Source organism: Coregonus lavaretus, assembly GCF_964263955.1.
Source record: "Coregonus lavaretus genome assembly, chromosome: 6".
NCBI lineage: Eukaryota > Metazoa > Chordata > Actinopteri > Salmoniformes > Salmonidae > Coregonus > Coregonus lavaretus.
This window is the reverse complement of record NC_139993.1, coordinates 46,704,897-46,776,985: the sequence shown is the minus strand read 5'-3', so window position 1 is coordinate 46,776,985 and position 72,089 is coordinate 46,704,897. Positions and strand designations below refer to the sequence as shown.

Sequence of the window (72,089 nt, the reverse complement as noted above, 5' to 3'; positions counted from 1 at the left end):
CTGAATATACTGACTGTTGCTGGGGGTCCGCACGGCCAGCGCTTCTCCAGAGGGCGATGGACCAGATCTTGAGTGGATTACCAGGAGTACAATGCTACCTGGATGACATCCTCGTTACTGGAAAGGACGAAGAGGACCATCTCCAGAACTTGGATGCGACCTTACAGAGATTGAAGGACTACGGACTGCGAGTTTGTAAGTACAAATGTGCATTCTTCCAGTTATCGGTTGAATACCTTGGACACGTCATCGACGCCACGGGCGCATTTTAGCGTTTTTCGTCATGAATCTTGTTCTGGAGGCAACTCTGCAGAGTGGTCACTAGCTGGCACAGCCACAAAGTCATAAAATCTGATTTTAAACCTAAACCTAACCTTAACCACACTGCTAACCCTAATGTTTAACCCTAACCTTAAATTAAGACCAAAAAGCACATTTAGGTTTCATGAATTTTTACATTATAGCTCATTTTGACTTTCCAGCTGGCCCATCTAGCAGAAATAGCTCAGTTCTGCCTCCAGGGCAAGATTCATGACAATAAACGTCATCCGGCACCATGGGCATTCACAAGGCTCCGTTCAAGGTCAAGGCTATCTTGGATGCCCCAGCTCCTCAGAATGTCAGCCAACTACGTTCACTTCGTCGGATGTGGCAGGGCTTGCAACCTATTACAGACTACAAAGGGAAGCACAGCTGCAAGCGGCCCAGTGACATAAGCCTACCAGACGAGCTAAATTACTTCTATGCTCGCTTCGAGGCAACACTGAAGCATGCATAAGAGCATCAGCTGTTCCGTACGACTGTGTGATCACGCTCTCCGTAGCCGATGTGAGTAAGACCTTTAAACAGGTCAACATTCACAAGGCCGCAGGGCCAGTACGTGTACTCCGAGCATGCGCTGACCAACTTGCAAGTGTCTTCACTGACATTTTCAACATGTCCCTGACTGAGTCTGTAATACCAACATGTTTCAAGCAGACTACCATAGTCCCTGTGCCCAAGAACACCAAGGTAACCTGCCTAAATGACTACAGACCCGTAGCACTCACGTCTGTAGCCATGAAGTGCTTTGAAAGGCTGGTCATGGCTCACATCAACACCATTATCCTAGAAACCCTAGACCCACTCCAATTTGCATACCGCCCCAACAGATCCACAGATGCACTCCACATTGCCCTTTCCCACCTGGACAAAAGGAACACCTATGTGAGAATGCAATTCATTGACTACAGCTCAGCGTTCAACACCATAGTGCCCTCAAAGCTCATCACTAAGCTAAGGACCCTGGGACTAAACACCTCCCTCTGCAACTGGATCCTGGACTACCTGACGGGCCACCCCCAGGTGGTAAGGGTAGGTAACAACACATCTGCCACGCTGATCCTCAACACGGGGCCCCTCAGGGGTGCGTGCTCAGTCCCCTCCTGTACTCCCTGTTCACCTATGACTGCATGGCCAGGCACGACTCCAACACCATCATTAAGTTTGCAGACGACACAACAGTGGTAGGCCTGATCACCGACAACGATGAGACAGCATATAGGGAGGAGGTCAGAGACCTGGCCCTGTGGTGCCAGGATAACAACCTCTCCCTCAACGTGATCAAGACAAAGGAGATGATTGTGGACTACAGGAAAAGGAGGACCGAGCACGCCCCCATTCTCATCGATGGGGCTGTAGTGGAGCAGCTTGAGAGCTTCAGTTTCCTTGGTGTCCACATCACTAACAAACTATCATGGTCCAAACATAGCAAGACAGTTGTGAAGAGGGCACGACAAAGCCTATTCCCCCTCAGGAGACTGAAAAGATTTGGCATGAAACATGTTGGTATTACAGACTCAGTCAGGGACATGTTGAAAATGTAATTGCTCAGACTGGTCCTGTGTCCTACACTGTTCAGACTGCAGAGGACATAATCTGGAAAAGGCACACAGATCAGTTACTGTTGAGTAAAGCACCACTGACAGAAACACCAGTCGTGAGTGGTCCAGAACTGTTACTGGTTGACACCCTGACCCAGTAGTCGTCACCTAGGGGCTCACAGTCACCTTCTCAGGACAGTTGTTCATAATGAGGACAATCTAAGTAGGAGGGGAGGAGATGTGGTGTATTAGGGTTGTGTCGCAGAGGATCATGGGAGTTGTGTATGTGTTGAGATGATCACATTCAGATAAATGGTTGAACTGAATTCCTGTCTCATTTTTACATTTTAGTCATTTAGCAGACGCTCTTATCCAGAGCGACTTACAGTTAGTGAGTGCATACATTTTCATACCGGCCCCCCGTGGGAAACAAACCCACAACCCTGGCGTTGCAAGCACCATGCTCTACCAACTGAGCTACAGGGGACTACATCATTATGTAAATGTTATGAAGACTTGGTTATGAAACCCATGAGACATAACCATGGGTAATGGGAGCAGGCAGATGTGCTCCTACATGTCCCCATCCCTCTACACAGGGGGTTGATGTTCTCTGATGTTCTCCAAACGGAACCCCCCACCGCCCCTATCAGACCCCATGCAAACACACAGAGATGTGAAAGCCCTGTACCTCCTCAATTATTTACAACCCTCCATGTATAGCAGAGCACTTTAATATTTCCAGAAACAATGTAACTCAAGTTCAGTAGCATAACTTATTTACTTTTTTTTTCTAACTTTGACTTTCTTTTGCTCACTTTGTGTGTGCGCTCGTGTTTGTGTCAGCAGCATATGCCGCAGCAGGAGTGTAAGTGCCTGTGTGCTGAGAGAGCAGTGTTTCAAAAGAAAGCATTTTGTCTTTATTGTGTCAAATGAGTTCAAATACTGCTGTTGAATAACCTACTTCTCTTTTTCAACCTATCCCTTCTCTTTGTCCCACTTTCTTATGTCTCCCTCTCTCCCTTCACCCACTAGCCCTCTCTCTGCCCCCCATCTTTCATCCGTGTTCATGCGTCTGCCTCCTGAGGTATGTTGGCAGCCAGTCGTAGTGTGATTATGGTCTGGTATGTATTTTTGATAAGAGCCCTGATGACAGGCGGGGGCGCTGAAATGTGAAATTAATGCCTAGAATTAGTCAGCAGACAGGTCCCTGCTAGCTGCACAGCACGACACGCCACCAGCCCCCCCACAGGCCACCTCACCACATCACAACCAAGCAGCAGCCCCACCATAGCCCCAGCCCCCAGTGCCTCATGGGCGTGTTTACCATGCCCATAATCAGTATGTTCAAGAGCCTCCTTTGTACTGGTGAGTGAACTGCAACAATAACGGCTTCATAATTGTAGCTGCAGGATCTGTGTTGGTGATAAAGTAGTCTAGCTAATGTTACTCGAAGGGGTTTGTGACTGTGCCCTGGCTACACCTACTATATTATGCCATGATGGTGACACTCAGACTGTCCCCCCTCTACCCTGTCCCCATACAGGTGACTAACGGTGACACATCAGAGCCGTCATAGAGATGAGCTCGGTGGTCACCATCATGTCCGAGGTGTGGCGTTAGCAGCTCTAGGTGCCTGTTAGCCTATTGAAGGACTGGTGATGTCAACGTATTAGCTCCATAAAAGACTCAGGTGTCTGATACGCTGTGAGTCATTCATATAAAGAGTTTAAGGTGTCAGGTCATCCATCCATATAACATCTCACTGAGGGCATGCAGCACATGTCCTATTATGATATCTTGTGTATTGTTGCACTGACAAAGTGAATTGATTGTGTTTTTATCAATGTGGGTCATAAAACGTCCCATTATTGGGTGCATGATACTGTGATACATACAACCTGGCAGTAAATCAATTGATCCTCATACCAAACTATAAGGATAGTTGTTGTTACTATTTTAGAGAGATATACTGTAAAGCCGGGATCGTCAACTAGATTCAGCCGTGGGACGATTTTCTTCTTGAGCAGATGGTCGGGGGGCATAATTATAAATAATGTGCAGACTGCAAATTGACCACAAGCAGGCCAAACAGATATCATATTTTACTAAAACATAATCATTTCAAAACGTAGTTAAATTTGTATACGATCACGTCTCTCTATTACACGTGGGAATACTTGAGAACAGATTTCCAAAATTAAAATCACTTGGAGCTGATTTGCTGGTGTCTTATGTCCAACAATGAAACATAAAGAGCAGACAATTATCCAGAGAGAATAAACAAATAACGGGAGTAGAACAAGGAATAAGCCAGGGATAGGGGTGTCACTCACACAGGGGTGACAATAGAAGGCTAGAGGGGACAGAATGGGGGTGATCTCTAGGTGGGGTGTGGACCCTCGAGGGGACAGGGCATGGAGCAGCAGGGGAGTGTCAGGGTAATTGGGCTGGTGGAGGGGGCAGGGGGAGGGAGTGATGTGGGGGTATTCTCAGAAGGATGTCCTTGTTGACACAAAGGTGAAGACTGACTTCCCGTGGTGCGGAATGGAAGTACCCCGCCTTTTACTCTCCACAAAGAGGAGAGGGCAGCGAGGAGAGGCATTCATTTAGGCCATAGACTGGGCCTCAGTACACAAATGCAGTGATCTGGGGGACAGGGACAGTCTGACATGATGTCATGCTTTGGGTCACACTTGTTAAGTCTGGATAATGTTTGATTTGTGTGTCACGAAATGGATGTTGGTGATATGCAAATCATCAGATTTCATCACTCAATGCCAAAACAGAACATTTTCGAAGTGGAAGCTGTGTCACGTAAACTTGCCCACTAGCAACTCATATAGTCATTTTGATAATTGCCATGTTTAGGGTCATACCTGTAACATTGCCAATGCCTGGTATCTGATATCAGTGGGATGTGTGCCATCCTTAACGTTTTCCCCACACCATTCCTAAGATCCCAAGTGGCGCACAGGTCTAAGGCACTGCATCTCAGTGGTTGAGGCGTCACTACAGACCCCCTAGTTCGATTCCAGGCTGTATCACAACCGGCTGTGATTGGGAGTCCCATAGGGCGGCGCCCAGCGTTGTCCGGGTTTGGCCGGTGTAGGCCGTCATTGTAAATAAGAATATGTTCTTAACTGACTTGCCTAATTAAATAAAGGTAAAAAAATAAATTTAAAAAAAGCAGGGGGAATTTGGAAAACAGCAAAGAAGGGAAAGGTCTATTCACTTATCTGTTTATATCTCTCAAGTGCATTAGCATTTGCAGTGACCAATATAAATGGTTTTGACCCATTTGTCACAGCAGCTCTTGGCCTGGACAAAGGATGAGAGGTTGTTTTTTCTAATTGAAATGTAAACATTCAAACATGTTGGTCCATTTGCATAGTCCTGCATGTCAACATAGAGACTGGGGGGGATGAGGGTGCTGGTGGGATCTGTGTTGCTGTGCTGCTGAGTCTGAATTACAATAGCCCTTCTCCTCTCTGTGCTGAATGTGCCCCAGGCTCTTACAGTGTGAAGTTAACCATCATTGACTTCTTCAGAAAGGAGATATTTACATCAGGATTTCACATCGCTTTTATTGCTCCTGTTTACATTCCGAGCCTGATCTCTAGCAGAAGATTGGGTAATTGGTGTGTGTATGTGTGTGTGTGTGTGTGTGTGTGTGTGTGTGTGTGTGTGTGCTTGCGTGAGATTGAGAGAAAGAAAGCCCAATTACAACAGAAGGTATGGGTATGATATACGTGTGACCATACGTGTACTTACTGTAAACCACCAGGATGATTACTCCGTTTTCTCTCCATGTAAAGTGGTTGTTTTTGCTGTTCATATGAGGGAGCTTGTAAGTGAAAGAGGGACAAAACGTGCCCTTGGAGGCTTTAAGTTGATCCGTTATACAGTATATTCCTTAAACCTATAAGGAGATAATCCACACGTGCTTTGTTTTTGTGTTTTTGTCTGAAATATGCATGAGCAGTTACAGTTATGCTATCTTGTGCATACTATCATAAAGGTCATGCATACCTTCTATGCATACTTTTTTGTGAGGTGACCCAATTTGCCATACACACTCTCACACTGAATAGAGAACCGGAGTGAATCAATGAAACCAACTCTTTGAAACATTGATGTGTTACTTTAGTCTACTGTACATTTACTGTAGCTGAATAGATATCTCTTGACTTCAAAGAGAAGCAATTAGCAGCTTCAGGTAGTCCTTTATACTTGTACCCCATACGTCTTGAAAATTGAAGATTTGGGCACAAATAACTGCCTAAATTGGAACGTAGTGGCTGTACAGTAACATGCTATACATGTCAGAGCTCTTGCTCGGCGCTTCACAGCGCTGTATGGGTCAAGCGACAAGAAGTTGCCCCCATCCCTCCCAATAATTGGGTAACTTTTGTACATTTGTCGTTGTCTGAATGAGGGAAAAGCTTCAAATTAAGAGGACTTGATATATATTTTGAAAGATGAGACATTGAGGATTATAATAAATACTGCTTTGATGTCATACACACAAGCCAAACACCTTGCACTTCACATTTCCAAATCAAGTCATACCCTAGGTTGTTCTCAACAGAATGAGCCTGTTTGTTTATTGTGAAGAAAATTAGTTGAGGCACAAGCACCTGAATGCACTCATGACTCCTTTCTATGCGCACCAAAATTGCCTTGTGAAAAACTAACACTGTAAGATCTTATTTTATAACTTAGCTAGTCATGTTGGAAATACCTGCCCATATGACCCAGATTGCGATTTATAATGGACTGTTTTTGGATTGTGTAAACAACAACAGTAATTGTGTGATGGGGGATGCTGGGTTGTGTTCCAAATTAAACAATTACAAGTGTGCTAGTTCCTCAATGGCGAGCGCTTAAAAAAGTACCTTATAGTTGAAGACTCTTCTTTGAGTCATAAAAGTGCATAGAAATTGATTAGGAACTGTGCACACATTGGAGAGGTGTGTGGCCACTTGGAGACACCAGTTAATCCTCACACTCAAACCCTCGTTATCAACAAATGCGGCGAAAAGTACACTAAATGTAAAATGCACATAAAATCAACAGTGTAATGATTGGATTCAGTCTTGTGTCTGGTGAACTGTCTTGTACTCACCTTTGGTCTAATAATTTTCCCATTATCTCCAAACTGTTCCCTTTCAATTGCTACAATGATTATGCATTTCATATTCCTTCTGTAAGAAACATTTCAATTTAGCCCTATCCATATAGGCCAATTCCCAACGAGTGTAAAGGGTTAAATGGCTGTGTTTATGACTCCCTAAAAACATACACACACACCCAGCAACAGTCACCAAAACAGAATCTAGCTGTATCAGACAGAGGAATTGGAGTTGTAAAGTGATTACAGCTGCACAGGGAACGTAAAGAAGCACAGACAACAGTAGACACTCTCTACACACACACACTCCTACAGTACAGATCATGTCGGGACGCAGAGCTAAGGGTCTGAGATTTATGGGTTTAGGCTACTGTCGAAGGCCCTCGTTTAGCTGGTAATTTAGTTGTACCCCTGGGGCCCTGTCCGTCTAGCCTGCTTTACAACTCTGGCCTCGTCTGGTCTGGTCTGTTTCTGGAGGGGTACAGCTAGGACTTCTGTTTTCAGATGCAGACAGTAGACACAGAGCTTCCCTAGGGGCTGCCTCTGGGCCAGCTCTGCTCTGTGTAGAGGATTGTGGTTACAGTCTGGAGAAGAGAGGGGAATGCAGGCCCTGGACCAGCACTTTAGGCTTTATATTCATGTGGGTTATAAATCTGACAGACAGGCAGACAGAGGTGAAATGAGAGTGCTCCAAAAATCAGACATTCTGTTATAAACAATTTTCCAATTGTTTCGTTATGAACAGAACCATTATTTTTTTTGTTCCGTTCCACCTTTCCAACCAGCAAAATAAAGTTCTGAACCAGTTCGAACCCCCCAAAAAATAAAGGTTTAATCGTTCCTTTCAGTTCCTATTTAAACCTCTGAAATTGATTTTTTTTTAAACATTTAGCTCAACATTAAACGACTTCACCAATCAGTGCAGATAGAGCAGCTTGCTATGGAGGGGCAAGCTATTTACAGGCATTGGACAGAGGAGTGTAGGGCGTAAGATGCGACTGAAATCTTGCGGGTGGGGAGAGAGCGAGAGAGGGAGGAGGAGAAGTCTTGACTTGAAGCGCTGGGCATCTTGTTGTTAGGACATGCATTATCTGAATTAGGCCCACAGAATTATATACAGTGGGGAGAACAAGTATTTGATACACTGCCGATTTTGCAGGTTTTCCTACTTACAAAGCATGTAGAGGTCTGTAATTTTTATCATAGGTACACTTCAACTGTGAGAGACTAAAACAAAAATCCAGAAAATCACATTGTATGATTTTTAAGTAATTAATTTGCATTTTATTGCATGACATAAGTATTTGATACATCAGAAAAGCAGAACTTAATATTTGGTACAGAAACCTTTGTTTGCAATTACAGAGATCATACGTTTCCTGTAGGTCTTGACCAGGTTTGCACACACTGCAGCAGGGATTTTGGCCCACTCCTCCATACAGACCTTCTCCAGATCCTTCAGGTTTCAGGGCTGTCGCTGGGCAATACAGACTTTCAGCTCCCTCCAAAGATTTTCTATTGGCTTCAGGTCTGGAGACTGGCTAGGCCACTCCAGGACCTTGAGATGCTTCTTACTGAGCCACTCCTTAGTTGCCCTGGCTGTGTGTTTCGGGTCGTTGTCATGCTGGAAGACCCAGCCACGACCCATCTTCAATGCTCTTACTGAGGGAAGGAGGTTGTTGGCCAAGATCTCGCGATACATGGCCCCATCCATCCTCCCCTCAATACGGTGCAGTTGTCCTGTCCCCTTAGCAGAAAAGCATCCCCAAAGAATGATTTTTCCACCTCCATGCTTCACGGTTGGGATGGTGTTCTTGGGGTTGTACTCATCCTTCTTCTTCCTCCAAACACGGCGAGTGGAGTTTAGACCAAAAAGCTCTATTTTTGTCTCATCAGACCACATGACCTTCTCCCATTCCTCCTCTGGATCATCCAGATGGTGATTGGCAAACTTCAGACGGGCCTGGACATGCGCTGGCTTGAGCAGGGGGACCTTGCGTGCGCTGCATGATTTTAATCCATGACGGCGTAGTGTGTTACTAATGGTTTTCTTTGAGACTGTGGTCCCAGCTCTCTTCAGGTCATTGACCAGGTCCTGCCGTGTAGTTCTGGGCTGATCCCTCACCTTCCTCATGATCATTGATGCCGCACGAGGTGAGATCTTGCATGGAGCCCCAGACCGAGGGTGATTGACCGTCATCTTGAACTTCTTCCATTTTCTAATAATTGCGCCAACAGTTGTTGCCTTCTCACCAAGCTGCTTGCCTATTGTCCTGTAGCTCATCCCAGCCTTGTGCAGGTCTACAATTTTATCCCTGATGTCCTTACACAGCTCTCTGGTCTTGGCCATTGTGGAGAGGTTGGAGTCTGTTTGATTGAGTGTGTGGACAGGTGTCTTTTATACAGGTAACGAGTTCAAACAGGTGCAGTTAATACAGGTAATGAGTGGAGAACAGGAGGGCTTCTTAAAGAAAAACTAACAGGTCTGTGAGAGCCGGAATTCTTACTGGTTTGTAGGTGATCAAATACTTATGTCATGCAATAAATTGCAAATTAATTACTTAAAAATCATACAATGTGATTTTCTGGATTTTTGTTTTAGATTCCGTCTCTCACAGTTGAAGTGTACCTATGATAAAAATGACAGACCTCTACATGCTTTGTAAGCAGGAAAACCTGCAAAATCGGCAGTGTATCAAATACTTGTTCTCCCCACTGTATATGGAGAAGCAGCTTCTATGAAGGAACTTTTAATGTCTTTGAAATTCAGAGAGTTGGCTTTCCGTTGGACCAGCTAGCTAGCTAGTTTACGGAACGGTATAGATCACTTTTGTTCTCGGTTCTGATTCTGTTCCTCAAAAAGTGACGTTATTTTCCAGTTTTCGGTTCTGTTCCCTGAACCGGTTCCAACCCCTGGTTATAAGAGGCATCAGTGAAAGGTTATTTTTGGTATTCAGACAGATTTGCATCACCCACACTCAGGTCGTCTCTCTGTGTGGTACTGTGTCACTCCTGCCTGGGTGACCGTCACAGCAGCCCCCCTCTCCTCCCATTACTGTAACTGCCCTCCTCACAGGAACGAGGTGACCTAGCTAATCAGCACACTCATGCTACAGTGGAGGCTCCTCTAGGAGAAAGGGGAGGACCATCCTCCTCAGTGAATTTCATAAAAATAAAAATGTTAAAACTTTAAAAAAGTTATCCTTTTTAGATAAAACTATTCTAAATATATTAATATGTTACCAAATAATTGATTAAAACACACTGTTTTACAATGGAGGTCTACAGTAGCCTCAACAGCACTCTGTAGGGTAGCACCATGGTGTAGCCGGAGGACAGCTAGCTTCTGTCCTCCTCTGGGTACATTGACTTTAATACAAAACCTAGGAGGCTCATGGTTCTCAGCACCTTTCATAGACTTACACAGTAAGTCCGGAGGACGTCCTCCAACCTATCAGAGCTCTTGCAGCATGAACTGACATGTTGTCCACCCAATCAAAGGATCAAATAATTAATCTAGTACTGAAACCATAAGCTACAGCTAGCTAGTACTGGAATGCATAAAATGTGGTGAGTAGTTGACTCAAAGAGAGAGAAAGACAATAGGTGAACAGTTTTGAACTACTGTAAATAATTTATTCCAAAATGAAGGAGAAGCAAGAGAAAGAGAGCGAGATTGTCATTTTTTACACTTACTTAGCTAGCAAATGCAGCTAGCTAGTTTAGCCTACTCAAACACCCTGCTCAAACAGAGGGATGCAATGTTAGCTAGCTGGCTTTGACTAGCCAACACAACACTGGAACTCTTCCAAGTCAAGGTAAGCTTTTGGTTTTACTAATTTATTGCCACGAGGCCCGCTAAAGTGCTTACTGACTGTACACTGTAACGTTACTGCATGATTGGAGCGGGTTTACTAATGTGTTAGTTCTATTAGCTATGTTGACTATGATGTTACTTTGTTACACTGTAGGCTGTGTGTAGCAGTTATGATATGGTTTGTAAAAGTTTTTTTTGCCTGGTCACATACAGCTGATGTGTTGTGCATTGAAGTCCACAAGCGAAGGGAAAAGGTAAGAAGAGGAGAGCGCATAGATGTGAGAAGGAATACAACGTGGCTGCTATGAAAGTGGACTGTGTTTACTCGTGATCAGGGGTGTATTCATTACGCAGATTCTGTTGAAAACGTTTCTTAAATGGAAGCAAACGGAACGAAACGGGGATAAACATACCTGAATTTGACCAATAGAAACTTGTTTGCAACTGATGGACTAATGATTACACCCTAGATCAGCTAGATGCAGGCAAGAGCGGTATTGAATGTGTCACTGTCTGTCCATGTGTCACTGTCTGTTACCTCAACATTTTCTCTCAACCTGTGTGCACCTACATTGTAAACTTTCGTTCAGATTCTAGGTTGTAGCAACCTCATGATGGGTATAGGTAAAATTAGAGTATCATGTAGTAGCCTAAACCTATTGCTGTTACATTGAACTGGGTGAATGGAATATGAATGAGTCATCCAATATACTGTAATAGAAATAAGGCCATGCTCATTCAAAAAAAAAAAGTCGTCCTCCCTCTCCAGTGCTTTAGAATCCTACTGTGTGTGTGTACAAGGCGGCAGGTAGCTTAATGGTTGTGCCAGTAACCGAAAGGTCGCTGGTTCTAATCCCCGAGCCGACTAGGTGGAAATCTGTCAATGTGCCCTTGAGCAAGGCACTTAACCCTAATTGCTCCTGTAAGTCGCTCTGGATAAGAGCGTCTGCTAAATGACAAACGTTCTCTTTTGTAATTATTTAGTCGCAGCTTTGGTGATGCAGCTCACTGTTATTACAAGCAGATGCCACATTTTATAACCATGAACCGCTACGACACGTTTTGTCTGTCCAGTGTCTCTCATCACAGACTAAAGGTTGCTGAGTTAGCTGACAGACAAGCTCACCTCTAGGTCCTGTCAATATAGTCTCTCACTTAAAGAATAAAGAAGTTTTACTATGGATTTAACACCTGTGGACATATAGCAGATCACACATGAACATGCACAAACACATACATACCAAAACAATTATAGTTATATATGTATTTAGCTCATGTTAGAGAAAATATAAATGTGTAACTTGTCTGGAGTGGACGTTACATCAACGTTTCCACCACTGTACCCTACAGGTGACACAGACATGAAAGCAGCACGTTTTGAGACGCATCACAGGAGTGGAGCGGGCTATGAGGTGACCGACACGTTTTAAACATGAGGGGGTTGAAAAATGAAATATGAGAAGTTTGTTTATTGTGACGGTCTGTTGAGCTCTCTGAATGCAGACCAGACACAGACAATGGCTATCATAAACGTGCTGCGGCATGCTGCAGTTCTCCGCAGGTTTTCAATTTAGTTTCGGTTTAGTTTGATTTAGTTTAGTTCAGTATGATCAAAAGTCATGTTAGTTTTCAGATATCTGCAGTCCAACTACGAAATCAACAATATTGTTTACTAAATAGTATGATTATTTTCCGTGGTCTTTTCTCTTTCCCTAGCTGTAGAACCAGAGCTCAGTGAATAGGGTTGATCATCTCTTTTTAGATGGAAGGCAGTGTGGCTCCACTCCACAGGTCAGGCCACAGTGCTCCTCTTCTCTTTAAGGGATTCATTACTTCCCATTTCTCTTATTCGTCCTGGTCGAGGTCTCTGAGTGAGGAGGCCTCAAATTGCACCAATAATTGTGTGAAGAAGAAATGGGAGAGTAATTGTCTGTGACATGAAGCAGGTTCACTCTCAGTCAGCCTTCACCCACATGAAAATAGAGTAGTCATGTGGGGGACATTGCCTCTGGCCTAGTTTAATGTAATTCATTTAGCTTATGTTAGACTCTGTGCTCCAGTTTGATTATGTGGAAGTTCAACCCGAGGTAACAGTCATCGTAGTGGATGCAATTAAAAGACTTTAAGTCCGGGAAAACTCCAGGGTTGGATGGCATACCAGTCGAGGTATACCAAACCTTTTTTGATATACTAAGCGGACCGTTATTAGCATGTTTTAACCACTCCTATGTAAATGGTAGATTATCTGACACTCAAGAAGAAGGTCTGATCTCATTATTACTGAAACAGGATACAAGTGGAAAATATAAAGATCCAGTCCATTTACAAAATTGGAGGCCCCTTACACTTCAGTGTTGTGATGCAAAAATCCTAGCAAAATGTATAGCGCATAGAATTAAAAAGATATTGTCGGATATTATTCATTCTAATCAGACAGGTTTTTTACAAGGAAGATACATTGGAGATAATATAAGGCAAGTATTGGAAACAATAGAACATTATGGAAAATATGGGAAACCAGGCCTGCTATTCATAGCAGACTTCGAAAAGGCATTTGATAAAGTTCGACTGGGGTTTATATATAAATGCCTGGAGCATTTCAATTTTGGAGAATCTCTTATAAAATGGGTCAAAATCATGTATAGTAACCCTACGTGTAAAATAGTAAATAATGGCTATTTCTCAGAAAGTTTTAAACTGTCAAGAGGAGTGAAACAAGGATGTCCACTATCGGCATATCTATTTATTGTGGCCATCGAGATGTTAGCTATTAAAATCAGATCCAATAATAATATCAGAGGATTAGAAATACAGGGCTTAAAAACAAAGGTGTCATTGTACGCTGATGATTCATGTTTTCTTTTAAATCCACAACTAGAATCCCTCCACAGCCTCATAGAGGATCTAGATACATTTTCTAACCTCTCTGGATTACAACCAAATTATGACAAATGTACTATATTACGTATTGGATCACTAAAAAATACAATTTTTACATTACCATGTAGTTTACCAATAAAATGGTCTGATGGTGATGTGGATATACTCGGAATACATATCCCAAAGGAAATAAATGATCTCACTTCAATAAATTTTTATAGAAAGTTAGCAAAAATAGATAAGATCTTACTACCATGGAAAGGAAAATACGTGTCAATTTGTGGAAAAATCACCCTGATTAACTCTTTAGTATTATCCCAGTTTACCTATTTGCTTATGGTCTTGCCTACGCCTTGCGAACAGTTTTTTTAAATTATATGAGAAAAAAATATTCAATTTTATTTGGAACGGCAAGCCAGACAAAATTAAAAGAGCATATTTATATAATGAATATGAATTCGGAGGACAGAAATTATTAAATATTAAAGCATTAGACCTATCACTAAAAGCTTCAGTCATACAAAAGTTATACTTAAATCCGAACTGGTTCTCAAGCAAATTAGTAAGATTGTCTCACCCAATGTTCAAGAAAGGCCTTTTTCCCTTTATTCAGATTACAACCTCTCACTTTCAGTTATTTGAAAAGGAAATAATCTCCCAAATGTCACTATTTCTAAAACAAGCCATAGAAAGTTGGTTGCAATTTCAATTGAATCCTCCAGAAACGACAGAACAAATAATGCAACAAATATTGTGGTTAAATTCAAATATACTAATTGACAAAAAACCTTTATTTTTTGACAGAATGTTTAAAAAAGGTATAATCTTCGTAAATGATATCATCGGTAGGACTGGTGGAGTTATGTCGCACATGCAGCTAACAAAAACATATGGAAATGTCTGCTCTACCCAAAATTACAACCAAATAATTGCAGCCTTACCGCAAAAGTGGAAGAGGAAAGTGGAAGGGGGAGAAAGTAAGGAACTTGTCTGTCGGCCTTGCATTAAATAACATAATTGGTTAAGGAAAACTGTGATAAATAAAAAAGTATATCAGTTTGACAGCCGTCCCATATAGATTGCAAAATAGTTGGGAAGAGATCTTTGACGTACCGATCCCATGGCATAGTGTTTATGAACTGACACGCAAAACGACACCGGATTCAAAAATTAGAATCTTTCAATTTAAATTATTATATAAAATTCTTGCTACCAATAGAATGTTATTTATATGGGGGATACAATCTTCCCAGCTCTGCAGGTTTTGCTGTGAAGAGACAGAATCATTAGATCATTTGTTTTGGTTCTGTCCATTTTGTAGCTTGTTTTTGGACACAGGTCCAGGAATGGCTAAAGGATTGCAATATTTACCTGGAACTAACCTTGCAGATAGCATTACTGGGTGATCTGAAAAATCATAGTCAATCAATCAATAATATAATAATACTTTTAGCAAAAATGTTTATTTTTAATTCACAATCTGTAGAAGCAATGAGAATAGAAAGGTTCAGAATTTTTGTAAAACATCACAGTACGGTCGAAATATATATGGCAAATAGAAATCCTATATGGATGGTGTTAAGAGATAGATGGGAGGTATTGAATAGAGTTGAAGGATGGGACTAATAACAAATAACAACAAAAAATAACAAAGATAGCTAATAATGTAAGCATACTGTGTCCATAATAAGTATATAGGTTGTATGTTGGGAGCTTGTGGGAAAGAGCACAGTTAGAAAGATATGGCATATAGAAGCAAACCGGATGGACACCATGAAAATGATCGGAGAGGTTGAGAGTAGAAGAAGTTCAGGAGCAAAAAATTAAAATAAAATAAAATATATATATAATAGAATTATTGTAAAATTAACTCTGTCCATAAGGTGTAGATAGTAAGTATAGACCGGAAGTAGAGGCCTGGGCATTGTTGTTCACTAATTTACTCCAAGTAGGGAAAGGATGGTGGGGTTGAAAAGTAATAAAGGGGAGTATATTTATAAAAAATAAAACATGGGGGATTGGAAGTGATGCAGACAATTACATTGATAGAAGATACAATCTATCTCCAATATTAAGCTGATCCATTCCCCCCCCCCCAAAAAAATAAAAATAAATAAAAATAAAAAACAGTCATCGTAGTAAGCCTACATATTAGATGGTTTCACTGGTGTCCAGGGGGGAAGAGACATTGGCAAGTTTCCTTCTCTCTAGTGTTAATGTAACAAAACATTGAAGTCTTCACAAAGAAAAGGTGAAATGTGCATTATGGCACAGGATATACCACCAAATAAACACTCCTGTATGAGTCGTGTTGCAGTGAGATCACTACGCCTCCCGCCTGCTTCCGGACCACTAAGAGACGCTCCAGCATACACAGGCACAGCTCCAGGCCACTCTCACATAGTTTACCTTTGAGTCTTACACACATACACATACTGACACATTCAGTAAACACACACATACACACAAGGTGTAAACACTCAGTCAAACAGATACTGTGTAACATATACACACACATACAGTTTCCACGTCCTCCCCCTAGTCGCAGCCCGTCTGGTCGCAGCCCGTCTGGTGTTCAACCTTCCCAAGTTCTCTCACGTCACCCCGCTTCTCCGCACACTCCACTGGCTTCCAGTTGAAGCTCGCATCTGCTACAAGACCATGGTGCTTGCCTACGGAGCTGTGAGGGGAACGGCACCTCCGTACCTTCAGGCTCTGATCAGTCCCTACACCCAAACGAGGGCATTGCGTTCATCCACCTCTGGCCTGCTGGCTCCCCTACCTCTGCGGAAGCATAGTTCCCGCTCAGCCCAGTCAAAACTGTTCGCTGCTCTGGCACCCCAATGGTGGAACAAGCTCCCTCACGACGCCAGGACAGCGGAGTCACTCACCACCTTCCGGAGACATTTGAAACCCCACCTCTTTAAGGAATACCTGGGATAGGATAAAGTAATCATTCTACCCCCCCCTTACCCCAACCCAAAAACAAAATTGTAAAGTGTGGATCCCACTGGCTATAAGATGAATGCACCAATTTGTAAGTCGCTCTGGATAAGAGCGTCTGCTAAATGACGTAAATGTAAATGTAAATGTAGTCTGTGTGTAGCGTTGGCGAGGCTGATTCAGAGAGAGATGAGCCTCTGTCTGGATTCCCAAGGTCATTCTCTGATGGCTCGTGTGTGTGTGTGTGTGTGTGTGTGTGTGTGTGTGTGTGTGTGTGTGCGCGCGTGTCTGCGTGTGTGTAAGAGGTCAATGAAAATCTCTACGTCTGAGTCTCATTTAAAATTCTCACCTACAACAATGCTTCTGTGTATGTATGACATTTCTAAGACTATATGAGCTCATAGTTAACTTTTATAAATAAGCCCAATTTCCCTATATATGTAGTTGTTTCCATGGATGTGTGTGTGTGGTTGTGTGTCTTGATGAGTGTCTGGTTGTGTGTTTGCATGTCTGTTTGGTTGTGTGACTGTTCCATTTCCACTTTGCTGAGTGGACAGTGGTTAACGCTGAAGGTTCATGCCTGAGGCGATATCTGAAGGTCAGTAAGTGCATCCTCTCTCTCCCGACCTGGCCCGGCTCTCACTAACACATTCCCAGCAGCACCAATTATAGCTGAGGCAGAGACGAGGGACCAGTGGAGAGAAGATGAGATGTGCATCAGATATAGCTGGAGAGCAGTCCCCTTCGTCCTTACCAAAACATGCCTGGCATCTGAGAGGGACTCGCTGTGCCTGCAAATGGCTGGTTCACATGGTGCTGCTTTGTACCCCTGGGGAGAGAGAGCAGGCCCAGCCATTTGATTAACTTAGCAGAACCACAGTTTGTGTGCGCGTGGCGTGCAAGACAAGAAATCTACGAATGTGTGTGACTGAGGACATAAGGAGGCAGACAGAATCATTGACAAGAGAAACGAGTGAGGAAAGTGAGAATAAGCAAGAGAACTTTCTCTAAAATCAATATTCCCTCTGTCACACAGAACCATCCTGCCATCCTAGTCCTGTGTGGCTCAGTCGGTAGAGCATGGCGCTTGCAATGCCAAGGGTCGTGGGTCCGATTCCCGCTAGGGCCACCCATATGTAAAATGTGTGCACGCATGACTGTAAGTCACTTTGGATAAAAGCGTCTGCTAAATGGCATATATTGTGATTATTATAATTATATTATAAGCTCTAGATAAACCTGTTTCAGTAAGATCTATTCTCCCTTTCCCCAAATCTCTACATCCTCCCTCTGAATTAGATTAGAGCCATATAAGAACAATGTTCATGTGGTAGCTCCTCTCCACCTGGCACTGTAACAGAGTTAAGGTAGTTCAAGGCGGTAGAAATTGGGTCAGAGCTGCCATGTGCACTGTAGCCTGTTGCATCCTGATCTGCCCGGTTTCTCCAGAAAGTTCCTTAAATAAACACAATTGTGTGTAATCAGGACAAGATACTACTGAGTCACTTCAACTTGAACTTTCAGTTGGACTTTTGGCAATCGTAGATGTACATTTACATTTACATTTTAGTCATTTAGCAGACGCTCTTATCCAGAGCGACTTACAGGAGCAATTAGGGTTAAGTGCCTTGCTCAAGGGCACATCGACAGATTTTTTCACCTAGTCGGCTCGGGGATTAGAACCAGCGACCTGGCTTTATATGTATACACCAACAGATGATCAGTATCTCTCCCTCATTACTACTCCATGGTAACTCTTCTTCAGGTGATTGTGAAACTGTCACTCTCTCATAATACCTCCTGAAAGGTGAGTCACCCGCTGCCCACTGTAGGGCTCTCTTAAGAGTGGATCCCCAGACACACACAGAGTATGAGTATGTCCATCCCATATTTTCACTGTCATTGTCCTTGATAGCAGTGGTATGCTGGGGAAAGACTAGGGCAGTGCTTCATTTAGTCTGGTCACACAGTGATGGAAGGTTTATAGAGTGATAGAGCATGAAGCTTACAGAAAAACCACATGAATTTCACGTGATCACATGTGAAGTGTTCCAAAAACACGTTTTCATGTGATCACGTGATCTTATGTGAAGTTAAAGTGATAACATATGACAACATGAAACTCACATGTGATCACGTGAAGTGTTCCATGTGAAATCATGTGATTTTCCTGTAAGGGTAAGAGATAAACACTACTTTCTTCTGACTGATATTTTACATTTTAGTCATTTAGCAGACGCTCTTATCCAGAGCGACTTACAGTTAGTGAGTGCATACATTTTCATACTGGCCCCCCGTGGGAAACAAACCCACAACCCTGGCGTTGCAAGCGCCATGCTCTACCAACTGAGCTACAGGGGACTATCCCCACCAACACACTTGACTGTTTTTGCACGACAGAGAAAGAATGGAGGAGGTTTATATCATAATTGTTAAAGCAAAAAGGTTGTATAAGCATGCATTACTTTTTTTATTCTGCCACTATGCATGCATGTGTGCACACACATAGACACAGTTACACATACACTTGAACTCCTTGTAATAGATGGTCCCTCAGCATTTATGACCTTTTAAAGTCTGTCATGCAATGCACCTGTCTGCACATACATGCACTAACACACACACAATTACACACGCACTCACACATAGGTCACACTGAACTCTGCTTCTCCCAGCTGCTCTCTGTTTTAACGAGCACAGCGTGCCTGTTGTTCTGCTGTTGCTATGGCAGCGCTGTTGGTCTCAAATGACTGGGGCTAAATGTGTGGTAGCAGCACAGGTGCATTGTGGGGGAGTTGAGACTGACTACGAAGGCATCTGTGGAGGAGGCTGTGACAATGGGCCTTGCTCTTGCATGTTTCTGCATGTGTACAGTACCAGTCAAAAGTTTGGACACACCTACTCATTCAATGGTTTTTCTTTATTTTTACTATTTTCTACATTGTAGAATAATAGTGAAGACATCAAAACTATGAAATAACACATATGGAATCATGTAGTAACCAAAAAAGTGTTAAACAAATCCAAATATATTTTATATTTGAGATTCTTCAAAGTAGCTTTGCACACTCTTGGCATTTTCTCAACCAGCTTCACTTGGAATGCTTTCCCAACAGTCTTGAAGGAGTTCCCACATATGCTGAGCACTTGTTGGCTGCTTTTCCTTCACTCTGCGGTCCAACTCATCCCAAACCATCTCAAGTGGGTTGAGGTCGGGTGATTGTGGAGGCCAGGTCATTTGATGCAGCACTCCATCACTCTCCTTCTTGGTCAAATATCCCCTACGCAGCCTGGAGGTGTGTTTTGGGTCATTGTCCTGTTGAAAAACAAATGATAGTCCAACTAAGTGCAAACCAGATGGGATGGCGTATCGCTGCAGAATGCTGTGGTAGCCATGCTGGTTAAGTGTGCCTTGAATTCTAAATAAATCACAGACAGTGTCACCAGCAAAGCACCCCCACACCATCACACCTCCTCCTTCATGCTTCACGGTGGGAACCACACATGCGGAGATCATCCGTTCACCTACTCTGCGTCTCACAAAGACACAGCGATTGGAACCAAAAATCTTAAATTTGGACTCATCAGACCAAAGGACAGATTTCCACCGGTCTAATGTCCATTGCTCGTGTCTCTTTGTCCCAAGCAAGTCTCTTCTTCTTATTGGTGTCCTTTAGTAGTGGTTTCTTTGCAGCAATTCGACCACGAAGGCCTGATTCACGCAGTCTCCTCTGAACCTTTGATGTTGAGATGTGTCTGTTACTTGAACTCTGTGAAGCATTTATTTGGGCTGCAATCTGAGGTGCAGTTATTCTAATGAACTTATCCTCTGCAGCAGAGGTAACTCTGGGTCTTCCATTCCTGTGGTGGTCCTCATGAGAGCCAGTTTCATCATAGCGCTTGATGGTTTTTCCGACTGCACTTGAAGAAACTTTCAAAGTTCTTGAAATTTTCCGGATTGACTGACCTTCATGTCTTAAAGTAATGATGGACTGTCGTTTCTCTTTCCTTATTTGACCTGTTCTTGCCATAATATGGACTTGGTCTTTTACCAAATAGGGCCATCATCTGTATACCACCCCTACCTTGTCACAACACAACTGATGTGTTATTTCATAGTGTTGATGTCTTCACTATTATTCTACAATGTAGTAAAAAATAAAGACAAACCATTGAATGAGTAGGTGTGTCCAAACTTTTGACTGGTAGTGTAATATCTCTGGATTGTTTATCGTTCTGTAACTTTGCTGCGGTTTAGTCTGATACCAGCTCAGTATGTCCTCTGCCTCCAAAATGATGACTCAGCATCAGGATGATAACTCAGACAGACATGTACATGCCAAGAGGAGAGTTGACCCCACAGTGTCAGTAGCTCTGAGTCTATGAACACACAACTGGCTCACATCAACACCATCATCCCAGACACCCTGGACCCACTCCAATTCGCATACCGCCCCAACAGATCCACAGATGGCGCAATCTCTATTCACTCCACACTGCCCTCACCCACCTGAACAAAAGGAATACCTATGTAAGAATGCTGTTCATTGACTACAGCTCAGCATTCAACACCATAGTCCCCTCCAAACTCACCACCAAGCTCAGGACACTGGGACTGAACACCTCCCGCTGTAACTGGATCCTGGACTTTGACGGGCCGACCCCAGGTGGTGAGGGTAGGCAACAACACATCCGCCACACTGACCATCAACACGGGGGCCCCTCAGGGGTGCATGCTTAGTCCCCTCCGGTACTCCCTGTTCACCCACGACTGCGTGGACGCACACGAATCCTACACAATCAAGTTTTCTGATGACACAACGGTGGTAGGACTGATCACTGACGATGATGAGGCAGCCTATAGGGAGGAGATCAGAGACCGGGCAGTGTGGTGCCAGGACAACAACCTCTCCCTCAGTGTCAGAAAGACAAAGGAGCTGATGTGGACTACAGGAAATGGAGGGGTGAGCACACCCCCATCCACATCGATGGGGCTGTAGTGGAGTGGGTAGAGAGCTTCAAGTTCATCAGTGTCCACATCACCAAGGAATGAACATGGTCAACACACCCACACAGGCTGAAAAGATTTGGCATGGGCCTTCAGATCCTCAAAAAGTTATACAGCTGCACCATTGAGAGCATCTTGACTGGCTGCATCACCAAACATTTCTGTAGAAAAGCCAACGATAAAGGCTTGCGCTCCTTTTATTCATTTTTTCACTGTTGCCGGTAGATGCACTTGATTCAGAAGTCCTGCGCACCGGGTAAGCAAAGTGCTTCCATTTCAAACTATTTTATTTGTCTCAAAAGACAAACTCTGCCTATCTGGCAGACTGGGAGATCTGTGGCTAAATGAGTATGTCTACTGTGCTGGCCAATCAGATAGCTGAAATCACCGTGCCTACAGCTTCCATGACCCCAGCCACAGCAAAGTTTGATACTAGCCTACATGAGATTTCATAACTTTTAAAACCTTGACCAGAGAGAGACTGTCAAAGAATACAGCAACAAGTTCATGTTTAAGTTTTTATTCAGGACTGTCAACACTGATTTTATTCAACACTATTACAAAGAATGTAACACGCTTCTCCCTACTTCAACTTGCGCTGCAGCTGCAATGAATGAGTAGCCAAGTGTATCGATAGCCCTGCGTTTTTATTATTATAGCAGCTTGTTCTAATATCGATTTAATATTTCACTTTTTCTGGTCATAGGAACAACATGAATTTCTGCATGAGGCAGATGCGGTGCGACACCATCAGGTGGAAGACTGTGTCCCCTCTCTCTGGTCAGTCTCACCAGAGAAAAGGAAAGAGAGAGCAGGGACTATGAGAGGTGGACCCTCTGCTGCGCTCTCCCTCCCTCCGCTGAGACTGATGCTCTGGAACTCGGAACTCATGGCGTTTAAGACAACTGTGAACTCTGAAAAAAACTAGATCCGACTGGGAAAAATCTTTTTGAACAGTCATCCAACTCTGAATTCCAAGTCGGAAACTCTGGCATCTTTCTTGAGCGCAGGCTTTCCGACCTGAAGATCACTGATGTCAGGATTTGACCTCATTTTTTCCACGAATTCCCAGTTGTCTTGAAATCACCATGACCATCAGATTACAGGTACCATCAGTCCAGTAAAATAAAAAAGCAAATTATTAAAATTTATGCTCAGCTGTGCCTCGCAAGTGCTACACCAACTGATCAATTTTGTTATCAAAGCTTGAGTTTTGAAATATATGGTCTAAGAAGAAGTCATGTTTTTTAAAATCTGAGCGGTATATGTATATCTTGCCTTGCTTTTTGACTGCGAGTGATCTTGTCTCCGAGAAGGTTGTTGATCACTGTGGTACGGTAACTGCAAGGCACCCGACCGCAAGGCACTACAGAGGTTGGTGAGTACGGCCCAGTACATCACTGGGGCCAAGCTCCCTGTCATCCAGGATCTTTATACCAGGCAGTGTCAGAGAAAGGCCCAAAAATTGTCAAAGACTCCAGCCCCCCAAGTCATAGACTGTTCTCTCTGCTACCACACGGCAAGCGGTACCAGTGCACCAAGTTTGCTAAAAAAGGTTGCTAAATAGCTAAGCGAATGGCTACCTGGACTACCTGCGTTGACCCTTTTTTTTACGTACTCTCTTGCACTGACTCTATGCACACACACTAGTCTCTACCCACACACTCACAGATACTTACACTGACACCCCAACAAACACATACACACACTACATATGCCCACACACACGTTCACACTCACCACACGCGCTGCTGCTGCTACTGCTCCACATACGCTGCTCCTACAGCTCAGTGTATTATCTATCCTGTTGCCTAGTCACTTTACCCCTACCAATATGTACATAGCTACCTCAATTACATCGTACCCCTACACATCGACTCGGTACTGGTACTCCCTGTACATTGAGTATGCAAAACATTAAAGAACACCTGCTCTTTCCATGACAGAGACTGACCAGGTGAATCCAGGTGAAAGCTATGATCCCTTACTGATGTCACTTGTTAAATCACCTTCAATCCGTGTAGATGAAGGGGAGGAGACAGATTAAAGAAGGATTTTTAGGCCTTGAGACAATTGAGACATGGATTGTGTATGTGTGCCATTCAGAAGGTGAGTGGGCAAGACAAAAGATTGAAGTGCCTTTGAACGGGGTATGGTAGTAGGTGCCAGTCCAGGTGCACTGGTTCGTTTCAAGAACTGCAACGCTGCTGGGTTTTTCATGCTCAACAGTTTCCTGTGTGTATCAAGAATGGTGCACCACCCAAAGGACATCCAGCCAACTTGACACAACTGTGGGAAGCATTGGAGTCAACATGGGCCAGCATCCCTGTGGAACGCTTTCGCCACCTTGTAGAGTCCATGCCCCGACGAATTGAGGCTGTTCTGAGGGCAAAAGGGGAGGTGCAATTTTTGCATGCACTACAGACGGCTATATTGGTCTGCTAATATAGGACTAGTAAAGGCCTAGTGCACTACTTTTGTGAGAAGAAAGAAAATCCACATTAATGTAGAAGTGTTCAGAAACATTATATTCTTATTTACAATAAAAGTGACTCCAAAATGACACAATACATTATTTACCATTTATTTATATTGGGCACAACATAATCCGAAACACAACCAAAATAAACTGCAAATGAATCCAACAAGTTTGCAGTCACAAGCTTGATGTAGTCATTGCGTGCTAGGAATATGGGACCAAATACTAAACATTTACTAAATGTCATACACTATAAGTAAATTTGTCCAAATACCTATGACACCTTCAAATGGGGGGACTAGATACATCAAGTGCAATAATTTCTAAACTGTAAAGCAGATATGTATGAAAATACCCTGAAATAAAACATGACATTCTGTAGTTGCCTCATATAAAACATTTGATCTCAAATCCAAAATGCTGGAGTATAGAGCCAAACTAAACGTTTTAGCTTCACTTTCCAAATAAATACATAGGGGAGTGTATGTGCATGCTTGCTTGCTTTCCCAGTAATGAGCAGACAGAGGAGGTCCTGTTACCAGAAAATGTGCAGCGGGTATATCAGTCCTGTAAAACCCGTCCAAGCATGAGGACAGAGGCACATCTGAGACAGATTAAAGGCCTGAAAACAAAGGCACAAAACAGACGACCTGCCCTCCTTAACAGCCCTTCTCTTCATCTGTCATACTGTTACTGTACAGGCTTGATGCCAGTTACCAACATGGCTGCACATGCCCCAGTTCTCCTCTCTCCAAATAAGAGACCCACTGCAAGGACGTTATGGGGTTTCAGGAGGATTATCGTTGGTATAGCGGAGTAAAAAGTAATTGGACTGATCTTTTGTGGATTATTATGTTCTTTTTAATAAGCAGGCAGCCAGAAATGTGTAAAGGACACAATTATACTTACTGCCCATTTAGAGGCATCTTAAAGCCTTTCTGAGATGAAACTATTCAACACATTTCTCTAATGGCTATTCCAAAGACTAGTGGCATTCCATTATCCGCTATGCAGTATCATTTATTTTACTAACCTTTCAGTCTTAGTTGTTCCCCTGATTCATTCTTAGTGGCTGTAAATAGTAATAACAATAATAACCATTTCTAAAGCTTTCAAACACTTTATCAATGTTTTGAGTGGCAGAGAAATTAAAATGTTTGTGAAGATAAGATTCAAAGTACATCAACAGTGACTTGAATAAAAAGCTGTCTGAATGAAAAAGAACCAATCAAATCCCCTGATTGAAAAAAGTAGCTATGGAATTGGGCAGCTTGTATTATAATTAGAATATAAAAACAGGAAAACTGTAGTGAGAACATTCTGTTCAGACACAGTGTGGTTAAGAGAACCTAGCAGCTACCATTCTTAATTGTTACCGATTCATAAATAAACTCTGGTACGTACGAAAACCTGACAATCAACCTGTTCTCAAATAAACCCCTGGTACATTCCAGATATCAGGCCAACAATGAGGCTTGACGACTTCATTCCCAGCTCCTCATACCGCAAACTGACAACACTGATGTGGTTTCATTTCATTATTTTCAATTCCTTCCTCATTTTTCTTGAAATCTGTTATTTATTCTTATCTGGATGTTTTCCTTCTTTTTGTTCACATGTAAATGGTAAGGAGATGATTGCTGGCAGTATCGTGACAGCCCAGACAAATCCCATGTTAAAGAAGAGAGACCTAGGGGCCCGGGTCCCCTGTGGAGCGTCAGAGAGATCGGTCGCTCCTTCCCTCCTCTTCGTTATTGCCCTCTAATTGGTGTTTAGGGTGCATGCTAACGGCCCATCACCCTCCTCCCTCCCAAGATACAGGTACTGTGCCTCAAGGCATGGCTGTCCTGGGAGAGGGGAAGATACTGGATCTTTTCTTTTTCAGTCATTCTTCAAAGTGAAACTTGGGAAGATCATATCCACCCTGCATCAAGACAGTCGTTTTCTAATTAGGCCCTTCCCTCTATTATAGTCTAAGCCCCTATTCTGCCAGTGCTGTTCAATGTAACTTTTGTCATCTTCCATGATTCTGTGTGTAGCCTGTTCACATCCTTCCCCAAAAGGCATGCGTTTACACAGGCAGCCCATGTCTAATCTTTTGCCCAATTATTGGCAAACGAGCTGATCAAGTATAAATTAGTCAAAAGACCAATTTGTGGAAAAATATCAGAATTGAGCTGCCTGTGTAAATGCAGCCTTAGGGTCATGTAGGGTTACACAGTTTAAGGGGTTTTCACAATACCACTCAGTGAAAATTACTTAATGGGTAATGAATGCGTTACATAAACGTATTGGTCATGGGATCCTGGAAGCACCACACATCTCAATGGAGCTCAGATAGGGAGAGGATATCACAGCTTCCAGTATCAGGTGATTAGACAGGCCTGCTGAAGTCACAACAGAGTACATACAGTATGTGACCGATAGCCTTATGTTGTGCAGTGCTTACCAGGACCTGGGCAATGACAGTGGGTGAAGGTCTTGTCTGTGTTGACCATTAACAGCAGTGGACTGTGAGCCTCTGAAGGGTGATTGCTATGTCCACATTAGCTTTGCAATCCATCCTTTACTTCCCTACAAAGTTATCAAAGGAAAATATATTTCACTGCAAACATGACTACATCATAGAAGCAAAGTGTGATGCAGTAATAGTATTCAAACATCCTGTGATTCATCCTCTAGTCTAGTTAGTGATTTTCAGTAGGACTGATAACTGGCTCCGTAAAGCAGGCAAACCCTAGATGACCTGTGATCAGTTTAGTGGCCTTCACTGAGACTTGAAATATTGGCAGAAAACATATTTCAAACGCTCCAGAAAACATTCCAGTGAAGTGAAATGTTTAATATTGAAAATACAGCTTCCACCATATCACGTTTGAGGGAGAAAACTTGACACTTGACCATTCTGTCAATAGTTTTATTTTGGCCTGTGTTTCAGGAAAGGTTTCTGTACCCAACCATGACAGGCTGGACTGAGCATAGCAGAAGAGATGATGGGTAGCATGGACTGCTATGTTCTCACCCACAGTGCCACCTCAGTTCAATCCACGATCAAAGCTTCGGTTTCCCCTTCCATCACCTGCACACAAGACCAAGAAAACATTCAACTTGACAGTCATGGGGCACATAGGACAGCAAAATGACATTCATTGTGTACATCACTGTGTACAAACAAAGACAATGTACCAGCATTGACTTATTAAGACAAAGCAAAAGATGTCCAAGTAATGGTTTATTTCACCCGACAGGATCCGCAGAGAGGTTTTGGCCTTCACAACAGGTTTATGAGAGAACTGCCTTACCCCCCTGTGTTCATCATTTAGGACATTTCAAGTTTTAAATGGGCAAAAAAGGCATTACCATCATAGATAAGGTTAAATGAGGTATCTGTCTGGTGACGTTAGTCTTTTCCAACCATTCATTTCTCCAATTCGAAGACATCAGGGCACCCGTTCTAGAAAGAGGCAAAATTAAGATGTCTTAGCAGAAATTCAATCATCAATGGTTGGTTCCTAGGGCAAAGTGCAGTAGTGCACATCCTTCACAGCCATTTCAGGTGTGTTTGCTGTCCTTCAGACGAGTGTGTTCCTCTGAACAGGTCCAGTGCCAGGGGTGGAGCCCTTGACCAAGGTTGAAGAGAGTGTTGCTCTGTCCCCAAGATATGGCCACTTGGAACAGGCACTAGTAGGCTAAGCTTAGAGGGAGTGGGACTCAAGTCACTTGTCATGGCCATACTCACCTCACAAGGTCTTTCACATGACCACTGGCACAAGCCATCCTCTGGCCCTCTGCACATGATATGTGCCTCAGTGAGTAGAGACAGAAAGCTGTTAGAATACATCTTGAACTTTTAAACACCACTTATGAAGACATTCAGCTGCATGGCAAATATCAAATTGTGTTCCTCCTGACAGGATCTGCAGAGAGAATGTGGCCTTCAATACATGTTTATGAAATAATTCCTCTTCTTGTGTTGTCAGCAATGCCTACATCACATAAAACTGTATGACTAGACACCATGTGGCCGTAAACCATGGGATTGGTTATGCCATACTGCTGAGCAAAATCAAATACTTGACATTGCAACCACAACTTAGTCAATATCTCATGCTTACCTGGGCTGGGCCATAATTGACTAGTAACTGTACTGAATGAATGCACACCGACTCTGACAGGTCAAAGTCATTCTACTGTGTGGTCAACCCATAGACTGTATAAATAAAGGGTCAACCAGCTGAACGTTTGCAACATTGTAGCATTTCATGTGTCTTGCACAGCACAGCTGGAGAAAATCTCTGATTAAAGGATCCAGCAGACAAGCATATCAAGACACCACGGCTACCCATGGCTGAAACATTTGCAGACATGGTCGTAATGATTAACGAAATCAAATATTTGTGTCTGTCTTTTTCAGCTGCTTCAACTAGCTAACCTTCTTCACCCAGTTCTGAAACTTCTTCTTCGAGATTGGGTTGGCGGATCGCATCCAACTTTTAATGTGCATACACCGCCACCTACTGTACTGGAGTGTAAGGCCAGTCACGGCCTACCTACATTCAACTCTCTTCATGAGTCCTATTCCTCTAAAAAAGTGAAACAGAGCCCTAGACACCACTTCCCTCCCCCAATACACTACCCAAACCCCAACCCCGTCCAGCCTCTCTAACCCTTTCACACAATCTCTCCCTATCTATGTCATACAGTTCACAAAATATCAACACATGCTCCAACGTTTCCTCCACTAAACACTCATCACACAGACCTGTTTCATGTCTCCCTATCATCCACAACGTGGCATTCAAACCTGTGTGTCCAAGTCATAGTCTAGTCCACACAACTTCCTCTCTCCTACATCCCATACTCCCCACCTCTTCCTTAACTGACCGGTGCACGCGATATAATTGCCTCCCCTTACTACTAGCATCCCACTCCCTTTGCCAAAGCTCGAGCACTTTTGTCCGGATCAAGGACTTGACTTCCCTGCATCCCAGCGGTACCTGAATATCTACCCCTTCTCTCCTTACCGCACTTTTAGCCACCACATCAGCCTTCTCATTACCCTCCACAACCACATGGGCGGGAACCCAGCAAAAGCTTACCACCCCTCCCATCCTCTCCAATCCCATTAACAGCACCATCATCTCCACAAACAAGTCTCCCCTATTCGACCTGCCAGACTTCACACTACTCAACACTGCAGCCGAATCAGAGCAGATCACCACTGAGTGGTTTCACCTCCTCCACCCATCTAAAACCTATAATCATGGCCATCAACTCGGCCGCATACACTGACACATAATCAGTTAACCGCTTACATACTCTAACATTGGATTCTGGAATATACACCCCTGCCCCCACCCTAGCACTGACTGGATCCTTTCAACCATCTGCAAAATATCCTTAAAATCTCTCCACACACCGTCTCACGTCCTCACCCCATTCTCTCCTACCCTCAATCATATCCACATCTACACTTGGTTTCGGAAACAGCCAAGGAGGAACGTTCCCCAATGCAATTGCCGGCCCGATCCCCCAATCCATATTCTACCACTTTCTTCCCAATTGTCCACCCGTACGCCCTCTGCTTACCCACTCCTCGCTCCCAGCATTCCCCAGTTGCCGTGACCACAGGATATCCTTCTGAACTCCCTTTCAACCTCGCCCAGTACGCTAATGCAAGTTTGTCCCGCCTTATCCTCAGTGGCAGTGCCCCACTATCCACCTGCAATGTCTAAACCGGTGCCGTCCTGAAGGCACCCACACACAATCTCAGGGCCCTTGACTGTATCCTATCCTGGCGCTGTAGTACAGAGGAGCCTCTTAAAGAAGAAGTTACAGGTCTGTGAGAGCCAGAAATATTGCTTGTTTGTAGGTGACCAAATACTTATTTTCCACCATAATTTGCAAATAAATTCATTAAAAATCCTACAATGTGATTTTCTGGATTTTTTTTCTATCATTTTGTCTGTCATAGTTGACGTGTACCTATGATGAAAATTACAGGCCTCTCTCATCTTTTTAAGTGGGAGAACTTGCACAATTGGTGGCTGACTAAATACTTTTTTTCCCCCACTGTATATCCTGACCGTATATTTGCAGCCAAACATCTTTAAAATTCCTCCTAGAAAACACCATAAAGCAGGACAGCCACAGACATCCTAAACCACCATGTTAGAGACCAATCTTCCACAGCTTCTTGCATCTTCCTCATGACGTATTTCACATTCCCACCTCTCTTCCATACAGCCCCATCATCAGCATACAAGGCCACACCCTCTCCCTGTCTCACCTCCTTAAATGTAATCTATCATCAACAACACTGCACTAACCACACTTCCCTGAGGAGTACCATTGTCCACTTCAAACTACATTGACAATTCTGACCCCACCCTCACCTGCATGACTCGATCGAACAGGAAGTCCATGATCCAGTTATACAGACGTCCCCCAATGCCCAATGCACTCAACTTGATCAACAACCCTTCCCTCCACATAGTATCGTAAGCTTTCTCAATGTCAAAATACACAACACTCATCACCTCTTATTGTCAGGGCCTTGGCTATCTCTGTACTAACTATCACCAGGCATCCAGGGCAGACCTCCCTCTCCTGAACCCACTCTGTGCTACGCTCATCAAACCCCTAACTTCCAAGAAATACATAATCCTACTCACTATCATATTTTCTATTGACTTACAGTTGAAGTCGGAAGTTTACATACACCTTAGCCAAATACATTTAAACTGAGTTTTTCACAATTCCTGACATTTAATCCTAGTAAAAAATCTGTTAGGATCACCACTTTATTTTAAGAATGTGAAATGTCAGAATAATAGTAGAGATAATTATTTATTTAAGCTTTTATTTCTTTCATCACATTCCCAGTGGGTCAGAAGTTTACATACACTCAATTAGTATTTGGTAGCATTGCCTTTAAATTGTTTAACTTGTTGTCAAACGTTTCAGGTAGCCTTCAACAAGCTTCCCACAATAAGTTGGGTGAATTTTGGCCCATTCCTCCTGACAGAGCTGGTGTAACAGTCAGGTTTGTAGGCCTCCTTGCTCGCACACGCTTTTTCAGTTCTGCCCACACATTTTCTACAGGATTCAGGTCAGGGCTTTGTGATGGCCACTCCAATACCTTGACTTTGTTGTCCTTAAGCCATTTTTCCACAACTTTGGAAGTATGCTTGGGGTCATTGTCCATTTGGAAGACCCATTTGCGACCAAGCTTTAACTTCCTGACTGATGTCTTGAGATGTTGCTTCAATACATCCACATAAATTTCCTTCCTCATGATGCCATCTATTTTGTGAAGTGCACCAGTCCCTCCTGCAGCAAAGCACCCCCACAGCATGATGCTGCCACCCCTGAGCTTCACGGTTGGGATGGTGTTCTTCGGCTTGCAAGCATCCCCCTTTTTCCTCCAAACATAACGATGGTCATTATGGCCAAACAGTTCTATTTTTGTTTCATCAGACCAGAGGTCATTTCTCAAAAAAGTATGATCTTTGTCCCCATGTGCAGTTGCAAACCGTAGTCTGGCTTTTTTATGGCGGTTTTGGAGCAGTGGCTTCTTCCTTGCTGAGCGGCCTTTCAGGTTATGTCGATATAGGACTCATTTTACTGTGGATATAGATACTTTTGTACCTGTTTCCTCCAGCATCTTCACAAGGTCCTTTGCTGTTGTTCTGGGATTGATTTGCACTTTTCGCACCAAAGTACGTTCATCTCTAGGAGACAGAACGCGTCTCCTTCCTGAGCGGTATGACAGCTGTGTGGTCCATGGTGTTTATACCTGCGTACTATTGTTTGTGCAGATGAACGTGGTACCTTCAGGCATTTGGAAATTGCTCCCAAGGATGAACCAGACTTGTGAAGGTATACAATTATTTTTCTGAAGTCTTGGCTGATTTCTTTTGATTTTCCAATGATGTCAAGCAAAGAGGCACTGAGTTTGAAGGTAGGCCTTGAAATAAATCCACAGGTACACCTCCAATTGACTCAAATGATGTTAATTAGCCTATCAGAAGCTTCTAAAGCCAAGACATCATTTCCTGGAATTTTCCAAGCTGTTTAAAGGCACAGTCAACTTAGTGTATGTAAACGTCTGACCCACTGGAATTGTGATACAGTGAATTATAAGTGAAATAATCTGTCTGTAATCAATTGTTGGAAAAATTACTTGTGTCATGCTCAAAGTAGATATCCTAACCGACTTGCCAAAACTATAGTTTGTTAACAAGAAATTTGTGGAGTGGTTGAAAAACAAGTTTTAATGACTCCAACCTAAGTGTATGTAAACTTCCGACTTCAACTGTACACGTTGGATGTCAGCGTGATAGGCCTATAACTGCCTGCCCTAGCGGGATCTTTACCTGGTGTTACAAACAGCAACACCACTGCACGTTTCCACCCAGCAAGTATCATCCCAGTCCTCCACACCTTACTATACAACCCTAACACTGCTTCCAACACACTGTCCGGTGCATGCTTAAACATCACATAGCACACCCTATCTTCTCCAGTAGCAGTCTGCCCGCAGTCCTTCAATGTCCTTGTCATCTCAGACATAGAAAAATCTGCATCCATAGCTTCTCCTGACTCCACTTTTTTCTTTAAAACCTCTCCATGCTCCTTTAACTTTTCCCTATGTCTCTTACTCGCATCACACAGGTGCTCATATCTATGAACCGCTGCAAATGCACCACCTAGGACATTTGCCTTTTCTTACTTGGTACAGCTGTGACATTTCCTTCTATCAGCACTGAAATTCCATCATTTTTACCCTTTCCCATCATTTTTTTTTTTTTTATCCGAACTGCACCAATTTCGGTCCCTCTACCAATAGCGGAGCAAAATTCCCACCATGCCTCCCTTTTCGCTGTCTTAATCGTTCTTCTCACCATCACTCTCTTCCTTTGATACTCCATGACATTCCTTTATGTCAAGCCATTCTTCAGTACCTGTCAGTTCTGAAACTTTAACACCAGCATGGTTTTGACTGGAAAACAGGGTTGCCAGGTCAAGCTAAAATTTCTAGTCCAATGACTACTCAAAACCAACACCAATTATTTATTTTTTACAGCAAGAGAGGAGTTACCATATCTAGACAATAAACCCTTTTTCCATAACGTTATCGAGCCAATTAAGAAGGAATACCATAGTAACTTGAAACGTTAGAAGCAAAATTCGGGTTTCCTCAAAATAATAATTATTGCAAGCCATGACATTACATAATAAAGGAATTTATAAATAAAGGAATTTGATCATTCACCCTTATTAAACTCGCCAGATAATTTTCCATCAATGGATGTCGATTTAACTTGTTTGACTGCTATGATTAAACAATAAGGCACAATGTTCTTAAGCACGACACAACGTGGAGTGCCTGGATACAGCCGTTAGCCGTGGTATGTTGGCCATATACCACAAACCCCAGGGGTGCCTTATTGCTATTATAACCTGGTTACCAACGTAATTAGAACAGTAAAAAGTAATGTTTTGTCATATCATTTCAGCCAATCAGCATTCAGGGCTCGAACCAGGTTTATAATTGTAAATAAATCCCCTTTGCGCATGTGCATAACTATATATAAATTCGACAGAGTTTGGGTGATGAAAGTTGTACAAAGGATTTCGAAATCTCTGGCAATTGTGTTGTTATTATATGCCAGATGTTAAGAATTGCCCATTTGCGAGATTGACTTGTCATTTCAATAGGCATAGGCTACAGACTAAAATATGGGTTTATGATTCTAATTACATTTTGCCATAGTTTGCTTGGATAAAGGCAGGTAGCCTATAGCCCCTGATAGGCCTAAATCTAATTTCAGATAGTCTACAGTAGCATAGACAAGATGTAGGAAAGATGTAAACTGAACGATATAGCAGCTTGCTTAGTTCAAATTAACAGACTAATTTATTCAATATGAATAGCGATGCAATTTCGCAATAAGAAGGGCTTGTGTTTCCCAATAGCCTGCTGGAACAGGCTACTAAGGATGGCGTCACAATTTCAATCACTGAATTAAATATTAATAATATGCATATGAACTGAATATGCTTGTCAACAACAACCAGTGTTTATTTTTTAGAATTTGTTTTACCTGTAGCCTAATCTGACTACTGTTACCATTAATCTAATGCGTTCATAATAACACAAGGCTACAACAACAATAAATTGAAGTTATAGGCTATTCATTAAATTGGTTTGCCAGCTCCAGGTAGGCTACACTGGTCGCACAAATTGATTTGCAATGACTCCAGTGGTATCGTCATTTCAACATATTTATTGTATAAAATGGTAGCCTACAATGGCATAAACATGAATAGGCTACTTGATGGCCAACAGAGGCAAATGGATAATTCTCCACATTTAGCCTAATGTCAGTTTCATTGAGGACTTTTCCCCATAAAAAGAACCACGCGAGGGAGTTCCATAACTTCCATTTCAAATGTCCACTCGGGCAGCCCCCGAGACCCAAGAACTGAGCATGCATAAAGCACTTCGAGTGATACAGTTTTCTTTAAACAGTTAACGTTAGAATGCAGTTTAAACCCCCTCAGCGCGGACTTAGTAATGGGCTCTCGTGCGCCCAAAGTCGTTTTCAGTGCTTTGTCTCCATTATTTATTGATGTGCATCAATTCTAGCGTATTAACATGTTTTATGTTAAAAGATTTGTAAATAGGTGTCTCCATACTGACAATCTAAATAGCCTACCTACAACTTGTAAAAAGTTGTCACAACTTGCGCGCGTGCTGCTCGCTCACGTGACTCAGCCATTAACTGTAGTGCTCATTCAACACACACACACACACACACACACACACACACACCACAGGAGGTTGGTGGCACCTTAATTGGGCATTAAGGGCTCGTGGTAATGGCTGGAGCGGAATCAGTGGAACGGTATCAAATACATCAAACACATGGTTTCCATATGTTTGATGCCATTCCATTTGCTCAGTTCCAGCCATTATTATTTCTGGGTCTCTATGTTTTTGGTTGGATAAGTTTCTCAATTTCTTTCTTAGGTTTTTGCATTCTTCATCAAACCATTTGTCATAGTTGTTAATTTTCTACTTTTTGTCTACTTTTTGATTTGATAGGGAAGCTGAAAGGTCAAATATACTGTTTAGGCTTTCTACTGCCAAGTTTATACCTTCACTATTACAGTGAAATGTTTTGTCCAATAAGTTGTCTAAAAGGGATTGAATTTGTTGTTGCCTAATTGTTTTTTGTACTTTCCTTCCATCTATAGCATTTCTTGATATTGTGCAGTTCCTTTGGCTTTGATGCCTCATGATTGAGTATTGCTCTGTTAAGGTACTGTGATTTTGCTGTGATCTGATAGGGGAGACTCTGGGTTGAGGTCAGTGATAAAGTAATCTACAGGACTACTGCCAAGGGATGAGCTGCAGGTGTACCTACCATAGGAGTCTCCAACAGCCTGCCTCACAGTCAGCAGCAGGTCACAGTGAAATATATATTTTTAAGAGAAACGCCATGGCGGCCGCTGTGCGACTTAGTAATAGCCCAAAAACTGCTATCCGCGGCCAATACATTTTCACCCGCGACATCGTTTTCAAAGTAGTCCAATTTGTCGAAAACCGCAAACATGGCAACACTGCTGGAGAATGATGTGACTCCTTAAAGACACAGGCAACATTTATGGCAAATATGTCTGTAAATTAAGTTTCAAACCAGTATAACGCGAGCAACACCAAACTTTAGTTTCATCATATGTCCGTCCAAACGTTGGTGTAAAATGTGACGTGAATAATTGGTGCAAGTAAATTATGAATCAGTGACTGTCCACAAGTACTAACTGTCCACTACAACTACCAAAATCCATTGCTTCATGCAAACCCCAATCCGATTAGTCTGTATTTTATGTCAATCATACAGCAGAGCGCTCCATTCGCTAGCAATGCGGTAGTCGTTTCTTTAATTGGGCGGGTTGTACATTACCTTACGTAGCTGCTTTTTGTAATCGTTCGTATTATAGCTCAGTAGTTGTAATCCGTTGCTGTCAACCTGCCGCAACTTCGTGTGTTTACTACTCACTCATCTGTTATGTTATATAAATGATACGGTAGTAGTCTCCGATAATGAAGTAAAAATAGCGTTAAATATTGCTTTATTTTTTATTTCGTGCTGATTGGTCTCTAGTCCAGACATTCATTGCCTGTTTTTTTTACGACTGGGGAGTGGGGTTGCAGTCTGGCCTCTAGCCGCGGCTGCTAATTAGCTGAATCTTTTCTCAATATCGTCCTTTATTGAAACATGTTTATTTTATAAATATGATGGTGAGGGGGACTCTGTAAACTAAATGACTGTCAGAAATATCGCCTCCATTTGTAATATGGTAAGTAGTCATAGCGCTATCGATTGCCTGCTGCAGTCACTGTTGGGCACCTTGTGTAATGACAATGAGAGAGGGTCATTGTCGAATTGCTCCTGGGGGCTCGAGCTGATCGGTTGTAGCAATCAATCCACCGGTCCTTGCTTGACGGGGATGGAAATGGGGCGGAATGTTCCATCATTTCGGAAATGTAGCTATATCTTGAATGAATCATCAATCAAGTACAAGGGATGAGCAAAACCCACAGACACTCGGCCCTCCCTGGAATGAGTTTGACACGTGATCTAGAAGGTCCCTAGGTCACACTTATAACTGTATAATTAGTCCTAAGTACAATGTAACAAGTAATTATAATACGCCTAGTTGTTACACTGTGCGTGAATATTTAGTCTACACATTAATAAGGACAATAATGTAAAGTGTTACCTTTCTTAACTAACAGCACCACCACAAAATGGAATGTGTTCATTGAATAAGGCAGTTGATAAAGATTCAAAACTTGAGGAAAGTGTCATGTTTTGAAGTTCAGTAGCATTATTGTGACACAGAGCATTTCATTGGTGATGAAGGGACCTATATTGCCATCATCTGGTCTTTGTTGTTTTTCTCCTTTATACCAATGTTTGTAAGCTTTGATTGAACAGTATTATTTAGATGAGACAAGCAAGTGTACGTTGTCTAGTTTGATAAAACACTAAATGTGTCTTTGGGGATATGAGGACAGGCTCAGCGGTGTGTGTGCAAACGTACATATGTCTGTATGAGAAAGTGAAGCTTGGGAACTCAAAGTCAAAACGAAAATCAGAGACAACAAAGCAAAGTATTCTGTTCTGCTTTGACTGAGAGAAAATTACAGTGATTTAAAGACTTTAGCAGAAGTCTCTCAACAAAGCCACGGTTTCATCTGGAGCCTCTCTAAGCTCTGGTTAGTCAATGGGCTCTGTCAGGAGATAAGTGCCCTGTCTCTACACTAACAGAATGTTAAATGCTCTTGAATCTTTACATTGTAATAGCCCCCCCCCCCCCCCCCCCCCCAAGTGAAGAGGTTGGTACTGAGTATCTCAGACGATGAAACCAAAGGATTCCTGATTTCCAGTAGTATGAATAAGCAAAGTTTGTGTTTGTGATGGGAAACTGCGAGCTTCATGAAAACCATAAAAGGCTGGAGTCGACTGCCATTCAATGTCAGAAATAATCCAGGCATTTATCTGAAGCAAAGGTTAGGCTATTATGTGAAACAGAGACGTGCAGCATGTGACCTCTCTATAAAGAGGTTTTGGTCTGTCAGTTCCCTGCTATATACTTACCAAGATGACTCCGAGGCCAGAGAGCCCTTGGCCAGATCCACTAGCTTAAGGGTTTGCAACTGTCTACCTCTTTGCTCACAATACACTCACTGAAGAAGATAGAACAGACACGTGTGGTGTGTGAGTGGGACACTCCAGATGATGATGTGTAGCCTATTTCATGCATAATAAGGATGTTTTGACAGTGCACATTAGAGCTCATGTTCTCTCTCTCTGGTCTCCCTTAGGGCACCAATGCCTCTGCTCTGGAGAAAGACATTGGTCCGGAGCAGTTCCCAATCAACGAACACTACTTTGGATTGGTCAATGTAAGTGTCATTCACTCGGTCACCTTCTGGATGATCATTATAAACACAGGTGTCCTTTTCAGAACAAGCTGTCCACTAGGTCACTACTGAGTCATGTTTCACATTGGACAGGTGATTGGTGTTAACGCTTTGTATTAGAAACAGGTTTTTTGTCTGTTTCACTGCTATTTTATTTCAGTTCGCAAAAAAAACAAATCTTTGAGGAACTTCTGTTACCAACTAGTCTGTTAGCCAACCCTTCAGATGGAGATAGTTGATACTCAAAGCAGAGTTTGGCTGCACTAAGTTGATATTCATTAATCTATCTGGCTCTTATATCCTTTTTAGGTCTAAGTACTAGGGTTGCAAAATTCCTGGAACTTTCAATAAATTCCCTGTTTTTCCCGAAATACCGGTTGGAGGTTTCCCGGAATCAGAAGAGATTAAGCAGGAAATCCGCAATCCTCAAACCAGGATTTCTGGAAGACCAGGAAATGTATTGAAAGTTCCCTGAATTTTGTAACCCTAGTAAGAACACTCAGCATATATCCTTGTGTATACAAACAGTCTCTGTTGGAGTTGACAGTCATGCTGCATGCATCTTCTCTCCATGTTTACAATGTTAAGTTTACCGGTCCTCAAACGCACTCATAAAATTCTCACCGCTCTCTCTTTCTGTTTGTCCCTGCCGGGGTGGACCCTCAGTTTGGGAACACATGTTACTGTAACTCGGTGCTTCAGGCCCTGTACTTCTGCCGGCCCTTCCGGGAGAACGTGCTGGCCTACAAGGCCCAGCAGAAGAAGAAGGAGAACCTGCTCACGTGTCTGGCAGACCTCTTCCACAGCATCACCACCCAGAAGAAAAAGGTGGGAGTCATCCCGCCCAAGAAGTTCATCTCACGCCTGCGCAAGGAGAATGGTGAGATAGACTACACCAAACCTAAATTCAATCACTGTCTGCCCTGGACTGACTGGGAGAGGACTGAGTCTGGGTACAAATCAACTAGAGGACTATGGGGTTATACCATCATAGCTACCATGTTGTATAGATTAAACCTGCCATATGATGGTTGTTGGTAGTATTGGTAGTAAGTCAAACTGACTGTGTTGATCGGTTTCAGAATGCTGAGACCAGTTGTCTTGAATCAAGTTTTCAGCACAGATAGGCATGTTTTGAGCTGGTGGTAGGGATAGGGCAAGAGGGGCAGTGGAAGTGTTTTTGTCAGGTGATTGTCACTGTAGGGTGAAGGGCAGGTGCATGTTGTGGTGGCGGTAAGGTCATTCAGAGCATGGAACTGGAATAGAGGCAGATTGTTCTCAGTAGTCTGACTCCAGGAAGCTCTCTCTATGAATGAACAATGAACATCTCTGTGTGGACTAGGGACTGGTCAGCTGCCTTCTCTCTTTCATTCTCTCACTTTCACATTCTCTCTCTCCACTTTCACTTTTCACACACATATCTGATTTATGTGTGTCCATGTGCATCAATGTGCCCTGATTCAACCTTGAACACGACTGTTGACTGACTGACCACCTCTCCACACAGAGCCTCCCCTCCCAAGTGTTGCCCTAACAGCCCCTGTCCTGTGTCTCCCCCTACAGACCTGTTTGATAACTACATGCAGCAGGACGCCCATGAGTTCCTCAACTACCTGCTGAACACGGTGGCAGACATCCTGCAGGAGGAGAAGAAGCTGAACACGGTGGCAGACATCCTGCAGGAGGAGAAGAAGCTGAACACGGTGGCAGACATCCTGCAGGAGGAGAAGCAGAACGGACGCCTCAAGAACAACGGAACGGCAGTCACCACGGAGACCGAGCCCGAGAACAAGACCACGGAGCCCACCTGGGTGCATGACATCTTCCAGGGCACATTGACCAATGAGACACGCTGCCTCAACTGTGAGACGGTGAGTCCATCAAGGCCGTTGTTTCTGGGGTAGTGGGTTTTATGTTCTCTGGCAGTGACTGAAATGGGTGCTCGTAATTCCACCAAGTGAGACTAGTCCACACAGAGATGTTCATATGTAAGAATACTTTATTGATCCATTTTCCTTACAGTCCACGAAAATGTGTCTCTTGCTTTTTTACTCAACCCCCCAAGACCCTTCCTCAGCAGTGTTGGTAATACTTTGTCAGTACCCTACCAATCCATCTGTTCCTCTGAGTCCCTGTGAGTCTTGTCCCTGTCCACCCGCTGTGCCCTCGGCTGGTGCTGGGGTGAATGATTGCGTCCCACAGAGGGATTAGCTCTGTCTGTAATAAAGGAGGAGATGAGGAGATGGTGAGCTGAGCTGTGACCGAGATCCTCCACACAGCCCCCAAAGGCTGTGTCACCGGCCTCCCATTATGCCACTCTCAGAGCGGAAGAGCAGAGGGAGGGAGGCAGAGATTGGCCCCAAACAACCCTCTTCACCACGCTACAGGCACTCAGCTTCTCACTGATACATCCTTACAACCCTATCAACACATCAAAGAGACCCGCTCTCTCATCTCGTGTGCCAGTGTGTGATCTGGTCTCAGAGCAGGGGCATCATCAGTGCCTTTCAGCCCGTGAAGAGGCCAGTAGTACACTGATTAATCTCATCTCTCTCTCCCTGTTTCTGTGTGTGCGACAGGTCAGCAGCAAAGATGAGGACTTTCTGGATCTTTCTGTGGATGTAGAGCAGAATACATCAATAACACACTGTCTCAGGTAATATTTACAGTGCCTTAGGAAAGTATTCACACCCCTTAAATCTTTCCACATTTTGTTGTATTACAAGGTGAGATTAAAATTGATTTAGATGTCATTTTTTGTCAACGAGCTACACAAAATACTCAAATGTCAGTGGGAATAAAATTCAAACATTTCAAAAAAAATTATAAATAAATATATATATGAAAAATAAAACACTAATGGGAGTATACAGAACATTAGGAACACCTGATCTTTCCATGACAGAATGACCAGGTGAAAGCTATGATCCCTTATTGATGTCACCTGTTAAATCCACTTCAATCAGTGTAGATGAAGGGGAGGAGACAGGTTAAAGAAGGATATTTAAGACTTGAGACGTGGATTGTCTAGGCCCAAGCCCTGAGAAAGTGTTATGGGTACTCAGGGCCTCCCGGGTGGCAGCAATGCAGGTAGAGTTGGGAGAGATGCCGTTAATGTTAAGGAGACAACAGCTAACCATGACATATTGGGTAACTCTACAAGGACATAAGGTTACACATCCTAAAAAAAAAAGGTGCTCCTGGAGTGCTGGGAACATGAACGAAATCTGAATAAAAGTTTTGGGTGGATCGCCAATGGCATGGCGAGAGAGATGGGGTTGTTTGGGAGGGAGTTTAGCCCCTCTGTGGTTCTTCCTGCTATCCCACCTTGGTTGCTACCTCTGCCAGTGATAGCTCTAGGGTTGCTTGAGAGGGTAAGAGATGTTGAGGAAGGAGTAGATTAAGTTGTAAGTGAACATTTTAAGAACACAATACTATGCTTTCTTGAACATATTCACAGATGGATCTAAGGATCCTAAAACAGGGAGGACAGGTGCAGCTTTTAGTGTTCCTGAGTTTAAGGTGGCAGTGACAAAAAGAGCAATGGATAATTTATCTGTTTACACAATGGAGTTGCTGGCCATACTATTGGCTGCAGAGTGGGTGGAGGAGGTGTGGCCAGACAGGGCAGTCATCTGCTCTGACTCCAGTGCAGCACTGAAGAGCTTAAATTAATTTGTATCTCAGAGCAGACCGGATGTATTGTATGAGGTTTTGCAGTGCTTGTATAGGGTGAGACAGATGGGGGGTATTTGTGATGTTCCTATGGGTACCAGCTAATGTGGGAGTAGAGGGGAATGAGGAGGTGGATGTTATCGCCAAGCAAGCTATTAAACATCCTAATGTTGGAATTGTCAATCAGTAAAGCAGAAGCCAAGGGGTTGATAAAAACAGTGGTTAAAAACAAATGGCAAGAGTTGTGGGAAAGGGAAGACACCTGTATAAGATTCAAGAAAAGGTGGGGGCAGGGAGGTCCTCAGGCTGAGAGAGAAGGGAGGAAAGTGTAGTCACAAGGCTCAATAGTACAGTGGCTTGCGAAAGTATTCACCCCCCTTGGCATTTTTCCTATTTTGGAATTTAACCTGGAATTAAAATGGATTTTTGGGGGGGTTTGTATCATTTGATTTACACAACATGCCTACACCTTTGAAGATGCAAAATATTTTTTGGGGCGAAACAAACAAGAAATAAGACAAAAAAAACAGAACTTGAGCGTGCATAACTATTCACACCCCCAAAGTCAAAACTTTGTAGAGCCACCTTTTGCAGCAATTACAGCTGCAAGTTTCTTGGGGTATGTCTCTATAAGCTTGGCACATCTAGCCACTGGGATTTTTGCCCATTCTTCAAGGCAAAACTGCTCCAGCTCCTTCAAGTTGGATGGGTTCCGCTGGTGTACAGCAATCTTTAAGTCATACCACAGATTCTCAATTGGATTGAGGTCTGGTCTTTGACTAGGCCATTCCAAGACATTTACATGTTTCCCCTTAAACCACTCAAGTGTTGCTTTAGCAGTATGTTTAGGGTCATTGTCCTGCTGGAAGGTGAACCTCCGTCCCAGTCTCAAATCTCTGGAAGACTGAAACAGGTTTCCCTTAAGAATTTCCCTGTATTTAGCGCCATCCATCATTCCTTCAATTCTGACCAGTTTCCCAGTCCCTGCCGATGGAAAAACATCCCCACAGCATGATGCTGCCACCACCATGCTTCACTGTGGGGATGGTGTTCTCGGGGTGATGAGAGGTGTTGGGTTTGCCGCTAGACATAGCGTTTTCCTTGATGGCCAAAAAGCTCAATTTTAGTCTAATCTGACCAGAGTACCTTCTTCCATATGTTTGGGGAGTCTCCCACATGCCTTTTGGCAAACACCAAATGTGTTTGCTTATTTTTTTCTTTAAGCAATGCCTTTTTTCTGGCCACTCTTTCGTAAAGCCCAGCTCTGAAGGAGTGTACGGCTTAAAGTGGTCCTATGGACAGATACTCCAATCTCCACTGTGGAGCTTTGCAGCTCCTTCAGGGTTATCTTTGGTCTCTTTGTTACGTCTCTGATTTATGCCCTCCTTGCCTGGTCCGTGAGTTTTGGTGGGCGGCCCTCTCTTGGCAGGTTTGTTGTGGTGCCATATTCTGTCATATTTTTTTATAACCCAACCCTGATCTGTACTTCTCCACAACTTTGTCCCTGACCTGTTTGGAGAGCTTCTTGGTCTTCATGGTGCCGCTTGCTTGGTGGTGCCCCTTGCTTAGTGGTGTTGCAGACTCTGGGGCCTTTCAGAACAGGTGTGTATATATACTTAGATCATGTCACAGATCATGTGACACTTAGATTGCACACAGGTGGACTTTATTTAACTAATTATGTGACTTCTAAAGGTAATTGGTTGCACCAGATCTTATTTAGGGGCTTCATAGCGAAGGGGGTGAATACATATGCACGTACCACTTTCCAGTAATTAATTTTTTTGCATTTTTTGAAAGAAGTTATTTTTTTCATTTCACTTCACCAATTTGGACTATTTTGTGTATGTCCATTACATGAAATCCAAATAAAAATCAATTTAAATTACAGGTTGTAATGCAACAAAATAGGTAAAACGCCAAGGGGGATGAATACTTTTGCAAGGCACTGTACATTGAAATTGGTGGGGAAACATCTGACTGGGAGGTGTGATCATTGTTAGGAGGAGATGGAGACAGTGGAACACGTTCTATTTCAGTGCCAGAAATATGAGCGAGAAAAGGAGTGATTGTTATTAGATTTGAGGAGTAATGGGGTTGGAGAGCCAAGATTAAGTGAACTGCTGGGGAAATCTTCAGGGGATGTAGTATTTAATTATGTATTTAATTTCCTTAGGGAGATGAGAATATTGGGTAGGATTTAGACCTTCCCTGTCTCTGGTCCACACTCCAGTTCAGCTGTTGGCAGTAATGCACCTTAAAGTTGGTTGCCAACTGCCATAAAAATCCACAGAAGAAGAAGACATGGATTGTGTATGTGTGCTGTTCAGAGGGTGAATGGGCAAGAGAAAAGATTTAAGTGCCTTTGAACGGGGTATGGTAGTAGGTGCCAGGCGCACCGGTTTGAATGTGTCAAGAACTGCAACACTGCTGGGGTTTTCACGCTCAACAGTTTCCCATGTGTATCAAGAATGGTCCACCACCCAAAGGACATCCAGCCAACTTGGCACAACTGTGGGAAGCATTGGAGTCAACATGGGCCAGCATCCCTGTGGAATGCTTTCGACACCTTGTAGTCCATGCCCCAACGAATTGAGGCTGTTCTGAAGGCAAAAGGGGGTGCAACTCAATATTAGGAAGGTGTTCCTAATGCTTTGTGTACACAGTGTATCTTGATTACATAAGTATTCAACCCCCTGAGTCAATACTTGTTAGAATCAACTTTGGCAGTGATTACAGCTGTCTTTCTGGGTAAGTCTGTAAGAGCTTTGCACACCTGGATTGTAAAATATTTGCCCCATTATTATTTTCAAAATTCTTCAAGCTCTGTCAAATTGGTTGTGTTGATCATTGCTATACAATCATTTTCAAGTCTTGCCATAGATTTTCAAGCAGATTTAAGTCAAAACTGTAACTCGGCCACTCAGGAACATTCACTGTCTTCTTGGTAAGCAAGTCCAGTCTAGATTTGTGTTTTAGGTTATTGTCCTGCTGAAAAGTGAATTAATCTCCAGTGTCTGGTGGAAAGCAGACTGAACCAGGTTTTCCTCAAGGATTTTGCCAGTTTATTTTTTTTCCTGAAAAACTCCCCAGTCCTTAACGATTACGAGCATACCCATAACATGATGGAGCCAACACTATGCTTGAAAATATGGAGAGTGGTCCTCAGTATTGTGTTGTATTGGATTTGCCCCAAACATAACACTTTGTATTCAGGAAAAAAGGTTAATTGCTTTGCCACATTTTTAACAGTATTACTTTAGTGCCTTGTTGCAAACAGAATTCATGCTTTGGAATATTTTTTATTCTGTACAGGCTTCCTTCTTTTCACTCTGTAAATTAGGTTAGTATTGTGGAGTAACTACAATGTTGTTGATCCATCCTCAGTTGTCTCATAAAACTCTTTAACTGTTTTAAAGTCACTATTGGCCTCATGGTGAAATCCCTGAGAGGTTTCCTCCCTCCGGCAACTGAGTTAGGAAGGACGCCTGTATTTTTGTATTGACTGGGTGTATTGATACGCCATCCAAAGTGTAATGAATAACTTCACCATGCTCAAAGGGATATTCAATGTCTGCTTTTTTTTATTTTGACCCATCTACCAATAGGTGCACTTCTTTGCGAGACATTGGAAAACCTCCCTGGTCTTTGTGGTTGAGTCTGTGTTTAAAATTCACTGCTCGACTGAGGGACCTTACAGATAATTGTATATGTGGGGTACAGACATGAGGCAGTCATTCAAAAATCATGTTAAACATTATTATTGCACACAGAGTCCATGCAACTTATTATGTGACTTGTTAAGCACATTTTTACTCCTGTACTTATTTAGGCTTGCCATAACAAAGGGGTTGAATACTTATTGACTCAATACATTTCAGCTTTTAATTTTTAATTAATTTGGAAAAATGATGGGGTATTGTGTGTAGGCCAGCGACAAAACATCTATATTTAATCAATTTAAAATTCAGGCTGCAACACAACAAAATGTGGAAAAAGTCAAGTGGTGTGAACACTTTCTGAAGGCACTGTACCTGTTACCTTTCTCAACTAGAACTATTGTATACTTGCCAACCCTGCTGTAGATAGAGCATCCTCTACTCTGTGTATCAGCCATACTGACACAGTCCCCTCTGTGTGGGTTGTGTTCCCCAGGGACTTCAGTAACACAGAGACATTGTGCAGTGAATACAAATACTACTGTGAGATATGCTGCAGCAAGCAGGAGGCCCAGAAACGGTCAGTACACACTGTTTAGCTGTGTGTCAGTCTGTCTGTCTGTGTGTGTGTCAGTCTGTGTATAACTCCTCTGTGTCCCTATAGCATGCGTGTGAAGAAGCTGCCTATGATTCTGGCCCTGCACCTGAAGCGGTTTAAGTACATGGAGCAGCTGCACCGATACACCAAGCTGTCCTATCGCGTCGTCTTCCCTCTGGAACTCCGCCTCTTCAACACCTCTGGAGACGCTGTCAACCTCGACCGCATGTACGACCTGGTCGCTGTGGTCGTCCACTGTGGCAGGTAGGACACACACACACAAGAAATTGTATCCAAACTGAAATCTACTGTACCTATAGACACCATATTATTCTCATATCACCGCTTTCCCCTTCTTTCTTCCTCAGTGGACCCAACAGAGGACACTACATCACCATAGTGAAGAGTCATGGCTTCTGGCTGCTGTTTGATGATGACATCGTGGAGGTGTGTGTCTCAGTCTTCTTTATTCCTGTTTGTTGGCCATCACACCTGTTTATATGGCTCATACAGCATGTTGCATTATTTGTTGTCTCACTCTCTGGTTTGCTCAGAAAATCGATTCCCAGGCCATCGAGGAGTTCTATGGGCTGACGTCAGACATCTCCAAGAACTCAGAGTCTGGATACATCCTCTTCTATCAGTCCAGGGAGTAACTGGAATAAACACCCAGCCAGAGAGAGAGCAGGATTGGAACCCTGACCCCTACTGACCCCTCTTTGAGACGTGTGCCAACACCATTCCCTGTCCCACCGCCTGCCCTGGGTCTACCGTCACTTCATTTCCCATAACCCCCTTCTCACCCTCCCTGCGTTCAGCATGCTGGGAAGACTGTGTAAACTGCTTTTTGCCCTTCAGCCACCTGCATCTGGACAGCACTTTAGAACAACAACAACAAAAACAAACAAACAGTCACAGCAAAAAGGAGCAGGAAACAAAAGTAAGTGGCTGGTGTGTGATGCCTGTTTGTCTCCGCATGGGGCCAGGTCTGGAGGTCTGAAGACCCACCATGGGTCACTCTCTCCCTGGGTCTGCCTGGCATACAGAGTTGGCTGGACTGGTACAGATACAGATGGCTTTTGGATAGAAGATTGTATCATATGTATATCTGTATAGTATGTCTATTTTCATGTAATGTCACAAGTTCATAAATCCTTTTAGTAGAGTTATCCCGTGACCTTATATTTACAATGTCCAGCCCATAGATGTCTTCTACCTGGGGAATGGCTAGAGCTGGGATGGAATGGAAGTTTTATGGAGAGATATAAACTAGTTGAAAGAGGGTCTATGCATCTGATGTCGCTGAACTGCATGTTTCAGTGTTCACTGTTTGAGCTGGTGTGGATTCAAGTTGACATGAGTTGTGACCAAGCCAAACCTATTCATTGTAATGCTGAGATATTGTAGTCTTGCAGAAGACCAGGATGCATCTCTGTCTACTGCTCCCATCCTCTTCCATAGAGACTGGCCAAGGCCTGAATGCTCCTCTCCCTTGTGACCCTTATGTAATATCCATGTAATATCAAATGTTATGATCCAGCCCCCACTCTAGAACATAGTCACTCACTGACACAAACTACATCTTTACTAGTCACTAGACTAGTTTGGTTTAGTGCAGTTCCAGTTTATTCTCTGTCTACTCCCTGTTTTGTAAAACACTATGTATTGCTCTTATTTATTTATGCTGGGGAGCTGTTATAATGTTGACTGTGCTGGTAGGTGGAGGAGATTGTGTCTCAGGGCTTTACCCATCCAGACTCAATCTTGTCTTGTTTATGTAACACCTCCCCCCTCACTGAGTCCGGTAGGTCAGTGTTTCCCGACTCCGGTCCTCCAGTACCCCACAAACGGTACACATTTTTGTTGTATCCCGGACAAATATTCCTAATTGAACTCATCGAGGGCTTGATGATTAGTTGACAAGTTGAATCAGGTGTGCTTGTCCGGGGCTACAATAAAAAGGTGTACTGTTGGGGGTACTGGAGGACCGGAGTTGGGAAACACTGGTGTAGGTAATACACATGCAGAGCTCTATGGGGTTGACAACGTCTTTATTAGCTTTACTTTGAAGTATGTAGATAGCTGGACTCTGTCGAAAGAACCACATAATCCACAGTTGTCAGGTATCCATGAAAAGGAGTGTTTCTCACAGTGAGATTGGTGCAATAGGAGGTCAAGTGAGCTGATAAGATGTTGACTTCCCTTTGAAGTCAATATAGATGTTGATATTAAATGTTGGTGTGTTTTGCTACCAGCTAGTCTCCTCCCAGTCGGTAGTGTGGATCTGTGTGAGATGATCAAAGGAGGTGGAACTATTTTGCTAGGTGCAATATGGGGCAGCGGTCAACATAATGTTGGTATGATGACTTAGAACCTTCCTGTTTATTCTTCTGCAGCTACACCATAGTCTGAATATGAATATTGGTCATTCCTATGTTGAATTATTGGTGTCTTTACATGTGTTCTTCTAACACCTTGTTATTTTGCGTAGTTGTTCCCCCCATTGTTAGGTACTTGACTTGGAACCAATGTTCTTTACTCAGAAGCTGTGCCTGGCAGACACTTACATCAAGTTGTGTTAAGGTGACCAGTGGTCCATAGAGACAGCTAGCTTACCATTCCATAAGGTTAGGACCATGTACTGTAGACTATAACCATATCAAATGTCCATATAGAGGCATATGAAGAAGCAGTGCTGCTCACTGTCCTGTGGCACTCAAATTCACTGTGATACTGGAAGAATACTGACTCAAATGTATCTCGCTAATGTGAAATAGAGATGATGTGAGTTATGTGTGTGTTTCTGTTCCCTCTCCTTTTTATGTGAGTCAGCATATTATGAAATGTGTGAGAGAGTGCATAACTGCCTTTCTCCTTCTGTTAGTATAATTGGGTGAAGTCGATTATTAATATGTGCCAAACTGGAGTCTCTAGTGACCTTGCAAAACTATGTTATCTGCTAAGATACAAGTGTACATATACATTATGTATAAAATACTGATAAAATATATAGGAAATATATTTTTTAAAACCTAGGAGCACAAAAGAAAGAGGAGTTACTTGAAAATAAAAACAAACCCTGTTTAGAAATATGATGCTGCTTTACAATCAACCAATCAGTCAGTCAATCACATAATCAACTAATCACACAATAGATACACAACCGATGAATCACAATCAGTCAGTCACATTGGGGTTTTGTTCATTACAGGCTTAACAGAACCATGGTAGATGAAGAGAACACTAGCCAGCACTGTTTGAGCCATTTGAAATGGGTTATGATGAGCAGAGATACTGTGTGTGCTAATCTTCCAATTACTGTTCTGCACACACCCTTATACTACCTTTAGACAGGCAGGCCAATTCTGATCTTTCTTCCACAAATTGGTATTTTGACCAATCATATCAGCTCTTGTTCAGAGCTGATCTGATTGGTCAAAATACCAATTATTTAAAAGATATATATCAGAATTGGGCTGCCTGTCTAAACGCAGCCTATATCTCTCAAAAGCTCTCTCATTGCACTCATTGTGGTCCTATCAGTCTATAACAAGACTCCGGTTGGAATCCGGTGTAGTGCCTAGAGATGAAGAAGTACTGTTATAGCATGTTTGGTTTGATACAGTGAGGGAAAAAAGTATTTGATCCCCTGCTGATTTTGTACGTTTGCCCACTGACAAAGAAATGATCAGTCTATAATTTTAATGGTAGGTTTATTTGAACAGTGAGAGATAGAATAACAACAAAGAAATCCAGAAAAACGCATGTCAAAAATGTTATAAATTGATTTTGCATTTTAATGAGGGAAATAAGTAAGAGTAGAAGTTAAAGGGAGATCCAGGCACTAGATAACTCGCAATTCTGATTAATTGTTTGTGAACTGAAAGTGCACTTTACTAGTGATATGCTTGAATGAGAAGCACAGACTGACTGAGTACTTTTTGGATTTCCCTTTCCTCTGTTCAATAAAAGGACTTTATCAGTTGAGGCACTGGGCTTTTCAAAGATTTTGTTAGTCATGTTCTTTGTATTGGTATTTTCAAAGAGTTCTCAACCCGCTCACCAGCTTCTAATTCTCCCTTTCTCCTCTTATCCTCCTTTACCCACCTCTCCTCTTCTCATTACCTCTGTTTACCCCAGTGCTTTCACATCCTCCACAGTCATTGTTTTCTTTACCCTTTAGTCACACACACACAGTTCATTCCCTTGTTCTCAAGCTTGTCAGTTCCTCTGTCACATCATGTTTACCAGGCAGCGTGTTGCTGTGTGTGGTGTGGTGACAGACAGCCACGGGACGCAGCATCACAGAACACAACAAACTGGACAACAACAGCCTGTGGGGGGAGACAGACAGAGAAAGACAATGTTCCAGTACTATTAGACACCTGGCTTTATCCCCCTCCTCTCCTTCCTTCATCTACTCTATATTACAGCAGTCAGTCACAAAGGAGAGGAGGAAAGAATGCCTTTGTTTTATTCATATTGGAATGTGTTTAGTGAAGCCTGCAGAGAAGTTCTGACCCCTGACAGCACATATTGTAGAATCTAAAGCCAATATGTCATGAGTTCTAGCAGACAGGTCTTCAAGTTCGGGTGGCAGCCTCTGCTCAGCCTCCACTCTCCTGGGAAGGCTTTCCACTAGATTTTGGAACATTGCTGCGGGGACTTGCTTCCATTCAGCAACAAGAGCATTAGTGAGGTTGGGCACTGATGTTGGGCGATTAGGCCTGGCTCGCAGTCTGAGTTAAAATTCATCACAAAGGTGTTTCGATAGGGTTGAGGTCAGGGCTCTGTGTAGGACAGTCAAGTTCTTCCACACTGATCTCGATAAACAATTTCTGTATGGACCTCGCTTTGTGCACCGGGGCATTGTCATGCTGAAACAGGAAAGGGTCTTCCCCAAACTGTTGCCACAAAGTTGGAAGCACAGAATCGTCTAGAATGTCATTGTATGATATAGCGTTAAGATTTCCCTTCACTGGAACTAAGGGGCCTAGCCCGAACCATGAAAAACAGCCCCAGACCATTATTCCTCCTCCACCAAACTTTACAGTTGACACTATGCATTGGGGCAAGTAGCGTTCTCCTGGCATCCGCCAAACCCAGATTTGTCTGTCGGACTGCCAGATGGTGAAGCGTGATTCATCACTCCAGAGAAAGCGTTTTCACTGCTCCAAAGTCCAATGGCGGCGAGCTTTACTCCACTCCAGCCAACGCTTGGCATTGCGCAAGGTGATCTTAAGCTTGTGTGCGGCTGCTCGGCCATGGAAACCCATTTAATGAAGCTCCCGATGAACAGTTCTTGTGCTGACGTTGCTTCCAGAGGCAGTTTGGAACTCGGTGGTATTTGTATTTGTATTTATTATGGATCCCCATAAAAAGTTTGAAGGTAGGCCTTGAAATACACCTCCAATTGACTCAAATTATGTCAATTAGCCTATCAGAAGCTTCTAAAGCCATGACATCATTTTCTGGAATTTTCCAAGCTTTTTAAAGGCACAGTCAACTTAGTGTATGTAAACCTCTGACCCACTGGAATTGTGATACAGTGAATTATAAGTGAAATAATCTGTCTGTAAACAATTGTTGGAAAGATAGCTTGTGTCATGCACAAAGTAGATGTCCTAACCGACTTGCCAAAACTATAGTTTGCTAACAAGAAATGTGTGGAGTGGTTGAAAAACTGGTTTTAAAGACTCCAACCTAAGTGTATGTAAACTTCCGACGTGTGCTATTTTTAACACTTTTCTGGGATGCTTGATTATTTTTCTTGCTTTACTTTGAAGCGTAGCAGAGGTAGACATGCTCAAGTTATTTTTATTAGTGCAGGGTGAGCTGCACACAGTGGACTTCCTACTATGGCACACCACCTCAGTGCTAACAGTATTACTCTTGTTCATAGGCATATGATTACTGCATACAATAGCTGTAGGATCAGCAGAGGCTTTCAGGGCAGTAAGAGGAACATCAATTAGGTTACTTATATTGTGTCTTCCAACGGCCCTAGGATAATGTACATTTGCTGAAGCATTATGACAACTCAGCGACACAATGGTAGGGATTAAATTAGCTGGACTTGGGTCATTGATAAGTCATTGTCTCAACGTAGCCTTATAATGCTGTGAAAGGATCCAGGAACCCAAATGATTTGGGTGGATCCCATCCTCCTTATAATACGAGCTTTGTTTCCAGAAGGTATCAACATTGTCAATAAATGTTACACCCACAGAGCTGCAATAGTCTCGTAGCCAGTTATGGAGGGCTAAAAGTCTGCTGAACTGTTCAATGCCACGATTTAGGGAGGGAGTGTTACAACCAAGGACAGACGATTTTTACGCGCTTCAACACTCAGCAGTCCCGTGCTGTGAGCTTGTGTGGCCTATCACTTGCTCCTAGATGTTTCCACTTCACAATAACAGCACTTAAGGTTGACCGGGGCCACACTAGCAGGGTGGAAATTTGACAAACTGACTTATTGGAAAGGTGGCATCTTTTGACGGTGCCACATTCAAAGTCACTGAGCTCTTCAGTAAGGCTGTTCTACTGCCAATGTTTGTCTATGGAGATTGCATGGCTGTTTTCTGCTTATCCCAACTCTCCCTGAGACACCCTCGGAGAGTGGGGTCACAACAAGGGTCTGCCATTATCAACGGCGACCCTGGAGCAATTGGGGTTATGTACCTTGCTCAAGGACCACACACAACAATGTGGGTGGGTACAGTATGTGTGTATGTGTGTTATGTGGAATGACTGTATAAAAGTGTATGTCCGTCCGTCTGCCCATCCTTCCGTCCGTTTGTCTCTGTGAGCATTAGAGCATCACTAGGGCACAGTAGTGTAAGTTATCTGGGATCAGTGAAAACAGCCAGAACAGGGTGCCTAACCAGGCCAGATCTGATCTGAGATCAAAGTTAGTGAGGTCAGAGGTTCTGCCTCATCATGATAACATTCCTGAGTGTCTCTGCATCTGCCACATTATTGTAATTACACATCATTATAATAATTATCTGCATAATTAGCTCTGATGTAGCAGCAGAATGATGCTAATGATGAATGTCAAAAGGGCAACAAATATTTCACTAATGAAATAACTCCATTAAATAACGGATTAAATAATTACATAAATCCCTGTAATAATTACATAGATCTCTACTATCTGGTAAGTGTTGTTCTGTAACCTGTAAGTACCGTACCCTCCTAGTGTATAGACAATCAACTAATTGACCTGGGAATAGGTTTTGGTGCTTGCGCGTGTGTGTGCATATCGGGGGAAGGCAAAGATTGGATGGGGGAGGGTGCTTATGTCTGGTCATACATACAGTGCATTCAGAAAGTATTCAGACCACTTGACTGTTTGCATATTTTGTTTACGTTACAGCCTTATTCTAAAATGGATTAAATGCATTTTTTCCCTCATCAATCTACACACAGTACCCCATAATGACAAAGCGAAAACAGGTTTTTAGACATTTACGTAAGTATTCAGACCCTTTGCTATGAGACTCGAAATTGAGATCAGGTGCATCCTGTTTCCATTGATCATCCTTGAGATGTTTCTACAACTTGATTGGACTCCACCTGTGGTAAATTCAATTGATTGGACATGATTTGGAAAGGCACACACCTGTCTATATAAGGCCCCCCAGTTGACAGTGCATGTCAGAGCAAAAACCAAAGCCATGAGGTCGAAGGAATTGTCCGTAGAGCTCCCAGACAGGATTGTGTCGAGGCACAGATCTGGGGAAGGGTACCAAATAATGTCTGCAGCATTGAAGGTCCGCAAGAACACAGTGGCCTCCATCATTCTTAAATGGAAGAAGTTTGGAACCACCAGGACACTTCCTAGAGCTGGCCACCCAGCCAAACTGAGCAATCGGGGGAGAAGGTGCTTGGTCATGGAGGTGACCAAGAACCCGATGGTCACTCTGACATAGTTCCAGAGTTCCTAAGCACACAGCCAAGACATGCAGGAGTGGCTTCAGGACAAGTCTCTTAATGTCCTTGAGTGGCCAAGCCAGAGCCCGGACTTGAACCCGAACATCTCTGGAGAGACCTGAAAATAGCTGTGCAGCGACGCTCCCCATACAAACTGACAGAGCTTGAGAGGATCTGCAGAGAAGAATGGGAGAAGCTCCCCAAATACAGGTGTGCCAAGCTTGTAGCGTCATACCCAAGAAGTCTCGAGGCTGTAATCGCTGCCAAAGGTGCTTCAACAAAGTACTGAGTAAAAGGTCTGAATACTTATGTAAATGTGATATTTCAGATTTTTTTTAAACCAGTTTTTGCTTTGTCATTATTGGGTATTGTGTATAGATTGATAAGGGGGGGGGGGGGGAAACAATTTAATCCATTTAAAATAAGGCTGTAATGTAACAAAATGTGGAAAAAGTCAAGGGGTCTGAATACTTTCCAAATGCACTGTATGGATATTCAGAGAGAAACTACCCACAATAAACACCATAGGAAGGCTAGCATATGATGATGCTATTTCATCCTGTTTCAATGGAAAGCATCGCACTGACACTGGACCATTTTCAGAAATGGGCAGCAGATAGCCTAGTGATTAAGAGCGTTGAGCCAGTAACCGAAAGGTCGCTGGTTTGAATCCCCGAGCCGACAAAGTGAAAAATCTGTCGTAGTTCCCTTGAGCAAGGCACTTAACCCTAATTGTCCCTGTAAGTCGCTCTGCTAAATGACTAAAATGTAACTGTTCTTCCTCACAAATACACATAAGGAGAAATATACAACCATCAAAGCAGAATAATAACAATTTCTTGGAACAAACTAATCCCAGAAGCAACCTCTTCCCAGAACATATTATGGAAACAAACAAAAAAACCTTGCAGTTCCTAGAGTTAGAACTGAGCATAGCTTTTTTTAAAGGTCCCCTGTTATGCATCATTATCTAAAAATGTCAGATCTATTTTTAAAGAGAACAGAACAGAGAACAGCAAGTGTAATTGAAATGTTGCAGATTTGGTATAACAGGTCCTTACAGTGTATCTGCATTTATATTGCAATACCAAGGAGTACTGAACAACATTAAAGATAACACACAGGTGACATGCTATTTGTCCCAGTGCTGACCACCCAAACACCAGAGAAATACTTGCTTGAGTTGTGATGTAGACATATGAAACTGAAAGTTTACAGTAATTTGATCTGGCCAAACAAAGAAAAGTTTTTGTTGATGCACTCTTGTTTGTCAAATGTCCATTAGTGAAGTTGCTTGGAAATGGATGCACTGGATGACATAATACACTGATTATCTTTCCTAATTTGGTGCTTAGTCACTTCTATTTTGGGAACATTCATATCAGAACCAAAACAAGGCCATGGATTCCTTGTCGCTCTTACGACAGAGGTTTAAAAATAGCAGGCATTTTAATTGGATTTAAATTCCTGGACATGGCCCCCACAGAGAGAAGGTAGGTACTTCCAGTCCAAGCTCCATTGGTATCCCATCTAGCTTCTGCCAGCGCCGCTGTGACGGTCAGCCTTCTACTATGCAGGCCTGCGTCAAGAGGACTGAGTTTATGCTTGGAGTTAAGAAGACCAAAGCTAGGATTAGGGTTAAGGGTTAAGTTAGGTTAAAGGTTAGGGTTAGGGTTGAATGGGGATGTGGACATGAAGCTAGGATTAGGGTTAGAATTGAGGCTAAGGTTAGGGTTGAGCTGGGATGTGGACATGAAGCTAGGATTAGGGTTAGAATTGAGGCTAAGGTTAGGTTTGAGCTGGGATGTGGACATGAAGCTAGGATTAGGGTTAGAATTGAGGCTAAGGTTAGGGTTGAGCTGGGATGTGGACATGAAGCTATAGGTTTAGGGTTATAGGGTTGAGGCTAGGGATACAGTTGAATGAGGGATGTGGACATGAAGCTAGGGTTAGGGTTGAAGGTTAGGGTTAGGAGACCCTTAGCTACCAAAACTCTCTGTCATGGCCTGTGTTTCTCTGTGACCCCATGCAGCAGCCTGACATTGGAGCTGAGATAATGCACTGGATGTATAGCAGAGTTTCTGGGTGAAATCGGATCCTATGCATTCCTGCACACACACACATACAGGAATTTCTGGGATAGTAAATTCCCAATTATGCATTAACAAGTTTCTGGACATTTCCAGGCTGTGCATGTCACATAAATGTTCAACGGCTGCAGACACGTGACTTCCTATTTTGTCATGTGGTGGAGGAGAAGCCCAGTGAAAAGAAGTCTGAATATTTATTCTGTTTTCAGATTTATAACATTTAGAAGTATTGTTTCGCTTTTAAAATCTAAAGATAACATGTTTATCTAAACTGTTATGAGTTTTCTGGTCATTTTGATGTATAATTTTAGTGTTTTGACTGAGTTATTTCTGTTATAAACATATATATATATATATATATATATATATATATATATATTTTTTTACAAAGGATGGCTCAAATTAAGTGTATTTAGATGTGTACATATGAACCAAGCAAAATCTATGTATTTTCTACGTTTATTTTTCATGAAAAGTCTATCTTACGGTCACCTGCTAATTGCTAACCGCAACGTCAGCTAGCTCAACTCTAGGTGCTAGCTAGCCTACCATTTCGCCCTACTAGCTATCTAATGTTGTTGTTAGCTAGCTGTTCATGTTTTCTTTTACATTTAATTCACAGGCCTCTTTCATAATTTGCTTGTACAATTAGCACTGTATAAATAGAGTGAATTGAATGGGGGAAAAAAGTATTTAGTCAGCCACCAATTGTGCAAGTTCTCCCACTTAAAAAGATGAGAGAGGCCTGCAATTTTCATCATAGGTACACGTCAACTATGACAGACAAAAAAATCCAGAAAATCACATTGTAGGATTTTTAATGAATTTATTTGCAAATTATGGTGGAAAATAAGTATTTGGTCAATAACAAAAGTTTCTCAATACTTTGTTATATACCCTTTGTTGGCAATGACACAGGTCAAACGTTTCTGTAAGTCTTCACAAGGTTTTCACACACTGTTGCTGGTATTTTGGCCCATTCCTCCATGCAGATCTCCTCTAGAGCAGTGATGTTTTGGGGCTGTCGCTGGGCAACACGGACTTTCAACTCCCTCCAAAGATTTTCTATGGGGTTGAGATCTGGAGACTGGCTAGGCCACTCCAGGACCTTGAAATGCTTCTGACGAAGCCACTCCTTCGTTGCCCGGGCGGTGTTTTTGGGATCATTGTCATGCTGAAAGACCCAGCCACGTTTCATCTTCAATGCCCTTGCTGATGGAAGGAGGTTTTCACTCAAAATCTCACGATACATGGACCCATTCATTCTTTCTTTTACACGGATCAGTCGTCCTGGTCCCTTTGCAGAAAAACAGCCCCAAAGCATGATGTTTCCACCCCCATGCTTCACAGTAGGTATGGTGTTCTTTGGATGCAACTCAGCATTCTTTGTCCTCCAAACACGACGAGTTGAGTTTTTACCAAAAAGTTCTATTTTGGTTTCATCTGACTATATGACATTCTCCCAATCCTCTTCTGGATCATCCAAATGCACTCTAGCAAACTTCAGACGGGCCTGGACATGTACTGGCTTAAACAGGGGGACACGTCTGACACTGCAGGATTTGAGTCCCTGGCGGCGTAGTGTCTTACTGATGGTAGTGTCAAGGCGTGCTGAAGGTGGGTGTGGTGTATGAATCATGCGCAGGACGCAGAGGCTCAGTCCAAAGGCTTTAGTGCAATATATATATAAAACAGAAGCACAATAAGCCCGAAGGCGAATACACGGTGCACACAGGCGACAAAACAAACGGCGCACAAACATGTGCAAAATAACCTCTCCAAAACACTGGAGGGAAAATGTAGCTCCAAACACGAAACAGAAGCGCAATCACACACAACGACAAGCACACACAACGAGAACTAAATAGGACACTAACGAGGACTAACAAGACACAGGTGTACAACATCCAGACAAAACCAAACGAACATGAAACATAGATCGGTGGCAGCTAGTACTCCGGGGACGACGACCGCCGAAGCCTGCCCGAACCAGGAGGAGGAGCAGCCTCGGCCGAAACCGTGACAGTACCCCCCCCTTGACGCGCGGCTCCAGACGTGCGCCGACCCCGGCCTCGGGGACGACCAGGAGGACGCGGAGCAGGGCGCGCGGGATGGTCCCGGTGGAACTCCGACAGGAGAGATGGGTCTAGGATGTCCCTCCGCGGCACCCAGCACCGCTCCTCCGGGCCGTACCCCTCCCACTCCACGAGATACTGGAGACCCCCCATCCGGCGTCTAGAGTCCAAGATGGACCGAACGGTGTACGCCGGAGCCCCCTCGATGTCCAGTGGGGGCGGAGGAGTCTCCCCTATCTCATTGTCCTGGAGTGGACCAGCTACCACCGGCCTGAGAAGAGACACATGGAACGAGGGGTTAATATTCTTATACTCAACAGGTAGATGTAACCTATAACACACCTCGTTCAATCTTCTCAGGACTTTAAAGGGCCCCACAAACCGCCGACCCAGCTTCCGGCAGGGCAGGCGGAGGGGTAGGTTTCTGGTAGAGAGCCAGACTCGATCTCCGGGTGCGTACACCGGCCCCTCACTGCGGTGGAGATCGGCGCTCGCCTTGTGACGAAGGACGGCCTGCTGCAGGTGGACGTGGGCAGCGTTCCACGTCTCTTCCGAGCGCCTCATCCAATCATCCACCGCAGGAGCCTCGATCTGGCTCTGCTGCCAAGGTGCCAGAACCGGCTGGTAACCTAACACACATTGGAAGGGGGTTAGGTTAGTAGAGGAGTGGCGGAGAGAGTTCTGGGCCATCTCGGCCCAGGGAATGTACCGTGCCCACTCCTCCGGCCGGTGGGACCATGGTCGTTGTGGAACGGGCAGGGGTTGTAACTTACCCCTGGGCAGATGTCGGGGCGCCTTACACTGGGCACACACCGAGCAGGAGGAGACATAAACCCTCACATCCCTAGCCAAAGTGGGCCACCAGTATTTAGTGCTAAGGCAATGCACCGTCCGGCCGATACCCGGATGTCCAGAGGAGGGTGACGTGTGAGCCCAGTAAATGAGTCGATCCCGAATCTCGAGCGGAACGTACTTCCGACCTTCAGGACACTGTGGAGGGCTGGGGTCGGTACGCAACGCTCGCTCGATTTCGGCATCGACCTCCCACACCACCGGTGCCACAAGGCAAGACTCCGGTAGTATGGGAGTGGGCTCAACGGACCTCTCCTCCATGTCATACCGCCGGGACAGCGCATCCGCCTTACCATTCTGGGACCCAGGGATGTACGTGATTTTAAATACGAACCTGGTGAGAAACATACTCCATCGAGCCTGGCGAGGGTTCAGTCTCCTCGCTGCCCGGATGTACTCCAGGTTCCGATGGTCAGTCAAAATGAGGAAAGGGTGTTGAGCCCCCTCAAGCCAATGCCTCCACACCTTAAGGGCTTGAACTACAGCTAACAGCTCCCTGTCCCCAACGTCATAGTTACGCTCCGCCGGGCTGAGCTTCTTTGAGTAAAAAGCACAGGGGCGGAGTTTAGGTGGCGTGCCGGACCGTTGAGAGAGAACGGCCCCTATACCAGCCTCAGACGCGTCTACCTCGACCTGAAAGGGTAATGCGGGATCCGGATGCGCCAGCACCGGAGCCGACGTAAACAGGTCCTTCAGTCTCCTAAAGGCCCTGTCCGCATCGGCTGACCACTGCAGGCGCACCGGACCCCCCTTCAGAAGGGACGTGATGGGAGCTGCCACCTGTCCAAAACCCCGGATAAACCTCCGGTAGTAATTCGCAAAGCCCAAAAACTGCTGCACCTCTTTTACAGTAGTTGGGGTTTGCCAATTACGCACAGCGGACACACGATCCACCTCCATTCTCACCCCTGACGCGGACAACCGATAACCCAAAAAGGAGACCGACTCCTGGAAAAACAGACATTTCTCTGCCTTGACATATAGGTTGTGCTCCAACAGCCTCCTCAATACACGACGCACCAGGGTTATATGCTCGGCTCGGGTAGACGAGTACACCAGAATGTCATCAATGTACACGACCACCCCTTGTCCCTGCATATCCCGGAAAATGTCATCTACGAAGGATTGGAAGACTGATGGAGCATTCATCAACCCATATGGCATGACGAGATATTCGAAATGACCTGACGTGGTACTAAACGCTGTCTTCCATTCGTCACCCTCCCTAATGCGCACCAAGTTATACGCGCTCCTGAGATCCAGTTTTGTGAAAAACCGCGCTCCATGCAATGACTCCGTCATGGTCGCAATCAGAGGGAGTGGATAACTGTATTTCACAGTAATCTGATTGAGACCACGGTAATCAATGCACGGGCGCAACCCTCCATCTTTCTTTTTCACAAAAAAGAAGCTCGAGGAGGCGGGAGAAGTGGAGGGCCGAATGTTTCCCTGTCTCAAAGATTCGGCTATGTAAGTCTCCATAGCTTTTCTCTCCTCTTGAGACAAAGGATACACATGGCTCCGTGGGAGCGCTGCTCCTGCCTGGAGATCAATCGCACAATCCCCCTGTCTATGAGGAGGCAACTGCGTCGCCCTAGTTTTGCTAAACACGAGAGCTAAATCCCCATATTCAGGCGGAATGTGCAGTGCGGGCACTTGGTTTGGACTTTCCACCGAAGTCGCCCCCATGGAAACACCCAGACATCGCCCCTCGCACTGAGCAGACCACCCATCGAGAGCCCTCTGTTGCCACGAAATAGCAGGGTTATGGGTGCTTAACCAGGGAATCCCCAGCACCACTGGGTACGCAGGAGAGTCGATCAGATACAGCTGTATAGTCTCCTCATGACCCCCCTGCGCACACATCCGAAGTGGCGCTGTGATCTCCCTGATCAACCCCGACCCCAACGGGCGGCTATCTAAGGCATGAACGGGAAAAGGTTTGTCAACAGGTAGGAGAGGGATCCCTAACTCAAAACAAAACTTCCGATCAACAAAATTCCCAGCTGCGCCTGAATCTACTAGCGCCTTATGCTGGGAATGAGGTGCAACCTGTGGAAAACAAACAGGTATACAAAAGTGCGCAACAGAAAGCTCTGGGTAAGTGGGACGTCTACTCACCTGGGAGGCCCCCCCAGTGCGTGGCCTGTTGTCTTCTCCCCCGGAGAACCCTCCCCAGCACCTGGCCGCAGTGTGCCCTCCACGACCGCACTTGGTGCAGGAGACAGGCCCCCTCGGGCTCCTCCTCCTCCGTTCTCTAGCGCCGGCACCCCCGAGCTCCATAGGGCTCGGCTCGGAGGTGCCGGAGGGCGGAATGGACGGACTCCCCTCGGGACGTCCACGGGTGGCCAGCAGGGTGTCCAGACGGATGGACATATCGACCAATTGGTCGAAGGTAAGATGGGTATCCCTGCAGGCCAACTCACGTTGAACGTCCTCTCGTAGGCTACATCGAAAATGGTAGATGAGAGCCCGTTCATTCCACCCTGCATCCGCCGCTAGAGTCCGGTACTCTAGAGCGAACACCTGAGCGCTCCTCTTCCCCTGTCTCAAATGGACTAGACGCTCCCCCGCCGCTTTGCCCTCAGGTGGATGGTCGAACACGGCCTTGAAGCGGCGGGAGAACTCGGCGTAGGTGATGGTGTTGGCGTCCATCTTCCTCCACTCGGCGTTAGCCCACTCCAACGCCTTGCCCGTGAGACAGGAGATGAGGGCGGAAACGCTCTCGTATCCCGAGGGCACCGGGTGTACAGTGGCCAGGTAGAGCTCCACCTGCAGGAGGAACCCCTGACACCCGGCAGCTGTTCCGTCATACGCCCTCGGGAGCGAGAGCCGAATCCCCCTGGTTTCCGAACCTGGGACTGGTGGACCGACCGATGGGGTGGGCAGGGTAGGTGGAGGTGTGGGTACCCTGCTGGCCTCCCATCGGTGCAAGGTGTTGATTACCTCCTGTAGAGCGGTCTCCAGTTGTCTTATCTGGCCCTCTTGCCCACGGAGATGCTCCTCGAGCGACACAGGCGTCACTGCCGATCCTGCTGATTCCATTATGGTGTGTGATTCTGTCAAGGCGTGCTGAAGGTGGGTGTGGTGTATGAATCATGCGCAGGACGCAGAGGCTCAGTCCAAAGGCTTTAGTGCAATATATATATAAAACAGAAGCACAATAAGCCCGAAGGCGAATACACGGCGCACACAGGCGACAAAACAAACGGCGCACAAACATGTGCAAAATAACCTCTCCAAAACACTGGAGGGAAAATGTAGCTCCAAACACGAAACAGAAGCGCAATCACACACAACGACAAGCACACACAACGAGAACTAAATAGGACACTAACGAGGACTAACAAGACACAAGTGTACAACATCCAGACAAAACCAAACGAACATGAAACATAGATCGGTGGCAGCTAGTACTCCGGGGATGACGACCGCCGAAGCCTGCCCGAACCAGGAGGAGGAGCAGCCTCGGCCGAAACCGTGACAGGTAGGCTTTGTTACTTTGGTCCCAGCTCTCTGCAGGTCATTCACTAGGTCCCCCCGTGTGGTTCTGGGATTTTTGCTCACCGTTCTTGTGATCATTTTGACCCCACGGGGTGAGATCTTGCGTGGAGCCCCAGATCGAGGGAGATTATCAGTGGTCTTGTATGTCTTCCATTTCCTAATAATTGCTCCCACAGTTGATTTCTTCAAACCAAGCTGCTTACCTATTGCAGATTCAGTCTTCCCAGCCTGGTGCAGGTCTACAATTTTGTTTCTGGTGTCCTTTGACAGCTCTTTGGTCTTGGCCATAGTGGAGTTTGGAGTGTGACTGTTTGAGGTTGTGGACCGGTGTCTTTTATACTGATAACAAGTTCAAACAGGTGCCATTAATACAAGTAACGAGTGGAGGACAGAGGAGCCTCTTAAAGAAGAAGTTACAGGTCTGTGAGAGCCAGAAATCTTGCTTGTTTGTAGGTGACCAAATACTTATTTTCCACCATAATTTGCAAATAAATTCATTAAAAATCCTACAATGTGATTTTCTGGATTATTTTTTTCTCAATTTGTCTGTCATAGTTGACGTGTACCTATGATGAAAATTACAGGCCTCTCTCATCTTTTTAAGTGGGAGAACTTGCACAATTGGTGGCTGACTAAATACTTTTTTTCCCCACTGTACTGTTGTTGCCCATACAATGCATGGGTGTCATAGCTACATACACATCTAGTGAGACAAGGCTGTGTTTACACAGGAGAAAAAAGAGTGAAACTCTCAAAGGTATGTTTAATGCCCTTTTTACATACAATAGCTAGGCGATGCACCGGTGTCCTGGCCACCAAAACAACATAAAATTAACCTTTTGCTTATATCCACTGCAGGTTCTTGAACCACATATTACGAGATTGTGAGGCGGGCGTATCTCTCAGGTTTACCTGAGAACATAGGGGACACAATCTTATAGAAACATGCAAAGGGTCGCCAGGGGAGAAAGCTGGTAAGCCTTTTTGTACAAGAAGCTTCTGTGTAACACTAGGTTTATTACTCCTGTATTACTCCTGGAATACAAAGTGAATACATGTCCCTATTACATGTTTCAAGTTATACTGTATATTTGAGTCTAGAAGAGTAGAATGAAAACAGACGTTGAATTCCACCCACATGGTCTAGAGTGGCTGCTATAGCCCCCAAAGTTCCATTATTAATCACTGATTGCTGTACTTTGTTGTAACACTAATTGCCTCTGTATCAGAACTGCATTGACTGTTTTACTGAAAATAACAATAATCATGAGCTAGGTACATGTTTTGGCAACATTTTTGTGTCCTACTCTAGTCCACATGCCTGTAGCTCTGTACACTGCCAGTATCACATGCACAACTTGCATATCTCGTTTGATTATAATGATCTTTGGGTAGGTGTTTGTGGTTGATACATCCAGTGCACAGAGCCAAAGGCATGTGGAGACCCTTTCAACCAGGTGGATGAAATTCAGCTATTGTTTTCACAATAGTCCAATAATACCTATAATCTCAGTAATTTCACAAGATATCAAAACATTTTGGGGGAACTACCATCAAGGTCAGAGTGATATATGTCAAAGGTTGTAATTCCACTTTAATATCTCTCAATCTGGGGTTGGTGGGGCTTTAAAGTAAAGTTCAGACTTTAATTATATGAATATGCATGAGTTGAGACTGATGCATTTGTTTACTGTGTTCTATTGTTTTCTTCGTTTTTTGCTTCTAGATGCACGGTCGAGAGTGCTTGCAGAAGATGAGAGACATTTGGACAGGAGTTAATGTTGACCTGATGAGCGATGAGGAGGATGGCCTGTTGTCCTGATGAGCGATGAGGAGGATGGCCTGGTTCGTCTAGCCCCCCCTACTTCCAGAGTGAGGTGCTCTCTGCCCTTTGTCAAGAACTACAGTGCCACTTGGAGAGGAACCAGAGCTACTTGGAGAGCCACACGGATCATGGCTGGGGAGTTTTCATCAAAGCAACCTAGATCCCATGGACCCCTCAACACTATAGCACCCCAGTAACCCCAATGGAGGCTCGCCCTGGGCCAAGCTGCATGACCCTGGGCCAAGCTGGATGACCCTGGGCCCTGGATGATCTTTGAATTTTGAATAGACTCGTTCATATTTCCTTCATCTGGTGCTTACCTGTTTACACCCATGTAAGCAAGTAAGCACCACATTCAAAATTCAAAGATTAATGAAAGTAAAAAAATTATAATAACCAAGCAGAGTACTGGCAGGAGTCATCCAGCTTGGCCCAGATCGAGCCTCCATGGGGGTTACTTTAGTTTCAGACCCTTCTTAGCCTAAATGCAGATACTATTACCTGCCTTCTCCTGCTCTACTGAAATTAATTGTAAATGTAAATGTAAATGAATGATCATCCATCAAGAAGTGATTAAGTGAATTTGTGTGTTTTTTTCAAGGAACTAAGAGATGTTTAGCGATAGTATAGTATACTGTAGTATAGTATAGTATGGTATAGTATAGTATAGTATAGCAATGTCGTGAGGTGCTGGGAAAACCTTGATAGGCTGTCCTGTAGCTCAGTTGGTAGAGCATGGCGCTTGCAACGCCAGGGTTGTGGGTTCGTTTCCCACGGGGGACCAGTATGAAAAATGTATGCACTCACTAACTGTAAGTCGCTCTGGATAAGAGTGTCTGCTAAAGACTGAAATGTTAATGTAATAGTGGTGTTCAAATTTTTTTTATGAAAAGGTTTAGGAACCCTGACTTAATAAAAAATATTTTAATAATTTATTAATTTATTGATTCATTCATAATTCACTGTAATGAATTCACTCAATAATGAATTGTGTTTTTAATATACCAGTGACAGCCACTAAGGCAAGCTAGCAATGACTAGCATTAGCATTCAGTGGGGCAAATAAGCATGCGCAGCCTTGAGCAAGTGCACAGACGTTTACTGACATTTACAGTATGGGAGAGATGTGGGCGGACATGGACGGAGATGTAATGCAACTGATGTCAAACGTGCACTGTAATTTAAAGATGTGTCCTGGTACATGGGTGGACGTGTGTGGACGTTTCAGGGGATTTATTGAACCGTTTCCGGACATATACACGCCCGTGCACGTCCACGCACAAAAGTGGTCTGTTATCGGAGATATACGGGACATGTGCATGGCCGTACATGGTGGACACTTGCCCGCAAAGTGTTCAACCCGTAAATGTGCCTTTTCATGCAGTGATGTGGACCAGGTGTAATACCTGTGAGTTTCACAGCATACTTATAATCTGGAACAAATTCCACCACCTTCCAGTTATCCTCAGCTCTCTCTGTACCCTCCAACCTAGCAAAGATTCTCTAGTGAGAAGGGTGGCTAAATCACTGCAAACAGAGTTGTCACCCTATCTGATGTTGTACACTTACATGCACTGCTTTTTGGTGCAGTTTTATTCATCACTGATAATTCAAGGCAAAGATGGTCCATTCACTCAAGTGATGGGTTTCTTTTTTTAGGTTTGATTGCCCTCCAATGGCCATTTGCTGTCATCACAACTGCAACCTGAGAAAGCCGTTCAGCACGTTCCATTCTTATAACATTCCTAACCATCACTCTGAGTCCTGTTAACACGGTTGTATTCTAAGACCAGGGTCTGTGTGCCTTTCAGAGGCCTTCTAGACCAGCAATCCAGCTGGTAATTGTGACCCTCCATGAGCAGGTTATAGGTCTGGAGCTAAACCATGCTAAATAGTCAGATATAGTCTGCTATGGCTGGATGAAGTGTGTATCTTCTGCTTTTTGAGTTTGGTTCGGTTTCGGTTAGATTATTAAATAATAATCACAGTTTTCGATATTGGTGTAGATTGTATTTATTTTTTACATGAAATGCACTATGCATTATGTGGGTTGAATGCTGTAACACAGAATAAAACAATTAATACAAGTCCCATGATGGTAGTGACTGCCCATTACTGCTTATCACTTATTAACCATAATTTATTCACATTACTTTACTTTAATGTAAAAAACTATGTATATAAAATGTTTATTTGATGACTTTATTATTTCATTCCAGGTCATCATCTCATCTCTATAGAGCTGCTGCCTATGCTGTCTGACAAAATCACTATTTTAGTAATTCTTCAAAGTAAATAAGGCATACTTTTATGACTGGTGATTACCAACTATGATCGTGTATTTTCAGGTAGAGATACCTCGCGAAGCAACTGCTCTCCATCCCTCTCGATCATGTGTCTTCTGTCTCTTCTCTCCCTCTCGGTGTCTGCCCCACACAGACTGGACAAGTAGGCGCGCAATGGATTATTGTCATTGTAGTTAATTACCACGTTTTCTACACTAAACTACGTAGAATATTGGCCTGTGTCACGGATCCCCCCGGTACTGCAGCTCATTCCGTTCATCAGTTCTGGAGGGCTAGGTCACCGGCTTTCTAGGCGTTACTGACATGGATCATTACCACCAACCCCGGACTGTCCTGTCTCATTACGCACACCTGGTTCCCATTCCCCCTGATTAGTGTGTGTATATATGTGCCCTCTGTTCCCTATTGTCCTTGTCAACTATTGTCCCATGTCCGTTAGTCTCGTGAGTACTTTGTATAGTGCTCTTGTTGTTTACAGGTCTCGTCCCGTGTATTGTGTAGAGGTTACACCTCGCTCTTTGTTTGGGTTACATCCCTTTTGTATATATATACACGTGTTTGTGTTGTGTGGAGTAAATAAAACCCCTAATACGTACTCCTGCTCCTGTCTTCTAATCATACAACGTAACAGCCTGTTGGAAACTACAACTCTCTACAACATCGCACAGTTCGGTCTTGATCTGATTTATCTCTAGAGAAACTGTACTGAGCTCACAAAAATTATCAAATGGAATTCAAACAATTGAACTGATGTCAGTCAATTAGTTGTTTAAAAACTGAAAAATAATTAAAATGTCGGTTAGCACTAGTCTGTGAATTCCTATACACACACTGTGAAAGCGGCTCGACAGGCTTTGGCTGAGACATTTCCATCTTTCATCCACAGATAATAAATGTGGTCTCAGAGGCAGCTCAGCAAATATAGGAAGCAATAAAAGTGTAAGAGGTATTATTAATACAATCATCCATAATTGTGACTGTGTGCTGGGTGTGCGCAGGGAGAACAAGGACTTCACTGTGCTATTCAGGAAATGAATGATTCAGACGGGAAAAACCTTTGTAAAATGGATTAATTTATTTCTGAGGATTGTAACAGTTCAGCAGTTGTTATGAAAGGAAGGCACGTGGGTTGCTATGGCAACATCTGACGCAGAGGGCAAAGATGTCAATGAAGGACAAATTAGGTTTTGGCATTATATGATCACTAAGTGTGCCCTATATAGATCATACCAATGATGTTTATGTATACATGTATACTCTAAGTCAGTGGTTCCCAACCAGGGGTACTTGGCCTATCCACAGGGGGTACTTGAGAAGACTCATGAGACCATAGGCCTACTTGTAAAATGCACATGAGGAGGTACTTCAGGGACTAAGTTCAGTTGGTGGTACAGTAACCGAAAAAGGTTGGGAACCCCTGCTTTAAGTGATATAGTGCATTGAATCATGTGAATGTGAAGTTACATGGACACAACACTTGTTAGGCTATGTGCACTTTAAGTGGTCTGGAATAGGCAGCTGTAGACACACTGTGCTGAAGCACTGAACGGGAGGAATAACATTCATGGATAAATGGTTATTAAGAATCATGAGTCATGCATTCTCACAAAGGAAAGCAGCGGTATGAACACTGTGGGAGCGGCACATGTGTGACACACACACATTGGCGCATGGCTGGAAACGTGTTCCAGCTGAGCACACAAGCCTACTGGACAATTCATCTATCTTAGAGACACACACAAGTACTGTACACACACTGGGACAGGTCTGCTGCAGCTAAGCATTTCATGATTGCAATGACAAATGCACACTGAGTGTACAAAACATTATGAACACCTGCTCTTTCCATGACATAGACTGACTAGGTGGATCCAGGTGAAAGCTATGATCCTTTATTGATGTCACTTATTAAATCCACTTCAATCAGTGTAGATGAAGGGGAGGAGAAAGGTTAAAGAAGGATTTTGAAGCCTTGAGACATGGATTGTGTATGTGTGCCATTCAGATGGTGAACGGGCAAGACCTTTGAACAGGGTATGGTAGTAGGTGCCAGGCTCACTGGTTTGTGTCAAGAACTGTAACGCTGCTGGGTTTTTCACACTCAACAGGGATGCAACTCAATATTAGGCCACGTACACTAAATTAAAAAGCCTTTTCTCTGGAAGGGTGACCTCCCAACCCCTCTCCACCCCAGAGAGACCCTGTCCAGTCGTCCCCTCCCCACCCCTCCAGGTCACCAGGTTAGGTCAGTGCCTCAGTCAAACAAAGCCATTGATCACGACCGTAGTCAGGACCGTTGCCGTGAAGTCGGTCAGAGGAAGTCACAGTAGCTTTCCTGCCATCCACACTCCCTCACACTCCTTCACACTCCCCCCGTTTCATCCCAGCAGAAATATTTTTCTTCCTGTCCCTGCTGGGGATGAGATGTCGGGGCGAGGGGCAGAGGTGAGGGGCACATGGCTGGACACAAGTCACAGATCTCCCCAAACATTGTTGTGTTGGCTTAAGGGCCCCAGTGAGACAGAGGGGAACAAAGCAGAGTACAACGCCCCTGTCCCAGCTCAGCCATTAACAAGTTCATGTGTGAAGTTCACTGTTACTTTAGGCATTACGCTACATCAGGCAATGTTCTCTCACAACACATGGATTTATGAGTCAAATAAATGTATATAACAAATGTCAGCTCTCTAAACTGCACCAATTTGTCTTGGAGTATGTAATGGTGTACCATAACTTCAAAATATAGTTCATGGCTGTTTTTATGACTGCAATCTAGGTCCAGACTTTCTCTGATGGGGTCTGTCGGGCAAGCCACTAGCCTCTCCTCACTGATATAAAACAGAAGTAGACAGCTTTATGACTCTGAGTGGATGGAGTGCTTGGTGGCATTGCTGGGGGCAGTACTAATATCAGTGTACTGTGGTATAATGATGCCCCCTATGAAGTCCTGTCCAGACTCTGGAATGAGTTCAGCAGATCGAGTAGAGAGGGAGGGAGGGAGGGGCTGAACAGTACAATCTCAGTTCCCCGGGGGACTTCAGCTCAGGTACGCACAGGGGAAAGATTTATCATCCTGCACTGTGTGCAGTTTTGCAGCTGTGTGGTAGGCAACTGTAATGTTTGTGTATGTTGGTTTGTGTTTAGGAGAGAGCGGAAAGAAGAGACAAAGAAACAGAGAAAGAGAGAGAGAAACAGTGTGATGCACCAACAAATAAAATCATGGAAGTGTGTTCTCCATGGAAGTTGGCTTTTTGCTGTACTAATCATCGCAGGGCAACTCAGTTAGTGAAAAGTCCTTACTGCAGTGGGCTAAATCAGGGTCACACAGAGTGTTTATTGGTAGCCTTAAACAAATATACTTTGAAACAAAAGTATACACCTCACACACATGGTTATAGGATAAAGAAAAAGAAGCCACCTGTACCATGTCAGATATACAGTCGTGGTCAAAAGTTTTGAGAATGACACAAGTATTGGTCTTCACAAAGTTCGCTGCTTCAGTGTTATGAGATATTTTTGTCAGATGTTACTATGGTATACTGAAGTATAATTACAAGCATTCCATAAGTGTCAAAGGCTTTTCTTGACAATTACATTAAGTTTATGCAAAGAGTCAATATTTGCAGTGTTGACCCTTCTTTTTCAAGACCTCTGCAATCCGCCCTTGTCATGAGCACTCTCTCTCCCTGGTAGCAACATTAATTGCATTCAATTCTCTGCCACTCTGCTCACTCTCTCCCTACTCTGCCTAACGAGCTCCACCTGGCTCCGCCCTGCTCTGCTCTTGTTACCTGGCCAGCTGCACTGCATTTCCCACTCACCATCCTCACCTTGCCTCACTCTGTTCTAATTACTCTGCCAGCTGAACTGCATTTCCCCACTAACCTCTCCCAGTATATCAAGCCCTGTTTTTCAGCCAAGCCCTGTCAGATCGTCTTCAAACCCGGACCAGTAACCTGCCTGTCTGCGCTCTGACTCCTGTTTGTGATACCGATCCTTTCTTGACTGCCTCCTTGTTCTACTGCCCCGTCTATCCCGACCTGCCTTCTGGACCTCGACTACTCTCCGATCTTCAGCCCCTCCGGTAACTCGATTCTGCCTTCTGTCTCTCACCACGATATTTGCCCAGCCCTGATCTGTACTTCTGCCTGCCATTCATATTGCTGTTGTGTGTGTGTTCCCCCAGGTCTCCGACCACCAGATGAGCGTGCCCAGACGCTTCACCACCCTCAGCCCGATACGCCGCTCCATCACTGGGGAACACACACACTAAGCATTTGGACTGGACACCCCCGGACATTTGGTGACCCCCGGAGCACAGGTACCCACAGGACCCTGAAAAACCCCAGAGCCCCAAGCACCCCTGGAACCCCTGACACCCCTGGCACTCCTCTTCCCGCCTGAAACCTTCAATAAAGAACTCTGAATTTGAACTTGCGCTCTTGGGTCCTCTTCTGTCCGTGACAGAACGATCTGACCATCATGGACCCAGCGCACTCCCTGACCACGATGGAAGAAGAGCCAGAGATGACTGCCCTACAGCGGCTGGAACGCTCTGAGGGAGACATAAATCGGATGGCTGGCGACATCGCTTCCCTTCTCCAGCTATTCAACCAGCAGCAACAACAGTTCCAACAGCAGCAACAACAGTTCCAACTGCAGCAACAACAGCTAGCCCAAGCCCTGCAACTACTCTCAAACCCGGCTACTCCACCTGCACCCCCCCCTGGTCCTTCTGTTCCTGTACCACCGACACTCCTTCATCCCTCCGCTGGAGGTCCCAATGCTGCAGGCCCGGCAGTGCTGCCACCAGATCCCCACGCTCCTGAACCAAAGATTGGGAACCCGGAACGTTTTGATGGCAACCAGAAGCAAGTAAGACCATTCTTGAGCAGCTGCCGAATCCAGTTTGCACTACAGCCCAGGACTTTCTCAACAGAGGGAGCCAAGGTGGGGTATGTCATCACACATCTCACCGGTCGAGCTCGGTTGTGGGGAACGGCGGAATTCGACCGGCAAACCCCAGCCTGTGCCTCCTTCAGTGCCTTTGAGGAGGAGATGTTAAAGGTCTTTGACCTAGGCTCGCCAACAGCCGAAGCGTCACAAGCTCTGCTCACCATCCGTCAGGGCAATCGGACAGTGGCAGACTTCTCCATTGACTTTCGTACCCTGGCCAGTCAAAGCTCGTTTAACCCAGAGGCACTGGTGCAAGCCTTCCTCCATAGCCTGGCGGACTATATCAAAGACGAGCTTGTTTCCCATGACCCGCCCTCAACGCTTGATGCCGCCATTGACCTTGCCGTCCGCATTGACCGCCGTATACAGACCCGGAGGAGGGAGAAGGGCCGTCTCAGTCAACCTGCCATCCGCACTCGGGTCGATACCGCTTCTGTCCAGCCCCTGCCTGTCAAGTCCCATAGCCAACTCAATCAGCCTGAGCCCATG

General features: G+C 44.1%; 1 protein-coding gene across 1 annotated transcript; it reads left to right on the top strand.

The window, feature by feature from the left end:
* The first annotated feature begins 36,346 nt into the window (after window positions 1-36,346).
* LOC311131429 (ubiquitin carboxyl-terminal hydrolase 46-like) lies at window positions 36,347-47,865 on the top strand. Its single transcript, XM_084164415.1, has 9 exons — window positions 36,347-36,495; window positions 38,027-38,107; window positions 38,792-39,005; window positions 39,689-39,996; window positions 40,705-40,781; window positions 45,956-46,039; window positions 46,124-46,321; window positions 46,426-46,504; window positions 46,612-47,865. The coding sequence occupies exons 1-9, from the start codon at window positions 36,460-36,462 to the stop codon at window positions 46,711-46,713; spliced, it is 1,179 nt and encodes a 392-aa protein (XP_084020541.1). The 5' UTR covers window positions 36,347-36,459; the 3' UTR covers window positions 46,714-47,865.
* Window positions 47,866-72,089: the final 24,224 nt, after the last annotated feature.

Excerpts from the sequence above, each read along its gene's own strand:
- LOC311131429 (XM_084164415.1), top strand. The coding sequence starts at position 36,460 with ATGACTGTCAGAAATATCGCCTCCATTTGTAATATG. Across the intron at positions 39,006-39,688 it reads ACGCCTGCGCAAGGAGAATG|ACCTGTTTGATAACTACATG; the intron begins GTGAGATAGACT and ends CTCCCCCTACAG. Across the intron at positions 46,322-46,425 it reads GTGGTCGTCCACTGTGGCAG|TGGACCCAACAGAGGACACT; the intron begins GTAGGACACACA and ends TTTCTTCCTCAG.